Consider the following 72089-nt stretch of genomic DNA (forward strand, 5'->3'; position numbering starts at 1 on the left):
AAGAACTGAATCAGATTAATTTTGTAAATGGCATTGCATATCTTCTCAAACAGAGAAATGACCATACCCTTCTTGTTTGCTAGAAGAGAACCCATTCAGTGTGTTCGATCTAAGCCTAATGATGCAATTACAAAAAGAATGTCTACAAGGCAATACTTTTTATACTATTTTCCCTCAAGTTAGTGATATATTGTGTGTGAAGGAGCGATCGCTCCTGGACACGTCCCGTCACGATGATGGCTTCTACATCTTCAAACAAGGACTGCAAATGTGCCAGATGGTACATGCACAGTAATCAGTAACAGCGCTGCAGTGGTGCATGCCTGGGGCCAAGTATTAATTTAATGTCAGGGCTGGTTGTGAGAGGGATATGTTGTCTATTAAATGGTAGTTCAAACAATTTAATGTTGAGGCTGGTGAAATATTTCTAATTAGTAAATGTGAATAGTAATAATTTAATGTCAGGTTCGGGGAAATAGGACTGTTTATTAAATGTGAGTGCTATTGATTTAATTTAGGGGCTCAATTGGGAGGGAGTTCTAGAGAGTTCACCCATTGCTAGGCTTTATATAGTTTGTGTAACTACCCGTCATTAAGACACTGCCCCAACATTCCAGGATCAAGACAAGCAGCAGCTGAGCTTCAGAAACCGGAAGCAGCAGGAAGTGAAATCCACAAGAACTAGAAGGAGAGAGGTTGAGAATCTGCCAACTGTCCTGATTCTAGTGAGGGTGTCCCCATTTTGGGTAACTGCTCCCGTCAGTCAGGACTTTGTCCCCACTGCAAGGGCAGTTGGGAGGTGTGTCCCACTTCACAATATTTTGCTTGTTTAGGGGGCAATTTGCATGTGCCTAACAGTACTGCATTCAGCATTGCCTACCATGCCTACTCCATGCTACCATGACGTGGAAACACCCCACTAGAAATCCTGCATTTACCTCCACCATACCACCCATGTGTCCGATGCATTATGCTAAAAGAAAAGAAGAATCACTGCCCCTGTCACCTGACAGATTGTAGTTATCGTTTATTTAGTACATTCTACAAAATGTTAGCTAGAATCTGATTGGTTGCTATAGACAACATCTCCACTTTTTCAAACTTAGCATATGACTGAGAGTTTTCAGGAGTAGTGGCTCACTCATATTTTACAGGTCCCACCCCATAGAAGCTCCAGCCCTATGCTGATCAGGCTGTTTCTAATTCCCATTAAGACAGGGGAACTCCACACTGCTAGAATCACTTGCATGGTGTAACCTGCTGAACATATATATATATATATATATATATATATATATATATATATATATATATATATACATACATACATACATATACAGTCATCGTTAGTATCTTGTTCACCTGATCATTTATATAGCTTATCAACATCATTTGATATAAATGAATTTGTTCTGAATTCATTAATATGCTGTATTTCAAGGTAGATAAAACTTAAGTTGAATGAAACTCAAAATGCCAATGTATAAAATGCATGTGTAGAGACAAATTTTAGGTGTACATTCTTGATGTATCTATAGATACAACTCTAAATGAAAGCTATGGTTGGAATCCCCCGTCAAAGTCCATTGTATTGTATTATTGATGATTTAATGAATAATTAATGTACCTACCATTGGTGTTTATGAAATTAAATGATGTCATCTAAAATGTACATATTGTTTAATGTGTGCAATTAAATAAATATAAATCTATTTTTACCCAAAAAAATGAAGAACATAGAAAAGCAGATATCTGTTTGCCTGGTTTGCTTCAATCTGATTTAATTTCAGTGGCCAAGGTATATAACAGTAAAATTGTTCCCAGACAATGCTCTATAAAGTGATATACCCATCTTGCAATTCACAATGCAATGTTCATAATTGTCTAACCCACAGCTTCTTGGTCGCTTAAATTTTAAAAATTGCTGAAAATTTGGGAAAATCTCTATCCAGATCGTATATTGCAAACACCAAAACCACAAAAGTGTTCAACTGCACAGCTAAAGTGAGATATTAATTACATAAAAAGCAAATATATGGTATGTACACAAAAAGTTTGACTAGCACATTTTTTTTTTTAATATTAAATCTAAATGATATTTAATTTATGTTTATGCTCTATTAGGCTTATTAGAGTAATGTCAAATAATATTGTGCATGTGCAACTCTTATTCTGAAATGCAGTGACATGTGGTATTGAGCATACAGCAGGATTTGTGTGGAACACAATCATAGTTAATTTAACAGTAATACTAATTATCTTGAGTAGATTTCACAGCTGACAGTGACCTTTGTGAGAAAGATAGACTTGACAGAGGCAAGTGAAAGTTTGCTAATGAAGACTACTGCACCCACTTTCGTAGAATGCTTAATAGTGTCTTGTACATGACATGTTTTATTCTTGTAAAGTTACCAAGGAAATGTCAACATTCTGCATCTTCTTAACACACTACATTTCCCAGTATGGGAATAAAGGCAACTTTTAAATGAGGTGTTTAATTAGACTTTAATGTCAAGCTTGTTTAAATTGTTAAATACTCTAAATCCAGAGGTAAGGTCAACCTTTTCGTTGCCCAGTAGCTACAGTATATCTCACTAATACTTTGTAAAATATGTCAAAATATAAACATAGTGTTATTAAAATTGGATACTACAAACTATCTAAAAATGACTGTGAAAATAATAATTACTATAGCTATATATGTTATCATTCCCATTCACAAAAGTGATTTTCAGTTGTACAAGGTAAATACAGTGAATATATAGAATGAAAGCCTGCAAACAGTTCTGTTACATTGTGAAAACTATTGTATCCAGTTTATAATTCCTACTGAAATGACTGCACTATCTAATTTTTTTGTTTGCTCCATATGTATAAATAATGAAGATAAGGACATATACAATTATACTAAAGGTAGTTTCAGTTTATGGAGTCTAAGTATTAAGCTGCGATGAGCCAGAAATCTGGAGAATAGCCATCACAGCTCTTATTTCAAATTACCAAGGGGTTAAAGCAGGAGAAATCAGAGAAGACACCATATAGCCATTGCCAGGTCCCATCGCTATGCACTTGCATGACCTTAGCTGTACATGCGCAATAGTCACACAAGTCTCAGATCCAGCCTTAGGCTGCTGGTGAAAGAGTTTTCAATTTGTTTGGGAGGAGTTTTCACCAGGACTTGCTATGGAGCCTTGGCATGGCAAATACAAGAGGCAGTACATTTTGCATCGCTGTAGTATGTAGCAATAAAAAATGATACTTACTGCTGTCCACCAGCCACTAATGATATATAGACCCATATATCTAAAATGGTTCATTCTATTCCTAGGGCCCAAAAGTTGTAATGGTCCCACATTCTTTCCATTCATACTAGGCACTTTATTTTGAAAGCGCACCCAACATTTTATTTCAATACTATGGAGCATTGAAAAGCCAGCATCCCCAATATTTCAGAATATTGTAGCCATTGCTTTGCCTTAAACATTCCTTTCTCCTTGCTAACATGTCTTATCAGATGATAAGGACAATATGGTTAATTATCAACAAAATAAATACACATTTCTATGAAAACTGTAGTTTAATGTTGTATATCATATTTTACATTTTGCACTAGAAAATCTACTTATAAATAAATCTTCATAGTAATATTACATGTACTGAAATGAGAAACATTTTCTGACAATAGCTTTTAAGTTTCATACTAAACAACCCATCTGATTAAAAGAAGGGCAGAAAAACAGGACAAAATAATTAATACATCATAGTTAATTTTGCCTCAAGGGCGGAAAAATATTCTTCCCCGACTACTTATTTTCAAGAACAACTCTAATGAACACATCAACATTTCTATTATTAATGCCAGTAACCCTGTATTTTCTGTCTTGCTAGAAAGATGCCCCATCCTATATGGAACCTTTGTATAGTTTCTGCTTGTAGGACTATCTCCTATAGTTTATTTGTCCTCACAATAAAGTACTCAAGCAGCATATGTGACAGAAACTACTCATATGCCTGTTCATAAATATATGTATTACAGCCAGCCCATTTCCGTAAGATCCCAGATTGTCTAGGCAACTGTTAATGTTATGCCATTGTACAGGGAATTTTTCACTTCAACATTGCATGATAGGCTGCAGACATGAGAAAAAAGATATCCTGTGGCACGGGAACACTTCAGGTGATGCACACACGAACGCCTTCTTAATTTTATTTACCTTTTTTTTTTCATTTTCATGATGACAAAATAATTCATAACATAAAACACACACTTATTGCGACCCTAATGCTAAAGTAATAGAGACCAGCTCCCTAGACACCGGCTATGCCATTGTATGGCAGCGGTCCCACTGCATTATGAAAATAAGCATGTTTAAATACTTTACACTCCTCCCACAGCCCTAGCTTGATGGACATATGACACTTCCACCTTGCCTTTTAAAAAGGAGTTCAATGCAGCTGTTTTGATTTTATTAACCTTAGTGCAGACCTACCCTGTCAGCCTGCTTCTAGCTATGGAAAGAGCTACAAACCATTTCAAAGCATATAAGTTGTTTTACTATTGTTTTGTCACATATACAGTATGTCCTCCATCAGTATCTCTTTATCTTAGCTGCAAAACTGTACAAATGTATAACTCTGTTTGCAGACTTTCTCTGCAGACTGTCAGCGTAACTACCTTACTCTTCTTTTAGAAGCCTGTGGCAAAACACTACCTTTGTCACAATATATATTATAAGGGCACTGCCATGCCCTTATATTTAGATTGACTCTAATAAACCACATTCTTACATGTTATTTTGTGAGAGGGGATCCTGTTTTTTAAGAGCTACATCTTAAAGAGTATTAGACCTATTAATCTGAAGTTAGGCATGCAGCCATCTATTGGTGCCGTGTGTCAAATATGTGAAAAAAATAAAAAGTTGGATTAGTCTAAAGTTTGACGTTGAAGTTTTACAAAATGTCACAGTTTTTCAATTTTTGTTAGAAAGTGTAACTTAGTGTACAGGGAGTTTAAGGCTAGGGTCTTTTTGTTACAAAACTATTAGATCATTGGGGTGTCTTTAGGAGGTGAGATTTTTGAGAAAGTTATAGTTTTTTAACAATTTTGTCAAGTCTGCAACTTTTTAAAGATAGAGTACTTCATAGCTCTGCACATGTCAAATAGAAGGCCTTATTGCAAAGTTTAATCACTCCATGCGGTGCAGAGGTGACTGCTACAAATCCTTTTTAAATTTCCCAATCCCTTCATGATGTCACTTAATTTATTCACTGAACTGAGCTGGGGATGGGAAATTTACACAGTGGTTTGTATGTCATGTACTTGTAGCGCCCCCTGCGGGGAAACACGGACTGACGCAACACAAAAGATATTGAAAACGATGGTCACCTCCAGTCCGCTTCCGATATCCCAGCTACGATCCGATCCCAGCAGATCCGCAGCCAAAACCCTTGTCACCTCCAACCACGTCCCTCTAGGAAAGAGACAGAGATTACGGCCGTGCCTACCAGGTAAGGGCTGTCCGAGAATACCGCAAAGAACGAGGACACGGTCAGTCCAAGCTCACTTGCCGCCTCCTCACTTTGCTCTTGCCAAGACGCGGGGGACTACAGGTACTTAAGACCAAGACTAGTCCGAGGACTAATCCCGCCTCAAGTATCTCACACACCTGCCGGTGAGGGCCTAACCGAAAGGGGGAATCGAGCGTGATGCTCACCGGGACACTCCCACTTCCGATCCGGTTCTCCTGCACCTTCCCGACACCTGCGGATGACAAGAACACACAGCCTCCTCTACGCTCTCAGTGAGACTAAGATGGCACCCACAAACTTAAACTGACTACAACAGCGACCCGAGCCTAACAACACTCTAATGGTCGGCAACGCAACTACGTCAAACAACTATGTCTACCTAGGTGTGGTGCACTAACGGAACTGCTCACTTACCACTACGGGGAACACCAGCCGGTGTTCACGGACTAAACCAGAGGGCAGTACCTAACCCCCTCACCCAAGTCGTACCAAGAAGCTGCCTTCTTGCTATGGGGTCACCCACAGACCCTAAGGACCGGCTGCTTCAAGCCCGGCTGAGGCTCAGTGGAACAGCACACTGCCGCACGGAACAGCCAATCGTAACTGAACCGCCCGACTGCCTGTACTCGGGTATCTCACACGTGTCCTTACGTACGGAACCACAGGTCCACCTGCACGGAACCGGCCTTGGGGACCCTCAATCAGAACCACGAGCCGCCCCTGGAACTGCCTCAAGGTGTGCTGCACTGCCACCAACTCACTCAGCCACCCCCTCTGGGAACCAGTGTGACCCCGGGGACCTAAGGGACGGGAAAACTACGTGTGTTCTCCCCTGACTATGTGTACGCTGGTAACTACACTTGTCCCCCACAGCATGGGTTAACACAGGAAAACACAGGAACAAGAGCCTACCTTTAATGGGGGCCTGACGTCTTGCCCCTGGACACAGTTATGTTGCACACCCCAAAATACAGTAATACAAACACTACTCACCGCACAGACAAAATAAATGCAGTATACAGTACTTTGCACGCTACTCACCAGAGCACACCTCTGTTAGCCAACCAGCCGGTTGCTACAGCACCACAGGAGCCCTTCCGCTCTACTGTACCTCCTAACTCTGTGTGCTCACCTCACACAGGACCGCGCCTACACTCACGAGGCTCTCACGCCTCTATCACACCACCACACCAGGGGCCGTCTGCCCCTTCACACCATGGGCCTCTTGCCCAGTTGCACACAGAGCCTTGTGCTCTGATTAATGGGCCTCAGCCCCCCTCTCTAACTCAGGGCTCTGAGCCCACTAACTAGGGCCTTGTGCCCTGCTACCTAGGGACACTAGCCCCTGCCCTGCATAGGCCCTATGGCCTCCCTATCTGACTACTAGGGCCTTGTGCCCTTTGAAGACTATGGGCTATCAGCCCCCTACTAAGGGCCTTGTGGCCTTACTATGGCCTCTAGGCTGCTAACTACCTAAGGGCCTTCTGCCCTTTTATACCTGGGGGCTCTGAGCCTCCCCCTCTCTAACTACTAACAGGGGCTTGTCTCCTTTATCAACAATATGGCCTACTGGCCCTACTACTGCATAAGGGCCTAGTGCCCAGGTCCCCTGGGCCTTGTGCCCCTAATTTACTGTCCCCACGGGCCTTGTGCCCGACCGTGGCCACGGGCCTAGTGCCCCGAATTAACGCTGAGTCAACTTACCTGCTCTTGCGCAGGAAATCTCAGCTTGCCACGCCGTCTTCCTCTTCTTTCTCCGGGTCTTCCAAGACCCTCCCAGCCGGCGGCGCCTCTTCTCCTCTTCAGCGCGGGTCTTCTTCCTGGTCCGGTGGCAGGGGCGCTCTCAGCCCTTACAAGGGGCTCCCCGCCGGCGATCTCTTCTCCGGCGGCTTCTTTGCTTGACTCGCCGCTCCGGACGTCCCACGACGTCCTTCTCCCTCGGCCGCCGACTCTCTTCTGACAAAATGGCGCCACCCGGCGACTTATATAGTCGCCAGCGTGACGTCATTAACCGGCGCGAGCGCTGATTGGCTTGCGTCGGCGCCAATCTTTTGAATGGCTGGGCGCGAGCCGCGATTGGCTTGCGTATCCGGCCGCTGATTGGCCAGCGGGGAAAGATAAGCTCTGATTGGCTCATCCTTCCTCCGCGGACGGGACCTGCAAAGAAGAAGAATGTATACTCACCGCTGGATCGCCGGACCGGTAAGTAAAATTTCTCTTCTTTCTTCACCCTCTTGCTGGGCACCGGAGCTGGGGACCTCTTCTGTCCCTCCAGGGACGCAGCGATGGCGGGCATCTTCGCCCGCTTCTAAGGCACAGGAGCTGGAGGCATCTCGGCGGGCACCATCTCCACATACTGATCACACAGAACACTAATCAGTGCTTGAAATAGGAGTGAGCTCATGCATGAAAAAGAAAGTAGCAGCTTCATGTTATTAAAAGTGCACTGGAAATAGTAGGTATAAAAGAACTCGATACCACCATAACATATGAGAAGACTGTCAAATATCCCATTGCTCCAGGCTTTTCAATCAAAGTACAGGCTGCTACTAAACATGCATCCCTCTGTCCACAATCCCATGTATTTGAGAGTCACATTTCAGATTAACTATGAAGGAATTGATTTTATTACCTTATTAAGAACTGTGTCTTAGATATAGAAAAGTTGCCGTGCATAATGTCTTGGTATGATTACATAAAATGTGCCAAGCGTATAATAATATAATTCACGGATATTATAGAGCTGCAAGTGTTGGAACTGAAGTGTGCCATGAGCATTTACAGTGATTGGATTACAGTTACAAATATTTGAATAGCCCAGTCCATTCGGATTGCATATACATATATATATGTTGCTTTAAGTGTCCAAACTGCATAACATGTCGGTATATGGAGACAGGAAATACCTTTAAACATCCCCATTTAGGCAGGCAAAGAATACAAAATGTATTTTATGCTATCCTGCACCAGTACATCATCATCATCATCATCATCATTATTTATTTATATAGCTCCACTAATTTCGCAGCGCTGTACAGAGAACTCACTCACATCAGTCCCTGCCCCATTGGGGCTTACCGTCTAAATTCCCTTAAATACACACACACACACACACACACACACACACACACACACACACACACGTAGTGTATATCATCATGTGCCCATGTGGCCTTTACTACGTGGGTAAAACATCTTGGCAATTCAAGGAAAGGATGGCTCTTCACAGATCAGCTATAAGAATGGCCATAGAAAAACATAACAGTGAACAACCAGTTGCTAGACATTTTTTGAATGCTAGACACAATATGGCTATGCTTCGGTATAAAATTATTGACCATGTTCCACCATTGCTTATAGGTGGAGATAGAGATAATAAATTAATGCAATTGGAATCTACTTGGATAAATTGCATGAATACAGTGGCAACATATGGGCTTAAGGATAATTTCACTCTTAATTGTCTCTTGTAGATCTGGATGCATACTTCCTATGAGACTTCCCAGGCTCTTTTATTTCAGCCTCGGTGGTCTCCCATGGGCATGCATTCATCAGAATATATGATGTATGGTTAGTGGTTTATAGCTGCTTTATTTACATATGGTTATGCAAATAATAAATGATGTATTTATTAGGGATGTGCACCGGCGACTTTTGGTGTCTCGTGTTTTGTGTTTTGGATTCGGATTTTCGCGATGTTTTGGGTTCGGATTTGTTTTGCAAAACACCTGCCGAAAGGTTTTGGTTCGGATTCAAATTTTTTTTGAAAAAAGCATAAAAAGTTCAAAAATCAAGTTTTTGGGCTTATTTTCACTCCTACGCTATTATTAACCTCAATAACATTCAATAACAAGCATTTCCACTAATTTGCAGTGTATTCTGAACACCTCACAATATAGTTATTAGTCCAAAACGTTGCAGCGAGGTATCTTTCTGGACTGCGTAGTAGAGTGGTCCCCACAATATAATAAGAAAACCATCAACTGGTCTTAATCGCACCAAAAAATGTACCTGGACTGCGTAGAGGAGTGGGTCACCACAATATAATTTAAAAACCCTGAACTTGTATGATTCGCACCAATAAATGTATCTGGACTGCGTAGAGGAGTGGGTCACCACAATATAATTTAAAAACCCTGAACTTGTATGATTCGCACCAATAAATGTATCTGGACTGCGTAGAGGAGTGGTCACCACAATATATATAATAAGAAAACCATCAACTGGTCTGAATCGCACCAAAAAATGTACCTGGACTGCGTAGAGGAGTGGGTCACCACAATATAATTTAAAAACCCTGAACTTGTATGATTCACACCAATAAATGTATCTGGACTGCGTAGAGGAGTGGTCACCACAATATATATAATAAGAAAACCATCAACTGGTCTGAATCGCACCAAAAAATGTACCTGGACTGCGTAGAGGAGTGGTCACTCACCACAATATAAATTAAAAACAATGAACTTGTATGAATCGCACCAATAAATGTATCTGGACTGCGTAGAGGAGTGGTCACCACAATATAATTAATAAAAAACCCTCCACGGCTCTGAATTTCCAAAAAAAAAATTCTGGACTGTGTAGTGGGGTGGCCCCGGTACTAAATTTGATACCTGGGCCACAATACCTCCTCCAAGTTCCAAGTGTAGTGTTTATGACATATTAACACTACACTAATTCTAGCACATCAAACCCTCTTGTTTTAAATAATGACAGGGCATTTAACTTTTGATTAAATTTTTTGAATTTGTTGACAGTTTCTTTTACTTTTTGAACATGGCAAACGACTGTTGAATGGTCACATAATGCCAAAAAAATAGTTGCAAGATGGAATTGTCCTTGGGCCCTCCCACCCACCCTTATGTTGTTGAAATAGGACATGCACACTTTAACAAACCAATCATTTCAGCGACAGGGCCTACCAAAAAACTGTGGCTGAAATGATTGGTTTGTTTGGGCCCCCACACCAAAATAACAATTCATCTCTCCCTGTACAAACTAAACAGGCTCTACTGAGGAAAGATGTTGTCCTCATCCTCAACCTCTGATTCCTCTCCCCCTACAGTGTGTACTTCCTCCTCCTCACACATTATCAATTCCTCCCCGCTGGACTCCACAACCACAGGTCCCTCTGTACTATCTGGAGGGCAGTGCTGTACTTCATTGAGGAATTGATTATTCATTTTTATAAACATCATTTTTTCAACGTTGTGAGGAAGCAACCTCCTTCGCCACTCACTGACCATGTTCCCCGCTGCACTAAAAACTCTTTCCGAGTACACACTGGAGGGGGGACAACTCAGGTAAAATAGAGCCAGTTTGTACAGGGGCTTCCAAACTGCCTTTTTTTTCCTGCCAGTAACAATATGGACTGTCTGACATGTCTATTTGGATGGTGTCAGCAAAATAATCATCCACCATTTTTTCAATTGTGACAGCATCCAATGCAGCGACAGTAGACATGTCTACAATGGTTGGCAGGTCCTTCAGTCCGGACCAGATGTTATCAGCATCCCCGCCAGCGGCTCTTTTAGGAAAACTGAGCTTTTTCCTCGCAGCCATAGATGTGGAAGAAAATGAGGATGGAGCTGTTGGCATGTCTCGGTCCTCTTCAGAGGACAATCTCCGGACCAGAAGCTCTTTGCACCGCTGTAGACTTCTGTTCACCGGAAACAGAGACACAACATACGCTTTAAACCGAGGATCGAGCATGGTGGCCAGAATGTATTCCTCTGACTTTAAAAGAGTGACCACCCTCGGATCCTGGCAAAGCGTACGAAGGGCTTCATCCACAAGAGCTACATGCTTTGTTGGATCGCAATGCTTTACCAGCTCCTCCCTCACTTTCCCCCAGCTGCTTCTGCAACAGCCTGATCAGGGGAATGACCTGAATCAAGCTGGCAGTGTCGGAACTGACTTCTCGTGTGGCAAGTTCAAACGGCTGGAGAGCCTTGCACAACACGGAAATCAGTCTCCACTGCGCTTGACTCAGGCGCATCCCCACTCCTTTGCCTATGTCGTAGGTGGCTGTGTAGGCCTAAATGGCCTTTTGCTGCTCCACCATCCTCTGCAGCATATAGAGGGTGGAGTTCCAGCGCGTCATAACCTCTTGTTTGAGGTGATGGCAGGGCAGGTTCATGCTTTTTTGATGTGCCTCTAGTCTGCATTTGGCACTGGCTGAATGCAGAAAGTGTTCAGCAATTTTGCGCGCCACCGCAAGCATCTCCTGCACACCCCTGTCACTCTTGAGGTAATGCTGCACCACCAAATTTATGGTGTGGGCAAAACATGGGATGTGCTGGAAATTGCCCATATTTAATGCCCGCACAATGTTACTGGCATTGTCTGACACCACAAATCCCCATGAGAGTCTAAGTGGGGTAAGCCACTGGGAGATAATTTCCCTCAGTTTCTCTAATATGTTGTCAGCGTTGTGCCTCTTATTAAAGCCTGTAATACACAATGTTGCCTGCCTTTGCACGAGCAGCCATTTTGTAGATGCTGCTACTGATGCAGCTGTTGCTGTTGCTGCGGAAGGCGATGCATCTACCCAGTGGGCTGTCACAGTCATATAGTCCTTCGTTTGCCCAGAACCACTTGTCCACATGTCCGTGGTTAAGTGGACAGTGGGTACAACCGCATTTTTCAGAGCACTGAGGACACTTGATCGTACTTCTCTGTAAATTTTTGGTATCGCCTGCCTAGTGAAGTGGAATCTCGACGGGATTTGGTACCGGGGACACAATACCTCCATCAACCATCTAAATCCTACTCCACTGATGGCGGACACCGGGTGCACATCTAACACCAACATTGCAGTTACAGCCGCAGTTATACGCTTTGCAATAGGGTAACTACTATTGTATTTTGTGGTCATGGCAAACGACTGTTGGACGGTCAATTGTTTTGTGAAAGACTTAGCGGTCTTACGACTTCCCCTCTGGGAAGATGACCGACTAACAGCAGCAACAGCAGCAGTGGCAGTAGTAGGCGTACTGCTGCAGGATTCCTCGGATGAATCCCGTATTGGAGAGGACTCAGTCTGGCTGCTGACTTGGGCTGCAGGACTCAATCTGATGGAGATCGTGGAGGAAGTTGACGAGGAGGGTTTTGCTTGTGTGTATCCAACTGGACCACGGGATTTAGGTGTCCCTGTACCGATGACGGTCCTAGTCCCAGTTCCTGAGCTAACCACTGAACTATGAAGGTTATTCAGGTGACGTATAAGGGAGGATGTCCCTAGGTGGGCAAGATCCTTACCCTTGCTTATTTGAGCTTTACATAAGCTACATATGGCCATACATTGGTTGTCCGGATTTGGATAAAAATAACTCCAGACCGAAGAGGTGCATTTTTTGGTCTTCTGACCAGGCATGATGATGGGCTTTTTCATCCCATGGACATCAGCTGTTTCCCCCCCTGGTGCCTCATTTACAATAACCACATCACCATCCTCATCATCAATTTCCTCCACAGCGCCAGCTACATCATCAATAGCCTCCTCCCGAGCCACCTCTTCCCGTACAGTGATGGGAAGTTCAGGCTTGACAACCACCAACACCCTTGGACTCGCCTTGGGGATTTGTGATAATTTCTCTTTAGAAGGCAGAGTTGTTTGCTGTTTTGTTGCTGACAGCATAACTCTCTTCAATTTTTTGTAGGGGGGGAGGAGGAGGAGGGCTAAGATCCTTGGGTGAAGATGGACCACTAGTTATGAACACGGGCCAGGGCCAGGGCCTAAGCCGTTCCTTGCCACTACGTGTCGTAAATGGCATATTGCCAACTTTACGTTTCTCCTCAGATGATTTTAAGTTTCTCTTTTTGCTTTTTTTTGAGAACTTGGGCTTTTTGGATTTTACATGCCCTGTACTAGGAGATTGGGCATTGGGCTTGGAAGACAACGTTGATGACTTTTCATCGTCTATGTCATGACTAGTGGCAGCAGCTTCAGCATTAGGAGGAAGTGGGTCTTGATCTTTCCCTACTTTATCCTCCAAATTTTTGCTCTCCATTATATGTAGCACAAGATACTGCAGAATGTGTGAACTTGGTAATATTGCAGTACCAATGGGCTTATACTGCAGGATTGGTTTTGCAAACTTTGTTGTAATTTAATTTTTTTAAAAAAAAAAAATTGTATTTTTTTTATAATTTTTTTTTTATTTTTTAAACACTTGGGAATATTGGGGAAATAACTATGCCTTTAGAAGCACAGAGCACGGGACACAGGACCACTGGACTGAACAGGACACAGCATACAGGACCCAGCAGCACCACTGAACTCAAAATTGACAGAGCACAGCACACAGCACCACTGGACTGATACTGCAGAATGTGTGAACTTTGTAATATTGCAGCAGTACCACTGGACTTTTACTGCTGAATGTGTGAACTTGGTAATATTGCAGTACCAATGGGCTTATACTGCAGGATTGGTTTGGCAAATTTTGTTGTAATTAAAAAAAAAAATTAATTCGTTTTTTGTATTTTTTTTTTTATAAACTTTTTTTTAATTTTTTAAACACTTGGTAATATTGGGTAAATAACTATGCCCTTAGAAGCACAGAGCACAGCACACAGCACCACTGGACTGATACTGCAGAACAGAGCACAGCACAGCACAGAACTAAACAGCACAGCACGAGATCTACCAGAACAGAGGACCACCTAACACACCCTCCCTCTACCCTGATCAATGCCCGAGTGAAGATGGCGGCGACTAGCGGGGAATTTATAGGTTCCGAGTATCGCGAGATCCGACAGCGGGATTATGACTCAGAGCCTCGGTTTCAAGTTTTCATTTGGCGCCAATACCCGAATCTGTCTCGGATCCGACTCGGATCGTAAAGGTTCGGGTGGGCTCGGATTCACAAAATCCGAGTGCGCTCATCTCTAGTATTTATACAGTATTATTATATATAGAAATCCAGCTTGCAACTGTTTTTGGTAGCATTAATGGTTAATACATGTATTAAAAACTGTTCTCTTCACTAAATATAGCTTATAAATACATGCAGTTATTGGTAAGTCACACTGATACATTGTATAATGTGTGACTTTGCCATTTCTATATCAACATATATGCATTTTCCTTTTCTTTTTAAATGTTTTCATTTAGTGCAGTTTTAAATGGTTATGGGACTTTAGATGGTTTTCCAGCGATCAGCGGGTAAATAGATGCTGGCTAAATACTTTTGCATTAGAATATTTGTGTTTTTTTTAATGTTTTTTTGCATGTTTACAAATCGGGTTGCCATGGTGACACTTGTTAGCCACGCCCTTTATGATGATGTTGCTCTGCATTGTTTATTCAATGGCAGTTTTGATCTAGTGGGAGTTTTATTCCCATGTAATGCATGCTGGGATGACAGAGCAAACAGTCAGCTCATTTCACATTGCAGCAGGTGTAAGGTATGTTAATTATGCTGTGCAATATATGTATTGCGTATGTTTGTCAGACTCAGAGCCGGATTTAGACCTCATGGGGACCTAGGCAAGATATTGGTTTGGAGGCCCACCCGAAACAATCCATAGCACTATATTTTAGCGTGGCATATACTCCTATAGTTAAGTAGAAGGGTAAGCTATGTGCCGTCGCACATCACACTACTCCTCCTGCATTACCATGCGGTCCCTCATTATTGTCCCTCTCATCACACTGTGCCCTCTCTACTCAGAACCTTCACACATGCTCTTTCTGTGCCCAGAACCTTCACACATGCCCCTACTCTGCCCAGCACCTTCACACATGCCCTTTCTGTGCCCAGCACCTTCACACCACATGCCCGTACTCTGCCCAGCACCTTCACACATGCCCTTTCTGTGCCCAGCAGTTTCGTCCCCTCTCTGCTCAGCACCTTCACACATGCCCTTTCTGTGCCCAGCACCTTCACACATGCCCACTCTCTGGCCAGCACCTTCACACATGCCCCCTCTCTGTGCCCAGCACCTTCACACATGCCCCCTCTCTGTGCCCAGCACCTTCACACATGCCCCCTCTCTGCCCAGCACCTTCGCACACTCTCTGCTCAGCACCTTCACACATGCCCTTTCTGTGCCCAGCACCTTCACACATGCCTCTTCTCTGTGCCCAGCACCTTCACACATGCCCCCTCTCTGTGCCCAGCACCTTCACACATGCCACCTCTCTGTGCCCAGCACCTTCACACATGCCCACTCTTTGTGCCCAGCACCTTCACACATGCCCCCTCTCTGTGCCCAGCACCTTCACACATGCCCCCTCTCTGGCCAGCACCTTCACACCCTCTCTGCTCAGCACCTTCACACATGCCCTTTCTGTGCCCAGCACCTTCACACATGCCTCTTCTCTGTGCCCAGCACTTTCATACTTGGCCCCTCTCTGTGCCCAGCACCTTCACACATGCCCGCTCTCTGTGCCCAGCACTTTCACACATGCCCCCTCTCTGTGCCCAGCACTTTCACACATGCCCCCTCTCTGTGCCCAGCACTTTCACACATGCCCCCTCTCTGTGCCCAGCACTTTCACACATGCCCCCTCTCTGTGGCCAGCACTTTCAAACATGCCCCCCTCCTACACTGCAGCTTCAATCTCACACACATTAGCTCTCCATCACAGTGGCCCTTCTTCTTTCCTTTATCTGTGACTCCAGGGACAGCTGCAACTCCTGCACACTTGACTACCATAGAGATCCAGCGCAGCTCGCCTAGCATTGACACTGTGTACCATGTGACCGCTGCCACATGACCCTGTGATGTCAGAGGGACCTGGGAAGGTAGCTAAGCTGAAGCAGCCCCTCCTTTGACTCGTGGGCGGGGGGGGTCGGGTGCCGCGAGCCGGGGGAGGGGCCGTAATTTTTTTTCCTTCTTCTTGTCCCCCCATCTGGGCCCCCCGAGAGCCGCTAGGCCCTAGGCAGGTGCCTAAATTGCTCAGCAGTAAATCCGGCCCTGGTCAGATTAAACACACCCTTTTGAGTGCCGCCTCACCTAGAATATATATATATATATATATATATATATATATATATCTAGAACAAAGCACAGGCGGGGCGCCTCATAGTGTTATACCAGGACAACAAAAAACAAAATGTGTATATATATCCGTACCGTCAGGTAAAGATGTATAATCTAGACTTGAGTGGATCCTCTTAGCGAGTTGTAACACTGGATCTCAACTCAGGAACAATCCAAGGGCGTGGAGAAAGGCAGACATAGTATAATATTGTAATGCAAAGGATAATGCACCACGTGAAACACCACAGAATATTCAAATGGGTGTAATGTTCAAAAATGCACCAGGATATATATATAAAACAACGTAGCCCAGAAAAACACACACCACTTTATGTGTAGGTAATAATTCATATGCGTACCAGAAATATGAGCATAATAGCCAGAAGATATTTTCTTTAAAAGCAGCTGTATCTCATACAAGGGACACCCAGGAATATGGGCATGATAGCCAGAAGATGTTTCCTTTATAAGCAGCCTTTCTCCACGCCCTTGGATTGTTCCTGAGTTGAGATCCAGTGTTACAACTCCCTAAGAGGATCCACTCAAGTCTAGATTATACATCTTTACCTGACGGTACGCATATATATACATATTTTGTTTTTTGTTGTCCTGGTATAACACTATGAGGCGCCCCGCCTGTGGTTTCTTCTAGTGACTATTTTCTTCTGGATTGACCATCTGGATACAGGCTTATACGTGGCTGCCACTCACACATGAGTGAAGTGATTGTGGACTATTAATTATTATATCTGATACTATATAGTATTGTGAACCTCTATATATAATATTAACTGATGTGGTAGATAGCGCCAGTGTATATCTATTGTTGTGGTTATATATGTATATCTATATAAATATAGATATATATATATATATATATCTTGTAACAAAGCGCCCCTTTCTCATGGCACTTTTGTCACCTTCTGTTGCAAGAATACCCAGTAGACATCAACACAAAACTTCTTGTTTCAAATCAAACATATTTATTGTTGGCATCACAATAAATAACACTTCTGTCAGGATGACACCAGCAAGCAATACCTTTACTTGCACCTCCTGGTGACCCTAAACACAGTACAGCTCCCTACTGACTGGCCAACTAGTTCAGCGTCAGTCACCTCTAACAATAGCACAACTCAGGATTAAATACAGATGTCTCCTCCCACAGGCTTGGATGACTGACAGGCGACACTCCCACCTTGTCTTTAAAGGATGGCTCCTCAGGTGTTCTGTAACGCCTAATCAGCACAGCCACCCCTATCAGCTCTGTGGATACAGACACGTTAAAGCATGCAAGTAAATTACTTTTTACATTTACTTTACAACATGTCTCTGACCTGTACATTACTGAACTTAAGCCCAGTGCTACACCTGTATATAACTTGATCTGCAGCCTTTTACCTGCAGACAGTTAGCACCATAGCTAATTCCTCTATTAGAGGCCTGTGGCAAACCACTCCCATTGCCACAATATGTATATATATATATATATATATATATATATACAGTCAAGTCCATATATATATATATATATATATATATATATATATATATATATATATAATGTGCTTTCTGACACCTATGCACCACTTTGGATGAAATCAGAGCAACGTGATCCAGTTGGATCCTGGCCGGGTTTTTAGGGGGTTAGTGTCCCAATCGGGCCTGCCGTTGGTGTACTCTGGGCAGAACTTTTGACTGGGGATCCTGTTTTGAACCTGCATTCAGACACCCCTGCACCGATTGTGATGATAACAATGTTAGGTAGTCCAGAAGGATCCTGGTCAGCTTTAGAGGGGATTAGGGTCCTATTTGGACCTTCCATTGGTGTATCCTGGGTAGAACTTTGACCCTGAAAGCCTGTTGCGGGCTTTCCACTGGATGGATTTGGATAACATCTTAGCTGCTAATTATTTTTAAAATGTTGACAGTTACATCCAACTCATTGATAGCTTAATAACTTGAAGATTTAAATCCGGGCAATGCTGGTACTTCAGTGAGTATAACAGAACAGTAAATCAGCAAAACATGGTAAAGTGAGTAAAGGACAACAACATAAACAGCGAAGTGAAACATCACAAACATTGATTCTCAATATCACCCAAGAAATTAAAATTGACCAAGACCTTCCTTCAGGCGCCTAGAAACCTCGCCAATCATCTATGTCGACATAGCTGTCATGACGCAAGGGTTAGACAATCCTGAGCACCGGGAGGGATTCGGGAAATTGTCTTTACGTGAACATAGAACTGACTGGACAGACAATTGTATATCTCAAATGTTCTCTCTGGAAAATTAGGGCTGGCAAAAAAATTACCAATATGAAAAGTCAGGGGTTCATGAGAAGCAACGATCAATTAAAGGGGGACTAATATGGGCTGTCTTCAACTGGGACAAGAATAGTCATACAAAGCCATGAAACAAGACCCTGCTGGCATCAGGATCTTTGTCTGTATCAGGAGGGATTACATTATCCATAAGCGGCTAAGATGGAGAGAGTTAAAGTCAGGTCCTAGCATTGGTAGGTCTGTTCTTGTACTGTATGGCCCATATTGAATATGCAGAGCAAGTCTCTTACTGCATTGGTGTTTTGAACAGTGAAAAAGAAAGCGCTATATATATCTGTAGCCATGCTCTCTCAGTGTATGCGTCACCTCCCTGATTTCCTGCTGCTTGATAATTGTAGAAGGCTCTGAATATCTGGATCTTGGATTCTTCAAAGAATATGTGGGGGGAGTTTCTACATGCAGTAACTATGCTTTCCTTGAGCTTAAAAAAAAGAAATTTGAGGACAACATCCCTACATGGTTCAGTGTCTTTTGGTCTAGGGCGCAAGGCCCTATGTGCACACTCAATTTGGATCTCATGATCGTATAAGGCCGTAGCAAGGGATTGAAATAGATGGATCAAGTACAGCTCCAGATCTTGGTGGTCCATCAGCTCCAGTAACAGAGTCCACTTTGTGTTCTATAGATGTGGTTCTTTTAGTCAGCATGGCCATTTTAACTCTTAAATTTTCCAAAAATTTCTGAATTTCAACTATGAATGAGTTTTGAAGAGCCACCAACATTGTTTGGATAGTAGCAAGGGCATTCGCAGTATCTGTTGGCAAAGAGGGAGGCGAAGCGGGGAGAGCAGGAGAATCCTGTTGCATAAGGTGGAGTGTTCCTGATTGCATTCCCTTTTTAGTTTGGGCACTTTTTTCTGCATGATGAGCGGTAAATGACCAATTGATGATTGGTGGCATAAATGTTTCTGGGTGGACTGAGCCAGGTAGAGTTCTCTGTTAGGCATGTAGGAGGTATAACATATGGTTATAGTGCAGGAGCAGATGTAGAAGCCACCAACAAATGGAATGGTGCCGAAAAATTTCCTGAACAACCACATAAAGGTCCCCAATGGCAACACTTAAGGGTACTGGTACATCCAGGAGCGTAGAAATTATACCTACTTTACACTGCTTATAGATAAGTCCCAGTCTCCAAGCACCTCCAGTGGGTACGACGTAGCTCTCTGGTGCAGTACTTTGTGTGGTGCAGTACCTTAGTACAGTGAGGGTATCAGACTGTCCCTTTCGTAGTGCAGAGACAAATATCCTGGACAGTATACTAGCCAATAACTTATCAATTAATAGGGTAGGACTGGGTGCTGTGGTCCCACATCTAAGACAGTGCAAATCAAGCTCACCATAGGGGAGCAGCAGAGTCCAAGTCCAGAATGACCAGCACACCACTAGCCATAAAGTAATTCCCTTGCAGATATTGCTACAGCAAAGTGTGGACAATGAGAAAGCAGTCAATAACCTATTAAGGTAATAATGGCCAATCCTTGAATGGGGCACAGTACAGCAATTTGTGGAGGTAGCTTAATGTTGTGAGTTTAAGCAATGTATCGTCAGTATGCTGGAGCAACAGTTAAAGTAGCGGTGACAGCTGCGTAAATTTTCTGTACAGCATGTAACAGTGTGGTATCAAGACGTAGGGCTACAGTGTAGATGTCCAGCCTACCTCAGCCATGGGACCCTTGGTGGGAATGCAGACCTTGTGAATGATAAGAGCCAGACCAGACAGGCAGACTGGAGGCAATGCTGCAAAACAGGAAGTTCTAGATGATTGCAAGGACCGCCAGAGTAGCTGCAAGATGGTTCCGGGAACCAGACACCTAAAATGGAGTGCTTCAATCTTGTTGATCCAGAACAGGGCACTGTTGATCCGGAACTACTTCCACAGGGCTTTGGTGGGCCCTGTGAAAGTAGCGTCCAAGAGGGACCATGACACAGTCCTTATCTTGTGCAGTGCAGGAGCAGGCACCCCAGTAGTGCCTGTTGGAGGGTCTGCAGTTGCCATAGCCAGAGCTCCTCAAAGCCAAGTCCTCATGGCTTGGATGCCAAGCCATGTGCCCCACATTCATTGATTTTTGAAACAGTTGTCTTGATAAAGTGTGGGGGGAATTCAATTGGCCATATTACTCTTGAAAGTAACGCGAGCTGTGCACTATTACCATTACTATGTTAATAGTGCGCATTCTTACCGTTAGCATGGTCATTTTGAACCCAGATTTATGAATGGTAATAGTGCGCAGGTCACGTTACTTTTGAGAGTAACGTAGCCAATTTCATTCCCGCCATAGTGTCATATCTTATGACATATGTCTTGTATTGTACTATATAATAAGTCTGATTTATGTTTCACAGTGTATTGTGTTTTCAGCTATGCTGCAGCACTGTGCACTTGAATGTAACGTCTTATGTCTGTTTCTTTTGTATCTTTATGCAAAATAACTATACATTTTTTAATAAAAATGGTCACAATTTTACTAATTTTTGTCTATAGATTTTATAGCTTTTAATAAAATTAAAATATTTATGCTTTCAAATTTAGAAATGTAGAGTTTTGACTATCACTCTGCTGCCAATAAATTTTCTAACACTGCTTCCACTTCACACCAGCTTCTCTCACATGTCTCCTGCCTATCAGCTCTTCTATCACATGCCCCCTACCCACAAGTTTTTCTAGCACATGCCAAATTCCTATCTACCAGCTTTTCCATCACATGTCACATCCTGTACCAACAATTTTTTCTATCATATGCTATCAGCCTTTACATCAAATGCTATTTTGCCCATAAGCTAAATACACACCCGCTATGACCATGAGTTTTTTTCTCACATACCACCCCTCACCTATAAACATTTCTCACACATGCATCCATGCCCATTAACTTTTCTCTCATATTTCCCCTACCCATCATCTTTTCTCTACCATGCCAACCAGGGGAGGACTGGCAATTTATATCCCGGGGGTCAAGACTCGACTCAGCAGCCAATAAGGAATATTTTAGAAAAAAATTGTAGGTGGTCCAGTGACCCAGTCCTAGTTAGCTCACTATGGGCCTGTCCTGCCTCTGATGCCAACTCATGCCAACCAACTATTTGGCAGCAGATAGGAGCATCTCTTCTCAAAGTATACTAAAGCTAACTGAAACCAAAACAGCCGTTCATAGCATTTTTCTGAACATTTATTAAAACTAATCACACATATACTAGCAATAATGCTTGAACTGTGTATTAGTACAAGCATGGGAAAAGAAAGAGAATGTAAATGGCATGAGATAAACCTCTGTACTGGTAACATAATGCAATGTGAAGTTGAGATACTTTTTTTGTGAGTGAATCAAATGTATAATTGTCATAAATTATTGCAGGGGCAAATGACACCAATGAAAAGATGGTTGTGGGGTCTGAGTAGGATTCATGCAAGGTGGGATGGGTGTGGGGACTATCTTTTGTACTACATAGCTGCTCAGACCTTTAGTTGTATATAGTGTATGTATATATCTCGGTGGTAATCAGTATCCTGATGCTTGGGATATCGACACCAAGTATGCCTACAAAAAAATCATGAACACTTCAATAACAACATAAATAAAATGTACACTTACCTTTACAGCGACGGCGGAGATTACCGAAAGTACTGGTATGCAACCACTGCTAAATCCGAAGATGCTGGAAGCCGGCGCTTGATTTTGAGGTCGCCGAAGATGGCAACATCTATTTAAAGAGGTAGGTTAAGGTTAGGGCTAGGGTGCGCCAAACGTCGGGAACTTACGTCACGCCAAAATCAAATGCCGGCGTACAGCATATTCTGAATTACCTGCAGTCGAATACCAGTACTTTCTGTAATCTCCGCCGTCGATGTAAAGGTAAGTGTACATTTTAATTATACCATTATTGAAGTGTTTGTGGTTTTTTTGTAGGTATACTGGGTGTCGGTATCCCAAGCATCGGTATACCGTACCCAACCCATATATTCTAATAAATACATAAATCTGTGAATTAGCTGTTCCATCATTTTGGTAGTGACAGCAATCTCACTCCATGATAGTGCTGAGTCAACAGCTAACCATAGGATGTGTTGGAAACCATATCTGCATTATGCAAGAATTAAGGCTTCTGTCATAATGGTCATATTTTCATTGTTTGCTAGAATTAGAGTAGAAGAGTTTCAATAGTTTAAATTTCAGATTGTGTGTAAGTGTAAGTAGCCTTAATTGGATGTTGCAAACCATACAGTAATATATATATATATACATTGTGTGTATGTGTGTATGTTTGTGTGATATAGCTGGTGGTTTAGCGCTTACTTTAGTGACCAATAGCTTGCGAATAGATAGTCCACTCAAGCTAAATGTAAAAAAATAAATGTGCTCCCTCTTTCTGATTTACTAGGAACCTGTTTTTTCCAGATGTAGTAAATCTATGGAAAAAGAAAAATGGATGACAACCATATAGTGAGGTAATGCAGAATGAATTAGTGCATAACCCATGTAAACCCCATGGTGGGGATGCCGACCTTGTGAATGATAAGAGCCAGACCAGAAAGGCAGACTGGAGGCAATGCTGCAAAACAGGAAGTTCTAGATGATCGCAAGGACCGCCAGAGTAGCTGCAAGTTGGTTCCGGGCACCAGACACCCAAAATAGAGTGCTTCAATCTTGTTGGTCAAGAACAGGGCCCTGTGGAAGTAGCGTCCAAGAGGGACCATGACACAGTCCTTATCCTGTGCAGTGTAGGAGCCTACTGTTTTTCCAGATGTAGTAAATCTATGGAAAAAGAAAAATGGATGACAAAAAATAGTGAGGTAATGCAGAATGAATTAGTGCATGACCCATGTAAAAATATGCCAGATAAATCAAAAGCAAAAGCTTACCTGAGAGTCATAGTAAACCTCCTCTTTCAAGGATCACAGGGAGAAATCTTCGAAAATCACCACACATTGCCAGCAGGTTTCATCCCTAAATGACAGGATTTACTATACTGCAGTTTAGAGGGGGAAAATTCAAACTGCTGGTGATAACCCATAATTTGCATGCAGTGCAGGCCGTTGTGCCTTGTAAAACTGCATGTAAAACATCTGGTTTTACCCTACATTAGTTATGGAAAACAACTAAAGACAGAAAGAAAAGAAAAAAAAATCCTTCCTATTCTGTAACAACCCATGATAATCAGCATCAGGCCTAGTCTAGAGCGGCCAAACAAATGGTCAGACCCTTCATCTACAGATGCCCAGCCCAATGTGAAGTAGCACATGTATATGTTAGATTTGTGTCCCCTTATACCTGCTAATTTCCAAGAGATGCTTTTTGTACTTTATCTATGAGAAGGCACTTATATATGTCTAAACACCAATGTAATGGAAAAATTAAAATATATAACTGAGACATTTCAAATACAAATAGCTCAAATATCCTAATCTCTCATGCTTTATTTAAGACATACATGAGGATTGAAAAAGCAGTATTCTAGGAGAAAAATGTCACATTTGTCAATAATAATAATTAAGGGGGTGTTCAAACATTATAGCATGCAGATATTGAAGTAAAGTTTGTATTTTGGCTCGCATAAGCTGTTCTAGGATGTAATAGTTGTTGAAAGTTTCCGCATAGAGGCACTTCTAAAAAGCATGTGTGCACAGCCTGTTATGTGTTGAGTGTCCACATTTATCATTGCTTCATAATGCCCTTATTGATTATACTGAATGTTAAACTGGGCATTTAATTAAAATTGCAATGAACAATATCACAGCACTTTATTCAAAGGTGTACTTTGCATCCTTTGCCAAGATTTAAAGATTTAAGTTTGCAGTCTATTATATTTTAGAAGATATATTAGGGCTTTTATATATATATATATATATATATATATATATATATATATATATATATATATATAATAAGTTGTGTCTGTAGAAGAATGTTAGTGCAATGGTAAAGATGAAGAGCTCAGGGGGAAGTAATGCAAAAGATTAATGTGTACTTTGTTCTGTGCATGCAACAAAATACCTTGAGTGTTAATAAAGGCTGCTTCATCTGTGCTTTAGCCAACTGTTATATCCAAATAACTAGTTTTAAAACAGTGCTGCTTAGTGCTACTGAGGACTAATGGAATTGAAATAGCTTAATCTTTGAGACACTTTAACTACACTATAATATAAAATAGGCTAGCTGTGGACACATTTGTAATTATAAACAGGTGTGATTTATAACATATGTTCTTTTACAAACAGAATATTGAATTCATTATTTTTTTTTTAATAGAGAGCTTCTTACTTAACTACAATGTTAAGCACCATATAAACATTTCCATCACCCTGTCCTACTTCTGTTGTAGCTAAAACTGTAATTGCATGACCTTCATAGGACATGCTAATATATGAAACTTGTAAGTCTGTGTATTGATCTATGACTTCACTATCTGAATTTGAAATAATGTAATCACTTTTTTCAAGAAACTCACTAGCACTCAGTATTATTTAACCTTTGGCTGACAATGTAAAGGAACTTGTGGGCAAAACGGCAAAAACAACCCAATTTAGTAAAGTGCTAATATAGAAAAACCTTCTTTTTAAAATGTACACATTTATATGAAATAAAAGTTTAAATTGAATTTTTCAGTGTGTGTTGTTATAATGCTGTGGGTAGGGAGATGCTTTTCTTTTCTCATTTACTTGGAATATGACGGATCAAGAAAAGAAGATAAACAGTTATTTTTTAACTCATTGGATTACATTCAATGAATAGAGAATAAAGCAATTTAATGGAGCTATACTGTGAATTGCTTGTGATGAAAAGTCAGGACAAAGGCACTCGTAATTGAATGATTTGATGATATATGGTTTAACTACTCGGCAACTGTTTTGGACAATGTCCACCTCTCTAGGACATGTGTTTTATTTTAGCCTGAAGCACTATAATTAACCCATCCCAATACCACTCTATGTGGGATGAGAAGATTTCTTCCTAAAGCAAGACATGCAATTTACTATTTTCTCAGCCCTACACCACTTTAGATGGGATCAGGATAAAAATACAGCACTAAACTCAAAGCTATTCCATTGCACCCAGGGCTGCCATCAGAAATTGTAGGGCCCAGTACTAATGAAAAAGGCAGAGTCCCCCTTCCCCACCATGACACCTCCCCCCCACCCCCACTGCGTGCCCCACCACCCCTGGATAGCTTATGTTTTTGGGGCAAATGTAAAAATGCCCAACCTCCTGTCAACTCATACTATAGCACCCCCTCACCTTCCACTACAGGGTAAAAAGTGGTAGGTAAAATCTCGCCCTTAATTTAAAATTCAACCTCCTTTACCTGCCCCCCAACACACACCAATGTTTATTTTCCAGAGCTGTACCATGGGAATATATCAAAGTTAAAACCGTACTACATTTTTCTTTCTTTTCACTTTGGAGAACAACAATTCTCTTATATTTTAAAATTATTTTCAGTTTATACCTCTCCCTGTCACTATTTATATCCCAAAAATGTCATCCTATAAATTCACTTTAGAAACCGAATATAGAAAATAAATAAATGGTGATGATAATGAGGAAGATTCATGTCAATAATTGGCTTTACCTGCTCTTTGATCAGTGTGATGTAAATTGGTTGATTACATACTTAAAGTGGTTTCCGACCTAGATTAAACTTTAATGCATAGGTTTGTACATGACCCCCTGTAACATTTACTCAATATGTGGCATTATCTTTGTAGCTTCCTCTGCCCTTTATTGTGTTTTGTATATAGTAGTATCCACAGGGCAGTTCTGTGTCATATCCAAGGGCAAGAAAAACAAAGGGCTTGAAGTAAAAAAACACAGATGGAAGATAGAAAAGTAGGAAGCAAAAAAAATAAAATAACGTATTTAGTGGAACATGCAGCAGAATGTGTACAATTCAAGTTGCCAGAAAGTGAAATGAAAACAATAATTATATATAAAATGTTTGGTGAGGTACACGTAATTGAAAATGTACATTTGAGGCATCAATAAATAGAACAAAGCATACTGCTTACTCTCCCAGAATGTCCTGGATACTCATGGATTTTAAAGAGTTCTCCCGGAAGCCAGGCTGATTAGGCCACCTCCTTTTCTGAAGTGGGCAGGGCCTAGATGATGCAACTTGATGCGAGTTGCATCATGATTGCACCCATCACCCACTGCGGGTTTCCAAGTTACCTGAACGCCCAGAGGTTCAAACAGTGGGCAAGTATGGAAGAAAGTCTGTTGTTTATTTATAAGCCCCCACTAAGCACACCCTTATCTCAAGTTTCTAAAATTGTTCCACATATATTAAATGTTGCCAGTATCTCTTTTATCTGATGAATAAAGCTGATTTAGTAATTTTCCAGTAGTAGAAGAAAACTTTTCATTTCTAAAATCTGATAAAGCCCATTAAGGACAGTTACTGCTTTTACTGTATAATGATTGTAGGTATGCTACAAATAATAACTTACAGAAATTGTCATAAATGGTGTACATAATAACAGCTAAATGTTACCTTCAACATAACCTGCAAATTGCCTAATAATCACATTTACAATTACAGCACTCATTCATTAGCAAAAAGAATCCAAAATTTCAAAACAAAAGTACAAGTTGACGCAAGGAGTTGACTGTGTTTATGTCACCACAAAGATTAGTGGCATAGTTAAAGAGTGATATAGAACATTTATAAAAAATAAAATAAAATTAATTACTCAGTACAGAATGAACAAGATGTTGATTGCAGCAAACCCTCTGTGTGACCTCACACTGACAGGGAGAGGGGGCAGATCACTTGATCAAATGGGCGGGTCTTTCCCCTGCAGTTCATCTTCGATGCTACTGGGTCCTCCCCCATGGCCCTGCTGGTGCTGTGAGCCTAGCAGTGACAGCCAGCTGTCAAACCTCAATCGGAGATGGAAGATCGCGTTTGACAGCTGCCTGTCACTGCCAGGCTCACAGCGCCAGCAGGGATGTCAGGGAGGACACAGCAGCAGTGGACTGCACATCGGTGGTCAGCGGGCCCCTTAGATAGCCCGAGCCCCATACAAGAGCAGCCCCCCATACCCACCCTGATGGTAGCCCTGATTGCACCCAAACCCAACTCAAAGAGAGGGTGGTTAGACTCATGAGCACTTGTCTCACTGAACCAAGAGAATCTGAGATTGTAGCTGTAACAGCATTTCCATAGAAAATATAAAAAAGATATTTTTCTCTTGGTACTATATTGGCAATATACACAAACCACTAATTGCAGGAGGTCTGCAGTCCTCCAATAAACAATAAGTGAAAAGAAAAAAGAAAATGTATCTGATGAAATCGCATGCTCGCGATGAAACGCATCAGACAAGTTTATGTGACACATGTGTGGCTACCTTTTATCTTTTTTATTCTTCTGGAGAAGGATCAGCACTTTTGAATTACTAACAGAAATTTGGTGAATATCTGGCAGCTTGTCATGATCACAGGGCCAGTAAGCATACTGGTTAAGACACCTGATCGCAACGCCACTGCTATTTTATTTCCCCAGAGCTCTACTCCCAACAGGAGGCAGGAACCTTTTTTAGTTTGAATTGTTGCTGGAGGAGGCCTTTTTGGATTACTTCCCTATGGACGCGGAGTTGGTATATGGGATATTATTGTTTCATCTGCATTGCTTCACCTGCATGTCACTTTTCCTCCATGATTACATCAAGGATTTATTCTCCGGTTATCCGATAAGGAGCCAAGTGACTGTGTATGCTTTATTACCACTACCACATCATATTTATACTTGTTGGTCTTTGCCTTACATTTGTTGTCATTATCATTAACATCGCATCAATTTGCTTCTAGCATTTGTCATTGGGCTAGTGGCAGATTTGGTTTATATAACTTTTACCATCCTCCATCTGGAATGCTGGGATGTTTACAGCTCTGTGTTCATACATATATATTACCATCATATGAATAGATTTGGAACATTCACACATGTGATCAATACTTGATACGATACATTTTTTATGTCAACATTTTATGGTTATTTATTCCCTTTCTATTTGATTCTTTGCCACTCATCATTGTGGTATTCTTGTTAGGCTGACGGTCTGATCACCAACCCACAGAACTAGATGGCGGAGGTCTTCAACTATGGCAGCCGCCTTTCCTTTAGAGCTTGATGTGCTCACCAGTATTCAGATGCCCCCAGGACTTAACTCCAGATGTAGTGTGGGTTGGTAATGCAGGCCTATAGCGGCAGGCCAGGAGGCTGAATAGAAGGCAGCGGATAGTCAGAAAGTAGCCGAGGTCAAGGGTCACAAGTAAGCAGAGTAGTCAGAAAACACGCCAGGGGTCAGGGTCACAGGCAAAGTAGCAGAGTCCAAAGTCCAAGCAAAAGGACACAACAGAAAATCCAACAGGCAGAGTATCCACAGGACAGGGTCCAACACACAACAGAAGCAGGTCAGCAATACTGGGTCAGAAGCTATAACCGGCAAGGAGACTAAGCCCTCCCTGCCTTAAATACTAATGCTGTCCAATCAGGGCCTTGCCCTGTAATAACCCTCAGTGCCAGACTAATGGGCTCAACATTAATTAATCAGCCTGCAGGCTGTAGAGTGTGCTCCCGGCTGTACTGAATGGCTGGGGCGCTGTAGTACAAACCTCGGCATCCGGCCTGGCAACAGTTGGGGCCGAGAGACAGTATGTGGCATACCGGTCATCATGGAGACGGCCGGGACGCCAGCGCTAGAAGGGAGTCGCGGCGGTGCCCACGGCTGCTGCGACTCCTGACAATTCTCATGTATTTGGAATAAGCATTGTTATTTATCCATGATTCATAGTTGATTTTTGGATACTTATTCACTATTGCATACTTTTTCTTTTTCCCATAGAAAATAACTACTCCTTTTCTGTCATTTTGCTGATCACTGCTTAGTAAAAGAAGGGAGTGATGATCTACTGTGTCACAGCTTAGTAAGATGACAACTAGATCTTTAATAGAATAAGCCATGCAAGATTTATGGTGACACTGATAAATATAGAACATATAAACAGGAATCTCCTGCACTCAGGTGCTATCCAGGAAAAAGACACAATATTAAACTTGCCAATAAAACAACAGAAGCAGAAGTCTTAGTCACATACATTTGCAAATACAAGTGTAAGCGATTAAGTACTTTCAAGGTGATTATGCCCAAAAATTATACTAACATTCGTACAGAGAGTTAGATGTACATCTTTTTTTGCGTAAAATTTACATTTATATACGCTGCATGCACATGTATATGAATACGTCTGTATATAGTATTTTGTGTATCATTGATTTGCATCTCATTATGTATTGGGAGGTAGAAATGGAGGGAGGGAAAGCATGGGCAAGTGTAGATCAAGTACATTCATATAAATGTAACTTTATTATGCATACGAAGATATACCTGTCAGGAGGTGTATCTCTTGCTAGTGCTGGAGGGCTGGTGCAAATATAGTCAATGATGATGATGACTATCAGCAGCATTAACTAGCTGCTTTTTATTTTCTGTTTGTATATTGACCCCTCCAGACAATATTTCCTAATTCATTAGCATTGCAGCCATCTATTCGCATAAGGCAGACATCTATTCACATTAATTAATTGACATTTCTAGTTAGTCTACTGCAATAGTCAAAGTGCAGTATGAAAAATGTAAAGGGAATGTAAATGAAGGGAATTTAATCGTTTTACGGTGAAGGCGATTTTTTATTGATGAAAAACAACTGAATACAATGGAACAACCATAATCAACTCGTATTACAGCAAATGTCCACTTATTTACTAATTGGATACCTTCTTGAAAATATCAAAAACAAAAAAACAAAAAAAACAAACAAAAACAAAAAACATAACAAAATAAACACACACACACACACAAACACAACAAAAAAAACTGTAACTTAAGAGTCCATAGCTGTTGGGGGAACCAGTGACCAGAAATATGGTCCTATTTGCCAGTCTCTCTGAGCTTCCCTTAACTGCCCTATGTCTCCTGTGAAAAGAACACATCTGCATCCAAATATTCTGCCATTATAGCAAGTGACAAAAAGAGCAGCAAAAAAGTAAGTCTCAGTAAGAGCCACCTTTCCGTCTTCCCATTTCCATATCGGACTCTACTTTCCCCTTCTCAGGAACAGACCTTCTTTTAGTTGGTGGGTCATCTTCTTACTCTACATCACATTCCCGTGCCACTCTTTTTAACTCCTGCTCCAATTCTAATGCATCCAACCAACACACATCAGTATTGGACTCAGATAACAGCTCATATCTATTGGAAGTAACTGTTACTTCTCCACCTACTCTTCCCTGAACTTTTTCTTTTACCCTGTTTTTTGAACAAGCTTCCATTCACCTTCAGGCTTACAAGAGGATTTATCTTTTTTTCTCCTCCTATTCCCTATACCCTTACTCTCTTCACAAACAGACACTTTTGTAGAAGAAGATGGTTCAACTGGCTGTTGCTCAACCTGAAGAACCATTTCTGTTGGCTATTGGCCACTTTCTGGCTGGTGACGCTCTTGCCCTGTATCAGCCATCTCCCGCTGAACTCCTGCTGTGTTAGTATTGACCCTGACATTAATGCCTCCTATTCCAAAGTCTCTTCTTCAACCACCAAATCCTCATCTGGATAATCCTTACAAATATTATGCCAGGCATCTGGACAATCCTTATGGGGGTGGCCAATTCTTCCACATAAATGCATCTAACATTCACACAGGTAGCATTTACATGGCCAACCTCACCGCACAGGTTACACTTAAGGATTGTGCAAACATTGGCCACATGACCAGACTTCCCACATTTAAAACATGTCCTGTGCTGATCCGCATAAAAACATACCCCTCTCTCACATCCAATAAAGAAAGAATTTGGCAGATGGTGGGTTACATGTAGAGATGCTCACTGACCCCCGTGTTTTGGTTTTGAATCTGGATCAGCTTCAGGTTTTGGTTTTGGTTTTGCCAAAACCGCCCTTGCGTGTTTTGGTTTTGGTTTTGTTTAGCTATTTTTTATAAAATTTCATTTTTTGGGGTAAAATCACATAATTTCGTTATTATTTGATACCTACATTATTATTAACCTCACTAACACTAATTTCCATTGATTTCCATTCAATTTTAGAAGAGGTAGCATGTACAATTGATCAAGCCAAGCAGTTCATCCACAAGGAGTGCAACTTTTGTGGCTGAAGTGCAAGTCCAACATGGCCCACCCTAAACAAGCTAGCAATGGACTTGTTACAGTAATGGCAAAAAACACACATCAATGCCAGGAAAGATTAATGGTGCAAGATGAAATTGTCCTTGGGCCCTCTCACCCACCCATATATTGGATCTTACAAAGGACATGCACACTTTAACAAACCAAGCACTTAAGCAACAAGGGTTGCCACTTTTGTGGCTGAAGTGCTTGGTTTGTTGTGGCCCCCACTAGAACAGCTATCAATGGCCTAAAGGCATGTTAGAGCAACAGTGCTGTGAAGTGAATTCTACACTGTCAAGATGATGTCGTCATCATCTTCAGCATCATCCCCACCCTCATCAGTGTGTGCATAATCATCACAGAGAATTAATTAATCTCTGCTGGAATCCACCATTAGAGAAGGGTCAGTACTTGGATGTATTTGCCGGTAAAGGCCTTCCTTGTGGAAGATGTATTTCATTTTGACGAACATCATCTTTTCCACATTTTTAGGAAGTAACCTCTTACGTCGATCGCTGACAAGGTTCACGAATGTGCTGAATACTCTTTCTGAGTACACACTGGAGGCTGGGCAGCTTAGGTATTGCAAAGCACGTTTGTAAATGGGTTTCCAAATGGCTTGTTTTTCCTCCCAGTATGGAAAGGGACTGTTTGACATTTCCATATCCACTAACTCTTCAAAATAATCCTCCACTATCCCTTGCCTGTTATTAGTAGGATTGAATGGTCACACTTTTTTTGGTAAAATCTTTCAAACCAGCCCAGGGGGTAAATGTATGAATCTCCGGGTTCTTCAACACCCGCGAGTTCGGCGTCTTCAGCGCTTAAATTTAAAGCGACGCTGCCTTGTAAAGGGAAACTTCCCTTTACAAGACAGCGCCGCTTTAAATTTAAGCGCTGAAGACGCCGAACTCGCGGGTGTTGAAGAACCCGGAGCTTCATACATTTACCCCCAGATGTCAAACTGAAGTAGAGACGTCATCAAGCCAAGGCCAAGTTCAGCGGTCAACTTGTTGACCAAGAGCTCCTTTCAACTGTTCAGATCTTGGTCATTTTAAAGCATAGAATCAATGTAGGTCTTAAACCTCGAATCAAGCATAGTCGCCAAAACATAGTGATCTGACTTCAAGATTTTAATAACTCTTGGATCATTGCGAAGTGAATTAAGTACTTGATCTACAAGGCCAACATACTTTGCGGAATTGCTTTCTTTCATCTCCTCCTTCAGTTTGTCAAGCTGCTTTTCCAAAAGTCGAATTAAGAGAATGACTTGGCTCAAGCTAGCAGAGTCTGAACTCATTTCACATGTCACAACTTCAAATGGTTTCAGCACCTTGCACAGCACAGAAAGGATTCTCCACTGTGCAAGACTGAAATACATTCCCTGTCACTCACCAGACTGTGAGTGCTTCTTCCCGTGTGTTTAGGAACCGTGGCCGTCCACCATCCTGAGGGTCTGCGCATGCGCAGCCCTTTCAAAACCTTCAGTACCTGTTCCTTTAACTTAATTGGCTGATCAGGCAACACTCCCTATTTAAAGCACTTGCTGTCCTCTCCTCGTTGCCTGATCTTGGAGTCTCATTCCCCATGAGCCTCTGAAGGTGTTCCTGTGTTTCCTCGTGTATTCAGCGCTGCTGATTCCTGTGGTTTCCAGACCACTTCTACTCCTGTGGTTTCCAGACCACTTCAACTCTCCTGTGTTTCATCGTGACTGTTAGCTGATTCCTATCCGCTGCCTCCGTGCACTACAGTCTTCAGACCACTTCAACTGTGCTGTGTTTCATCGTGACTGTTAGCTGATTCCTATCCGCTGCCTCCGTGCACTACAGTCTTCAAACCACTTCAACCCTGCTGTGTTTCATCGTGACTGTTTGGCTGATTCCTATCTGCTGCCTCCGTGCGCTACAGTCTTCAGCTCATCACAACTTGCTAACGCAGACCACTGACTTCCCGGATACCTTCACCTGGATCCCATTCCTTCACCCAGACAGCGGTACAACTTGCTAAACGCAGACTGCTGACTCTCATCACCTCCTCGTTTCTGTTGGACATTCCTCCTCACTATAGCAGTGGTACAACTTGCTACCGCAGACCACTGACTACCCTCACGTGTCCTTTGTCCATTCAGTTCCTCGTGTATTACTACATATATATTACCAGTGCTGCTAGTCATAGACTTTCCCGAGCATCTCTATCATCAGCTGTCTCCTGTTCCGTGATCACCCCGCTACCAGAGTACCATATTGCCACCTATACTGCTCTGGTAAGCTTATCACCTGGTGATCCCTGGGTAAAGACTCCTAGTGCCCGTGACATTCCCCCTCCTTTCCCAATGTCATGGCTTGTGCAATACACTTGTATGGCTTTGCGCTGTTCTTCCACCCTCTGAAGCTTGTACAGGGTGGAACTCCACCTTGCTAACACTTCTTGCTTAAGTTGGTGGCGGGGCAAATTAAATTGTTCTTGGAGCTGCTGCAATCTCCTACATGCTGTGGCAGAATTGCGGAAATGTTCCGAAATTTCACGGGCCACCGAAAGCATCTCCTGCACCTCACTGTTATTTTTCAAGAAACTCTGCACCACCAAGTTTATTGTGTGAGCAAAACAGGGAATGTGATGGAATTCACCCAGCTGTAATTCTCGCACAATATTGTTGGCGTTATCAGAAATAACATATCCTGAGGAGAGTCCAAGTGGCATAAGCCATGTATCAAGGACATCCCTCAGTTTTCATAACAAATTATCATCTGTATGCCTGTAAGTGAAGCCGGTGATGCAAAGAGTAGCCTGCCTGTGAGAAATGTTGCGTAGTGGTGTACATGCTGCTGCTATTCCTGCTTGTGAAGGCGAATGACCAACCCAATGGGCTGTCACAGTCATATAATCTTTGATGTGACCAATGTCACTTGTCCACATATCTGTGGTTAAGTGTACAGTGGGTAGAATGGCATTTTTGAGCCCAATTAGTACATTTTTACGAACGCTTTGGTACAGTTGAGGAATAGCTTTTCTTGAAAAATGGTCTCGCGATGGAATTTTGAAACGGGGACACAAAACATCAATTAACTGTGAAAAATCAGCTGCCTTTATAGTGGATATTGGACGCAGATCTAACACTAGCATAGTCAGCATGGTGTCTGTGATCCGCTTTGACTGCCGTCATAATAGCTTCCTCTAGCAAAAGATTGTTTCACAGTTAATTGTTGTAAAGTACTAGTGCTCTTCTTCTTGGGCTGCTTATGGGAGGAAGATTCACCCCCAACAGCAGCAGCAGCAGTGGGGCAAGAATTCTTCAGAGGAATCAATTACAGTGCAGGAGTCATCTAGCCTTACCAAGCTGGTTGCAGAGATAGCTCCGATCGCTACTGAGGATATTGACAAGGACGGTGTTGTGGGTGTATATTGCAGGCGTCAGGATGTAGGTGAGAGAAGGGTCCTAGCTGATGATGGATTGCTTGTTGTTATTTTTTTACCTTAACTTTCAGCTTTTCCCAACACCTTGCCATAAACTTGCGTCAAATGGCGTAACATGGATGAGGTTCCAAGATGGTTAAGGTCCCTCCCTCGACTGACTGTGGCTTGACATGCACTACAAATGGCTAGACAACTGTTGTCAGGATTTGGGTAAAAATAATTCCACACATAAGAAATGGCTTTTTGGTCTTATGTCCATGCATGACAATGACCTTCTTCTTGTCACGTGCCAGAACTGCTTCCACTGGTGCAGGACTTACAGAAACAACATCATCCTCATCAACATCCTCATTAGCGCCCTTGTCGGCTACACAAATATCCCCCTCATCCTATTCCAATTCCAAAGTGGCATCCTCAATTGGTCTATCACCGGCTACACTCGGGCTGTTCAGGCCCACAAAGGGCCCTTCTTTATGGGTACACTATCAGAATGGTCACAATTACACATACCACTCGTGAATGGACTCTCCTCAGGGATTGGTGTCATTTCTGATTCTGAGCATACATTTTCCTCTAATGTCTTATTGTTTTCTTTCAGCTCAGGATTCACACGTAACAGTAGTTGTGCACCACTTTTGGACTCCAAATTACTTGGTCACGAGTGACTTTACAAGAAGATGCCTCAGTAACAATTTCCGATCTTGCACTTTTAGGGAAAAGCGATGGCCTCATTCTTTCTTTGCCACTGCGTGTGTAGAAGGGTATGTTGGCAATTTTTTTTATCAACAGTTATCTTTTCCTGGATTACAGCTCTTTTTCTCTTCAACACGGTAAAAGGTGTTTTTTTGTGTGATTTTTCCCTTGACTTCAAAAGACTATGTACTTTTACATAGGCTTTACCAGATAACGTACAGGGAAGACTACCATCAGGACTGATGGCAGCAGCTTCTTGCTGCTCCTGCTCATCTGTGTACTGCTGTGATTCCATTTTATTAAGACCCCAAACAGTTTGTAGTGCAAATTCAGAAAAATACTGTGCTAATAGGATTTTTTTAGTACTCAGAAAATACAGCTTTTTTTTTTATAAGGGAGTATATGACACCCCAAACACTTTGTAGTGCAAATTCAGAAAATCATACACCCTCCTATTTCTGCTCTATCACTTTGGCTGCTCTACTGTGACCTAACCCTTCTCAGTCCCTCTCTCAAATGGTGCTAGATCGCCGTGGAAGCGGGAATTTATTGATTTCAAATCTTGCGAGATCTGAGATCCGACAACGTCACAATGACGTTTTGCCTCGTTTTGGAATCTGAATAGGCGTGAGTGTACCGAGCCGACTAGGCTCGGTACTCGGATCCCCGAAGTTCGGGTGGGTTCGGTTTCAATGAAACCGAGCCCGTCCATCTCTAGTTACATGGTTATACTGCTGCAGTTTTACCAAAATCCTCCAACCACCAGTCCAGACACCATCAGTATCTTTATTCTTTGTCAGGTCTGACACTAGATCACAATGCCTCCTCAGCCAGATCACAATGTCCTGGGGAGCACTACTTCATTCAAAAAAAAATATTGTTACATTGACTGTGTCTGGCTTGGAGATTGGAATAAAACTAAACTTATTCCAACCTTCTGCATTTGTAAACCAGCTGAATTTTGCCCAGAATCTATCCAGATCAGACATAAGTTTAAAACTCACATCATACCCCTGTCTATCTGGTAGATTTATTACTGCCAATATGTTTGTGTTACGATCTTGATGCCTTAGTCAGTATTAGCACAGGCTTACCTAGGGCGCGGAGTCTAACGGCCTTCCGGTCTTCACCAAGAACCACCGCAAGGTAGTGTGGGCTTAGCTGCCGAAGAACCGCAGGTCGCGGCCCCCAGATTAGCCTACTGACGTAAGGGAGAAAGTTCTAAGTGATGGCAGGCAGACAAGAAAATAGACAATGCGGTGCAAGTACAGGCACTAACCGTGAATTCCAGGCGTAGTAGGTCTGGAACAGTAACCGGTAGATCCACGGAGGCAATGGGTGCGTGGCAGGATCCAGAGAATAGTCGGTAACACAGCCGGGTCGGTACACAGAAGGTATCAGGTATACGGTGCCAGAGGGAGATCCAGAGAATAGTCGGTCACACAGCCGGGTCGGTACACAGGAGGTATCAGGTATACGGTGCCAGAGGGGGATCCAGAGAATAGTCGGTCACACAGCCAGGTCGGTACACAGGAGGTATCAGGTATACGGTGCCAGAGGGATATCCAGAGAATAGTCGGTCACACAGCCAGGTAGGTACACAGGAGTAGGAGGAATAGAGGGGTTAACAGGGAGCAGGATCACAGGAGTCAGGACACAGGAACTGTAGCCAGGAACAGGAAACACATTGCTCTGACACAGGCAGCGTGTCAGAGCAAAGAAGATATAGGAGTTTGAATTCCCCGCCCAGGAGTCACATGATCAGCAGCAGAGAGAAGCAGGAAGTGCGGCAGCGCTAACGGAAGCAGCGCTGAAGACATGGACACCGCTGTCAGCTCCCGCTGACAGCGCAGCGGAACGGGGACAAGGTAAGTTCCTAACAGTTTGCTGGTACAAACCCCATCTGGTGACACAAATAACTCTCATATGACATATCATCTGTCTGGCAACTCCTCTCTGGTACCTTTGTTCCTGTATCTGACCACATTCTTCCACCTAAAAGCCTGACCTGTATAGTTTGTATTAGAACTAAATGATGGTGCCCTGTGGCTCCATGCATTCCTAGGAGGAACCCGGCCAGATCCATTATTTGTATTATTTCCTTGTATACTATACTGTGTATGATCCAGTGCAGATTGACTACTCACTGTTGTGGGTATATCTGCGGATACCTGAGGCTGTCCCACTGCAGATAAAGGGGGGAAATCTAGTGTAGTATTCTCTACTGAGACTTTCATCTCATCTATCTCAGTATTCTGATCCCCTGATTGCTCCACTGATTGTTTTATTTTTGTGGAGGGATCAACATCCCATATTGATTGTATACCTTCGTCACCCTCATTTACTACCGCCACTTGTAAATTACCATCTGTATATTCTATCTCATTGGTAGCAACACAATTATTGTCCACAATATTTTCATCACTATCAATATGTATGCTAGCAGTCTCTTGTATACAATGCTGAGGTATTTCTACTATTTCCTGTGTCCCACTGTTTGCATCTTTCTGCTGGGATCCACTTTCCTGAAGTGTGCTGATATATTCACTCAATTGTTGTTTAGCAATGTCCCTCAGGACCGGAGGTGTTTGTACTGGACGTGCACTTTCTATCTGCTGCTTTACCACTGCTGTCTGTCCCTTCTTGTACAAGTCTCCTTGCTTAAAGGAAAAACTGGCCTCCTGCAACACTGGTCTTTTCTGTAGCAGCTGCGCATCATCTGGGAGGTCTTCACATGAAGATCTGGACTCTGGCTCCATTTTGTTTCTGTAATTTGGCACCTCTTTATATGCATCAAAACGCTCAGGATTTTTATATACTTCTCCAACAGGTCCCAGCTGCTCTAAGACAGAATCATTGTGTCTTACAACAATTGCAAGGTCTTTACTTAATGGATTGAGTATACCATCATATAAAGCTTCTTTGCTTGGATTTGCAGCTTTTAGTTTATAAACACATTCAATCTGCTTTTGTATTGTCAACTTTGTTTTCTTTAAAGCCTCCATTCTTATTACAAGTGCAGGGATTTTATCTGCTGGGTGCAGCTCAGGTGCACGCTCTGCCCCTTTAAGACTCTGAGTCTGCCTTGAGATTTCTCCTGACTGTTTAAAACCACTCAGCACCTTTGATGTTTCTTCCCTTAGTAATGTCCATTTTTCTTATATCACTGCTCTTCCCTGCCACATGTCTCTCAGTGACAGGTATACAAGTCTGCTGAGTTTTGCAAGTTGTAATTGGTATCACTGCTGCTCCTGTATGATTAGAATCTCCAGATTGCAACCTGGATCCTGGGTGTGTTGTAGCTGCAGCTTTACCAGCACTTTGCTTTACTGGCACCAAGGGCTTCTCTGCTCATTGCAGCTTAGGGGGGTCCACTGACACAAGCTTTGTCACATTATTAGTGTTCCCAAGATCACCTCCACCTAACTGGGATCTAGTGCGACCTGGGCTCACCAAGCTGGTTACAAGTACCTGCTGTTGCTGGTTTTCTTGCATAGTCTGTCTTTCCAGAGATGTTCTCCTCTGTCTCTGGGGGGAGGGGCCGTTTGCACACCAGTTTGCTGTAGTTTGTTTACCCTCCTGTGCTTTTTGCAGTTTTTGTTGTGTACTTATCTTTGATTTATCCTGTATTTGTTGTATTTCTTCTTGAGGCTGCTTCATTCCCTTTGTTTGAGGCAGTTGCATTTGTTTGCTGCTAGTTTGACATTCCAATCCTTTGTCTTGTTTAGTAATTACACTTACTTTCTGTGTCACATTCTCTTTCTTTCCTTCATCTTTTCCTTTTTACACAACCACTGCACTTGTACTAGTAACATTCACCACATTATCTGGCTGAGAAATAACTTGAGATTTTGAAAGTACAGCTGTTTGGGTCTGGGAGTTTTCTCCCAGAACAGGCCCAGAGGCCTGGGGCTTGCCTGGGGAGTTGCACCAGACATCAGACAAGCACTAACCACACTTCCTACCAGGAACTAGAGGGAGGAGCTATAATAAAGGCAGTAAGAGATGGCATACTACTGTTCACACCCCCAATTCGACCACTGGTCTACTGCTCAAAAGAGAAGATTGTCAATGGATTATAAAGGGAAAAACAACAGATGTTTGTTTTTAATTTCATTTGAATTTGTATTTTTTTTTATTACGTTTTATTAAATGAGCATTTATTAATACCTGTCAAGACACCTCTGTACAAATAGGGTTCTGTACAAATAGGGTTATGTTACTTTAGCAAGTCACATCTTTATGTTGGTTCTACACTTTCTCTATGCTATTCCTAACCCATCATCGGGTTTAAGTATGTACACTTTCTATGACTGATATAAGCCTTCTGCAAATACTATTAGTTTTGAGCTGACTGAAACTTGAGATGAGAACCAACTGAACCCATGCATGCACAAATATGCTTTTTATGTACATTTTTTCCAATATGCACTCAAAGCAGAAATGCGTCCGACTCTAATTGAGGCCCTATATTTTTAGAAACTGAGAGTGAAACTTATTCTTTGCACCTTTATCCATTTTTAAATTAAGGGCCTGATTCATTAAAGATTGTAAATGCTGATATGTGCCGTATTTAGCATAAAATTGCTCTGTGCACAACAGATTATACACTATACTTGCCAACTCTCCCGGAATGTCCGAGAGACTCCCGCATTTTGGTAGAGTCTCACGGGCTCCCGGGAGAGTGTGGCCATCTCCCGAATTAGAATTTGGTCCAAAATGCCATGATTCTCTGTGAATTGCTGCATTTGGCCCCACACCCGGTGTAAAATGAGGCGTTTGCATCATGATGTCACAGTGGGTGGGTCCAAAATGATGCGATTTTTGGCTCTCCGCCCCCCTCACACCCACCTCCCCTGGCAGGCTCCCTGAAGACAACTTAATAAAGTTGGTAAGTATGCTATACGCCAATGAATGCAGCAACATCCAATTCATCTTCGAGCGCAGAACTGAGAGGGGAATGGGCATATGCACGTAGTCAATCTACAGAAAGAGCGCAATAAGGTGAAGTGCACACAGCAATGTTTGATTCATGCTTTGGGCTTCTCTTATGTATGTGTTTTTCTGTTATATGAATTGCACCAGCTACTGGTCAGGTGTAAGTGTGATAGTGATGAAGGTCGCATGAACATCTGTAATCAAGAGCAACTGTAAAAAAAATATTTTTATATACAGTAGACATTAATAACATCACAATATATGTATTGGAATGAAAAACATGAAAAAACAATATTTTTTGAACATTTTGGTCATTAATGACTATGCTATTAATAGAGATGCTCAGGCTCGGTTCCTCGGGAACTGAACACACCGAACTTAGTTGATCCGAGTACCGAGTCGAGTCGGCTCGGTACTTTTGCGCTTTTTCGGAATCAAAAACGAAGCAAAACTTCATCGTTACGTCGTTGCAATCTATAACTACCGCCCTCCACAGCAATCAAGCACCATTTGAAAGAAAGACACAGAAGGGGTAGCACACTGTGCAGTTGGTCAGCCAAGTAGATAGAATTGAAAGAGGAGGGGGTAGCAGTGTTCAAGAAAGTCTACAATCATCATCATCATTTATTTATATAGCGCTACTGATTCCGCACCACTGTACAGAGTACTCATTATCATCAGTCCCTGCCCCATTGTAGCTTACAGTCTAAATTCCCTAAAACACACACAAGCAGACAGAGAGAGACTAGGGTCCATTTTGATAGAAGCCAATTAACCTACCATTATGTTTTTGGAGTGTGGGAGGAAACTAGAGCACCCAGAGGAAACCCACGCAAACATGGGGAGAACATAAAACTCCACACAGATAAGGCCATGGTCGGGAATTGAATTCATGACCCCAGTGCTGTGAGACAGAGTGCTAGCCACTAAGCCACCGTGCTGCATTTCTAATTCTCATTGCAGAAAAACAAAAATATTAGTGCTGTCAGGGTTGGTGGAATTCTGCAGTCAAATTCTACTGTGTTATATAGGTAGCACACAAAAAGGAGAGCTGCGTTGCTCTATTGCTAATTGTCATTGCTGAAATACAAATACTAGGTCATGAAGGATTTTCTTCTGAATTTGCAGTCAAAGTGTAGAGTGTTATCAAAATAGATTCACAGCAGTACACAGATGAGCAGGAGCACCAAGCAGCTGCTGCCACCAGTCATGATGATAGTAATCCCTCTACGTCATCTGGTAAAGCCTATGTAAAAGTACATAGTGCATTTAAGTCAGGCAAACAAAAATGTAAAAAACACATTTTACCTTGGTCAACAAAAATAGAACTGTAATAGTGGAAGGGCGCAATGAAATATAACAAATAGACAGACAATATAAATGTTTATAGCTCTTTTGGGTAAAAAGTAGAAGGAGAATAAAATCGGAACTCCGTGAGGAAAGAAGAAATATAAAATGAATCTTACCCTAGAAATCCCTACAAGTTGTACAGATCCTCAGGATGTAACGATAATGCAATCCGGTTATAGAAATGAGTGCAGCATGAGTCCGTTAAAAGAAATTCTCCCTGCTGCCTGTTTCTTCGTGTAACCGCATGTAATATGCTGAAGTAGTGGTCTGGCTCGCAAAAGGTGATTGCAGAGTTGAATGCAGCATAAAAAGGATAATCCGTGCTGCCAAATCTCTCGTGTAGCCCCGTATGAAACGCGGAAGTGATGGTCTGACCCACAAGGTACGGTGGCTGGTAAAGTGCAAAAATAGGACCAACGCGTTTCATCCACAATTAGGACTTTCTCAAGGATGGAACTGTAATCCAGGCAAAGTTATCTACAAAACTAAAATTGCCATCGTGCCATTTTACACACGCAGTGGCAAAGAAAGAATGAGGCCTTTGCCTTTCTCTATGAGTGCGAGATCTGTAACTGTTACTGAGGCATCTTCTTGTAAGGTAAGTTGTAACCAGGCAAGACTTTGTCTTTCAGACTCCAAAAGTGGTGCCCAAATACTTTTACGTGTAAAAGCCGAGCTGGAACAAAACAGTAAAGCATTAGAGGAAAATGTATGTTCAGATACAAAAATGACACCAATACCTGAGGAGAGTCCATCCATGAGTGCTATGTGTAATCGTGGCCATTCTGATAGAGTACCCATAAAGAAGGCCCCTTTCAGCATTTCTGCAGATGTGTGCCTGAACAGCCCGAGTGTAGTCGGTGATACATCAATTGAGGATGCCACTTTGGAATTGCAAAAGGATAAGGGAGATATTTGTGTAGCCGACGAGGGCGCTAATGAGGATGTTGATGAGGATGATGTTGTTTGTGTAAGTCCTGCACTGGTGGAAGCAGTTCTGGCACGTGATAAGAAGAAAGCCATTGTCATGCCTGGACATAAGACCAAAAAATCCACTTTTTATGTGTGGAATTATTTTTACCCAAATCCTCACAACAGTTGTCTAGCCATTTGTAGTGTATGTAAAGCCGCAGTCAGTCAAGGGAGGGACCTTAACCATCTAGGAACCTCATCCATGTTACGCCATTTGACGCGAGTTCATAGCAAGGTTTTGGGAATATCAGAAAGTTATGCTAAAAAAATAACAAGCTTTCCATCATCAGCTACAGAAGGACCCTTCTCTCACCTACATCCCGACGCCTGCAATCTACACCCACAACACCGTCCTTGTCAATATCCTCAGTAGCGATCGGAGTTAGTCCTGTATCCAAGTTGCTAAGGCTAGATGACTCCGCCACTATCCTGGATTCCTCAGAAGAATTCTTGAGTGTTAGTCCCACTGCTGCTGCTACTGGTGGTGAATCTTCATCCCAGAAGCAGATCATGATGAAGACTACTTGTAGTTAAAACAATTGACTGTTAAACAATTGTTTGCAAGAGGAAGCAAGTACGAAAGCTGTCACCCAGTTGCAAAGCGAATCACAGACGCCATTGCAACTTTGCTAGTATTAGATCTGCGTCCAATATCCACTATTAATGCAGCTGGTTTTAGAAATCTACTTGAGGTCTGGTGTCCCCGTTACCAAATTCCATCACACCATTTCAGTAGAAAAGCTATTCCTCACCTCTATCAGAAGGTTCGTAAAAATGTTATTATTGGGCTGCAAAATGCCTTTCTACCCACTGAACACTTAACCACAGATATGTGGACAAGCGGAACTGGACAAACTAAAGATATCATGACTTTGAAAGCCCACTGGGTTGGTGATTCGCCTTCACCAGCAGGAAAAGCAGCAGCATGTACCCAAGTACATCACATTTGTCAGAGGCAGGCTACTCTGTGTATCACCTGCTTCACTAAGAGGCATACAGCTGACAATCTCTTAAAAAAACTAAGGGATGTCATTGCAACATGGCTTATCCCGCTTGGACTCTCCTTAGTATATGTAATTTCTGATAACGCCACCAATATTGTGAGAGAATTACAGCTGGGTGAATTCCAGCTTTTTAAAAAATGACAGGGACGTGCAGGAGATGCTGTCTGTAGCCCATAAAATATCTGGACATTTCCAGCATTCGGCAACAGCATGTAGGAGATTGCAGCAGCTGCAAGAGCAATTTAATTTGCCCTGCCACCAACTGAAGCAAGAGGTGGTAACAAGGTGGAATTCCACCCTGTATATGCTTCTGTGGATGGAACAGCGAAAAGCCATCCACGCTTACTCCACAAGCCATGACATTGGGAATGGAGGGGGAATGTATTTTAGTCAAGCGCAGTGGATCATACTTTCTGTGTTGTGCAAGGAGCTGAAACCATTCAATGTAGTCACCTGTGAAGTGAGTTCAGACACTGCTAACTTAAGTCAAATGATCCCCTTAATTAGACTTTTGGAAAAGCAGCTTCAGAAACTGAAGGAGGAGATTAAACAAAGCAATTACGCAGCGCATGTCGGACTTGTAGATCAAGTACTTTATTCGCTTCACCAGGATCCAAGAGTTATCAAAATTTTGAAATCGGATCACTACATTTTGGCGACTGTGCTTGATCCTTGGTTTAAGAGTTATGTCTTCTCTTTGGTTCCAACTGACCCAGATCTGAAGAGATGCAAGGAACTCCTGGTGAGCAAGATGACAGCTCAAATGTTACATTACATGACGGCGTCTGCTCCTTCAGTTTCTCACTCAACTGCTGCTAGGAAAAATCTTAGCTTTCCCAAGACACACAGGGATGATGCAGATGACACCAAATTTTGATATCTGGTCTAAAAGAATTCACCAAAAAACATGACACCTCTGCCGTAACTCCACCTGATCCTACTACAGGCATCCATAGGATGGTGGAGAATTATTTTCACGACAGCATAGAAATAGACACATCAGACAGTCCCTTTACATACTGGGAGGAAAAAAAGGGAATTTGGAGACCCATGTACCAACTCGCTTTGCAATGCCTAAGCTGCCCACTCTCCAGGGTGTACTCGCGAACATTTTTTAGCACAGCCGGGAACCTTGTCAGCGATCGGCGTGGGAGGCTACTTCCTCAAAATATAGAAAAGATGATGAACATAAAAATAAACTTCAAGTTCCACGAGGAAGGCCTTTCCCACCAATTACCTCAAAATACTGAGACTTCTGTAACTGTGGATTCCAGCGGTGATTAATTAATTATGTGTGTGGATGATGTACACACTGTTGAGGGTGAGGATGAGGCTGAGGATGATGACAACAACATCTTGCCACCATAGTAGAGTTAATTAACTGCACTGTTACCTTATGTGGCTTAAGGCCATTGTTACCTTGTTTTGTGGGGGCTCAAACAAACCAAGCACTTCAGCCACAAGGAGTGGCACTTTTGTGCCTAAAGTGCTTGGTTTGTTAAAGTGTGCATGTCCTTTTTAAGATGCAACATAAGGGTGAGTGCAAGGGCCCAAGGACAATTCCATCTTGCACCACTTTTCTTTTTGTGCCACTGCTGTGTGACAACGTGTCCTAGATGTGTTAGGAACTGTCGTGTGTTTGAGTCATTGCTCTGTCACTTAGCAGCCAGCCAGGTCGCTGCAGTATTTGTCTGAAAGTGTATGAAAATAATAATGTGACCTGTGAGGTGGTAAAAATTGACTGCAAATTACTTGAAATTAGTTTTAGTGTGGTTAATAATAATGTAGGATCAAAAAAAGAGCAAAATTATGTGATTTTAGCATATTTTAGCAAACAAATAGAGATCCAAAACCAAAACACACGAGGGTGGTTTTGCCAAAACCAAAATGCAAAGCTAATCCAGATCGAAAACCAAAACCACTTCATGAGGGTCAGTGAGCATCTCTAGTTATTAACAGGTGACAATCATTTATCATCATAATTTTATTTTTTTTCTGTACGTTCCTTTGTGACTTGATATTCATATGTATTGGATGTATCCTGCAGTGTATTGTCTGTTAGAGCAGAGCGTACCTAGACCCATATTCAAGAAGAGGCATATCTTCAGATCCACTCTTAACAGCGGCGCACGGAGGATTGTCGGGGTGGGGAGGGTTTCCCCCCACCGACCCAAAAAAAAAAAAAACAGAGAGAGAGCTGCTGCGCATGCGCAGCAGCTCCGTTTCGCCAGCGTTGTCCTATACAGCAGCCGCGGCGCTGTCTAAGAAGCGTCTGCGGCGGTGCTGTATACAATACAGCACCGCCGCGGACGCTTCTTTGACAGCGCCGCGGCTGCTGTATAGAACAGTGGCCACTTAGTTAGCGCAGAAGGGGGGTTTCTAGAGACTCAGAAACCCCCCCTGCGTGCGCCACTGCTTAATTGAATACGCGTCTATGTCCCATTTAAATTTGTTTTAAAGAAAAATGCAAATTACGTTTGTTTGGCATGTCCTAATGAATTGGTGAGCAACTATTTTCTCTTCTGTATTATTGGTAAGTGATGTATATGTTTAAAAAATGAGCCAATTCTTTCATCACTGGTCAGAAGGTACCATATTTAAGTGTTTATTTCTCCCTAAACCATGGGTTACACTGTTATTAATAACTTATATGTAAGACGCTGAGACCAGTTCTAAGTAATTATTTGTAATATTGGCTTCAGTAAACACGTAGCCGGAGTTACTTTTGCAAGGCATATGCTGTCATTTGTGGCATGGAACTGTGAAACTGACTTTGACTTTTAATACATTTTCTGAGATATTTGCATTTGCTTTTATAGTAAAGAAAAATTGCTTGTTCTCCTGCTTATTATACCAGAACGTTTGAAGCTAAGCATCACACACAAAATAACAAGGCTCAGAAAAGATGCTAATAAATAAGACAGAAATCTAAGTGGGGATTAACAGCAAATATCTTACATATATTCTGTTAATAAAGAGCTTTCCATTTAAGATTACTTTTATATGCCTACACAGTGTATGCCTTGTTAGGTAATTGCTTATTTTTCTATCGAAATGGTGACAATAGTGTATCAAATACTTATTAGAATGTCAAACATTATAAAATTATATATAAAACAAATAGTCATTTTAGTCATGTCTTATCTAGTTACTGCTTTAAATATGTAAATATAGAATGACCAGAACCTCAGGTCAGGAAAAGGACTAGAGTACACAAACCAATGACAACATAATTCCTTATTAATAGAACAAAATATCAGTGTATTTGCAACAGGGTGGGCTTACGTTGCCGCCCTTCTTTGCTGTTTACAAATTATTTTGGTGCTTTTTCTTATTGTCAGCAATTTGCCCTTACTGACCGCTCTAACCCTTAATATTCTGCTTGGCCAAACCAACCTCTCACTGACTGTAAGGGGTATATTTACTAAATTGAGGTTTTGAAAATGTGGAGATGTTGCCTATAGCAACCATTTAGATTATAGATTTCATTTATTTAGTGCATTCTGCAAAATGACAGCTAGAATATGATTGGTTGCTATAGCAACATCTCCACTTTTTCCACACCCGCAGTTTAGTAAATGTACCCCTAAGTGTCAGCAGCACAGCAATGTAGTAGCCCCAGGCATCAGGAACGGCTTGTTTCTGGGAGGTGTGTGTAATTGCTACAGGGACCACTTTTCTGGTACTCTGACTGGAACTTTCTGCCAAATTACTTGGACTAGGACTGCTGGTTAACAGGCAGATGATTGATGCTGGGTTCTACACAGGACAGCCAGGGGATGGATTAGAGGGTTAGCATTTTTCTGAAGGGCACAGCAATACAGCAGGTATAGTCATATCAAAGAAACAGGACAGGATCTTAAGTAGTAATGATGCTTATTTATTTGCCCAAAATAGAGTTTAAAAGAACTGTTACATACACCAGGAGGTATATTTACTAAACCACAGGTTTGAAAAAGTGGAGATGTTGCCTGTAGCAACCAAATAATCAGATTTTTGCTGTCACCTTATAGAATGCACTAAATAAATGATAACTAGAATTTGATTGGTTGCTAGAGGCAACATCTCAACCTTTTCAAACCCCCAGTTTAGTAAATATACCCCTAAGACTTTAATGTAGAGCCGATTATGTACACACTTTAAGCTGTAAGCCCTTCTTATATAGCCAAAAGCCTTTTAATCTTTACCCTAAATTTAAATAGACAATAGCTCGACTAATCCAATGATTTTGTGCTTATATTAAATTAATTGATCCTTTTACCAGGCATGAAGACAGAGTCCTCCTTTTGAAATCTTTCCTGTTTGCAATACAGCAACACAACATACAATTGGCTGGCATCAGGGTGTAGTTTTGAGTCTAAGCAAACAAGTGGGTGTCTAAAATAGGATTTAAAAACATTTTACAGTATTTTGTGAATCCTCAATAACTGTAAATGTCTATGGTTCATAATTGGGAGAATTTCCCCTTACATAGGAAGATATCCTGTATTTTGTTTGGCCAGTAAATTAACAGGACCATGTGGTTTTCCGTATTACACCCTTCTGCACTCCTTGTATGAAGAGTAAACACTTGGGGCCTGATTCATTAAGGATCTTAACTTTAGAAACTTCTTATTTCAGTCTCCTGGACAAAACCATGTTACAATGCAAGGGGTGCAAATTAGTATTCTGTTTTGCACATAAGTTAAATACTGTCTGTTTTTCATGTAGCACACAGATATCAACTTTAAATTTCAGTGTACAAATAAGCTATCAAGTATTTGTGTGCTACATGAAAAAGCAGTCAGTATTTAACTTATGTGCAAAACAGAATACTAATTTGCACCCCTTGTATTGTAACATGTTTTTGTCCAGGAGACTGAAATAAGAAGTTTCTCAAGTTAAGATCCTTAATAAATCAGGTCCTTAATTATCATGTCACATCCTGTGAACCTAAATACAACAAAAACCTTGTTAAAACACAGTTCCACTCACTAGACCTAGTAACATTTATTACCAACAGAAGCAGACATATCTATACCTGTGAACATACATAATACATCAATACTCTGCCAATATAAATGAATGTATGCAATAATTTATTTCTTCCCTTTTTTGTGTAGAAGAATTGTGTATATGGAAAATAAAAAAATAAGCATAATTGTGTTACAGTAAATTGTAATAAGACATTATTGAAATTCTCATCAACCACACGTTTTGTATAATAGACATTATTCTCTCTACTATATGGATGAAACAAAGGCAATGCAATGCTTCTGTATTTTTTGCCACATTTCATTACAATTATCTTTGTATTATAAAAGCATATGAGAAAGTTCCTTCAAATGTTTATTGTTTAACCAACAAAGAAACTGCAACATTGAAGAAAGATTATTGGGGTGACCTGTTATACCTGCTCCATTCCAAGTTTTAGGCTTATTCCGAATGATTACAGTTGTATTTTCATGACTTGTTATTGTCTTATGCAAGGGCATTCAGCACAGAGCCAGAGGTAATGAGATCAGCTTCATGTGAATGTCGAGGTGCTTTTGAATTTGCTCTTTTAATTTGCTTTTTAGCAAAGGTCTCAGGGATCAATAAGCATATAGGAGAGATATCATAAAAGGTGTCAAATTGACTGCTATAAATTTGTACTGCAAACTCCTAGCAACATACCTCATTGCTGAATATCACATACTAATAAAGATGGTATATTTAAAAATAATTGGTGAATTATTTCCACAAATACATGAATGTTTATCTCTATCTTTGTATATCTATTAAAGTGGTGCTTTATAAATTAAGCAAATTAATCAATAATCAATTAATCAATGATGAATTCCTTATCTATTGTATCTGTTAAAACTAGCCCCAGTAGTTCAGGGGTTGCAGGATATACTAAACTGGAAGTAGCAATTACATAATAATATGATCAAAATAATTTCATTAAACTCATTAAATAATGTTGTTATTTATTTATATATTTATTTATTTATTCATTTCTAGATTATTAAAATGTTTAAGTGCATTTGGAAACATTTTAATTGTCCTTAGATCTGTCCTTTCACATATTATTTGATTGGCCAATTAGGCTGTTTTAAACCCAACTGATCATCAGAACTGGTGAACATGTAGGGATCTCAACACTTATACAAAAAAAAAAAAAGAATGCTGTGGCGCCAATCGTTGTTCAAGGTAAAAGTAGCTTAGACTATATACCACAAACTATATGTAAATAAGGGGAATATAGCAATGAGATGACACTTAGGAAGAGGTTGGACACATTTTAAATACAGGTACATTATATAGAGAAAAGTATTTGGCCACACCTGTTAATTATTGAATTGAGGTGTTTCAATCAAACCTGTTGCCAGAGGTGTATAAAATCAAGCACCTAGCCAAGAAGTCTCCATTTGCAAACATTTCTATACAAAATGGGTCGTTCTGAAGAGCTCATTGATTTCAAGGATGTTACTGTGATAGGATGCCACCTTTGCAATAAGCCGGTTTGTGAAATTTTATCCCTGCTGGATATTCCACAGTCAACTGTAAGGGATATTATTAGAAAGTGGAAGCATTTAGGAACAACAACAACTTTGCCACGAAGCGGAAGACCATGTAAAATCACAGAGCAGGTTCAACAACTGCTGTGGTGCATGTTGCATAAATGTCGCCAATGCTCTGCTGATTCCATAGCTGGAAAGTTCCAAACTTCCACTGGCTTTAATGCAAGCACAACAACTGTGGTGAGAGCTTACGGGAATGAGTCTCCAAGGCCGAGCAGCTGAATGCAAGCCTCACATCACAAAGACCAATGCCAAACGCCAGATGGAGTGGTGTAAAGCACATCCACACTGAACTGTGGAGCAGTGGAAACGTGTTCTGTGGTGTGACAAATCATGCTTCTCTGTTTGGCAGTCAGATGGGCTAGTCTGGTTTTGGCAGATGCCGGGAGAACATTACCTGCCTGACTGCATTATGCCAACTGTGAAATTTGGTTGAGGAGGGATAATGGTATGGAGCTGCTTTTCAGGGTTTAGACTAAGCCCCTTATCTCCAATGATGGGAAATCTTAATGCTTTAGCATACCAAATTATTTTGGACAATACTGTGCTTCCAACTTTGTGGTAGCAGTTTTCTATTCCAGTGCAATAAGTAAGGATAACAAAGACATAGTTTGATGAGTTTGGTCCGAAAGAACGTGACTGGTCCGCACAGAGCCTGGACCTCAACCCTATCTAAAATCTTTGGGATGAACTGGAACGGAGATTGTGAGCCAGGCCTTCTTGTCCAACATCAGTGCCTGACCTCATAAATGCTCTACAGAATGAATGGGCACAAATTTTCACAGAAACACTCCAAATCTTGTGGAAAGCCTTCCAAGCTGTTATCACTGCAAAAGGGGGACCAAATCCATATTAAAGTACATGTATTTGAATACAATGTCATTACAGTCCCTTTGGTGTAGTAGTCAAGTGTCCAAATACTTTTTATCTATATAGTGTACCTTTATGAAACAATAGTTAATTAAATATACTTCTGACAAGAATGTACATAGTTTATTTCACGGCATATCAAAATACTTGTACAGTAACCAACTGAAGAAAGTATTAGAGAACCATTTATAGTCTAAAATGGCTGACAACAAAAACAAACACTATGGGTTTGATTCATTAGTGCATGCATTCTGAGCTAACCGTCGTAATGTAATCTCCGAACGTATATGCAACTTATAAATACCCAAATTCATGAAGCATCTGATCTTGAAATACGCAGCTAGATCAATTTCGTTGCAAGCCATTATGTCATATAAAATTGGCGCTGTATATTACTGCATCAGACCTCGGAAATATGCCTTTTCCAGCCATGCGGCTCACATGGGTAATGTTATAACTATGGATGATGAGTTTATTTTTGCAGGAGACTTCTTAGAAGCGGATTTTAATTTTCTTTTTTTTTTAAACCACACAATACAGATGATAGATAAATTATGTCGGTGACCAATAATGTTGGTGTAATTCATAATTTATTACATTAAAAATCATGTTTACACTTGTGACCGTGTTGTATTGACATATTTTTTCAGGGCACTATGGGTCCCAGCATGGCCTTGCAGCCATGGAGTATGCTTGTGCTTTTAGCACTAGTGCTACTTAATGGCGGCCTGGTCATCCTGGGACCTGTAGCGCACCAGAGACAAATTGCTTTATTGTAGTATTATTATAATTATTACCCTACACACACTACTCGACGATAAAGGATTTGCTATAGTGCTTTCATCACAGGGGTAGGCATTCCTAGGGAGGGGGGGTGGAGGGCCACATCACCCTAGAGAATGTGGCCTACCCCTGTCTACTCTGGGGTTGGTTGCCATTATGTCAGGGGGTCCCTATGCTGCGGGACGCAAAGCCTTGTGCTGGTAATAGTGAAATCGGGTTCAACCCATCCTGTTTGGCCAACCATTTTTTGATATATCATGTCTAGGTTTCCAGCACTGCAGTTTTTTAAGCTGTCTAGGTTTGTTTTTGACTTTGTTTGTAAAAATGTAATGATTTATGCCAATATTGTAACTGGATCACATATGATGAAAATGGCATAAATGGTTTGGAACCATAGGACCTGAATCATTAAGGAAAGTAATGCAAAAAAAGGAGTAAATGTTCTCTAGGACAAACTGTGTTACAATGCAAGGGGTGCAAATTACTTTATTATTTTGAACATAAGTTAAATACTGGCTGTTTTTCATCTAGCACACAAATACTGGAAATCTTTATTTTTACACTTAAAATGTAAAGTTGATCTAGACCATTCCCTATCCCAACTATAAATCTGTCCCCACATTTTAAATTTACCTCCCCCTCCAATGCAACATGGTTTTGCCCAGGTGCAAAGTTACTCCTTTTTTAAGCTTTGCTCACCTTAATGACTCAGGCATATAATGTGTGTGGAAAGGGATGATGTTAACATTTTTGGAACCCTGCTACCTTCATCACAAACTTCCTTAGGACTAAAAATGTTCCAGAGTTAATATTTACTAGGAAGGCACCAATGCAAATTAAATATTAGTTTATATTCAAAATGTCCCTTCAATATGGTACATATTTACTATTTTTTAAATAAAAAAAACACTTATAAACAACCAAACAAACAAACCAACAAACAGGACAATAAAACAATTAACTACTATAACATATTTTAATAATTTTAGCTTTTTAAAAAATTACTTTTTAATATTTTGTAATTTTTTGGTTGGTATTTTTTAATTTTTGAAACTAGAAAAAGCAGGGGTGGGCGATTTTCAACTGAGGGAGAGGTGTGGAAATCCAGTTCAAGCTGGAGCCCAATATGGCTGTCTTCTTGAGCTGTTTAAGAAAAAATTAGATTAGATCTCTGGATGTACTTCGTATACCCATTTGCGGGATCAGCAGAGGCATGAAGTGTTACATAAGTTGCAACTATAAGTTGCACAGGTTCATGCTAAACACAGTAGTAACCAGAGGACTAATATTTTTGATAATAATAATTTAGATATCAGCTCAATTTAAAAGTTGTGATTAGTAAAGAACTCACTTTTTGAATCTCAGCCCTTAGATCCTCTACAGACATGGCTGCCGACTCGGCAGATCGCTTCAGTGAGGCTGGAGCTGCACAACAGAGCACCTACGGTTCACTTGGAGCCTTATTGGTCTTGTAACAGAATAATAAGCACAAAGCTTATCTTTTTTTGTGATGTACTGCCCCATAGGACGATAAAAATCATCCATGATGGATGTTGCGGATCTCTGTTCTGGCCAACGTCGTAGCCCTCATGTTTGCAAGTTAATGACTCTCCAACATTCTGCACTGTGATTGGTTCTCAGTGCACATATGGTCATACTCACATCACTCACGGATCACTTCAATACTGTCTGTAAGTGGTCTGCGTCATCTGTCAATTATGGTCGGTGTCCAAGTATTTAGGGGTGTGCGCGCCCTCTTGCTAATCATACACTGGCTTTCGCAAGTGAATGCACCTGCATTATATCACATTAAAACCTACCTGTATGGCCTATGTAAGGACAGGTGAGGTACTCATTCAGCCAAGCCATTTTGTGACTTCAGGAGCTCAGATATTTGTGAGATTTCAGATATTTGTAAGATTGCTTTCCTCTTCAATATTATTGATGAGTACAATGGTTTATGACACACCACAAGTTGGACACTAACCTCACAAATATTAATATCACGCTGACAGACATCCATAACATCTTTTTCTGCTTATTTTCCTTCCCCATTATCTCAATAATTATCCTAGCTATCGCACCGATTTACCCACACCAGACCCTCTGGCCCATCATGTACCATTTTCCTCTATTTTTAGTCCCCACTTTTCACATGCTGCCCCACTACCCTCTCCAAACCTAATACATCTTTCTGTCCTCAAACCTTCACACGCCCCAGCTACCTATGCACAGCCAGTCTCTGCTGACCCAATGACCACTGTTCTTCAACACAGTCTTCCACATCATGGGTAACAAGAAGCCAGGTGCAAAAGCAAACCACACAGTCATGGGGCAAGTGGAAAATATATATATATTTTTTTAATTATTATTATGTATGATGTGTGGTTTGTTTTTTGTTTGTTATTAATTCTAATACACTTATTTGATTATCTACCAAACTAAGGGGGGTATTAAATTGTCCGCGGGTTCGAGCGCGGAAAAACTATTATCGTTAATACGGTAATCTCTCGCTGGATTTCAGCTTGCAGCTCAGGGAAATCCAGCGAGTAACTTACCGTATTAATTTTTTTTCCGCGCAGGATTACCATAATAACGGTAATCCTGCACGGACCGCGGGATTCTTGGCAATCCCGCGGAAAATTCAATATGCCCCTAAGTCTCAGATTTTTATCTAATAGACCTTAAAAGTGACATTTAGAACAGATTACAACCATTACTTACATTAAAAGTAGATGGATATCACATATTGCCTGAAGCAGGTTTTAATCTTTGTATTTTGTGTGTACACAAATTACATATACAAAGGTACAAGTGACCTCATCAGTCTCAATATAGATCAATTGAGGAAGACAAAAAAAATCTATGTTTCAAGCCTTGGATAAATATACACCAAACAAAAAAACAGAATGTACTGAAGCACGTGGATTGTAAATTCTAAAAAGAGCACACAGGGGAAAAAATGTGTTAATGTCACATGGTATAATAATTAAGGCATTAATGATAAAAAGGCTCACATTTTTTATTTTTTTTTACATGAAATACATTTATTAGAATTCTGTTAATCTCTACTGAACATATAAATAAATGTTACAGTTGCTCATGATTGCAAACTCAGCTACAGCATGCATACAAGACTGTTATCATTACACTAGCCCCATAGCTGGTGTAAGAGATAAGGCAGAAAAATTAGTTAGTCGTGGGTTGCGTGCGCTCAAATTTAGCACATCCCTTTTTGTCAGGGATATGGCAACATGCCCCTTCCCTGCCCAGTTCACTCTCCAAAGTCGTAGGGTGTCGTAAGTGCCCCTTGCTCTCGCATTCACACAGACATTGTGCATGCACCGCCGTGTCTCTCTGTTTAACGGCTGTATCTCCTTTTTATGGACATGCGCAGACTGAACTTGCATACGATAAGCTCAAAATCAGCACATACATGCACTACTGAATCAGGTCCAATGAGGTAAAAGTAACCAGTTATATAGAGCCCCAAGCAGCACAAAAATACGCTAACAAGAACAAAGCTGTTATGATACATTTTGATAGAGGACTTTAAGCTTAACTAACTATTACATTTAAAAATACTGAACTCCAGAGATTGATAAGAAAAAGACATTCATTATCGTAGTGACAATAATCAATTTGTCTACATGTTGTGATTCTTAGGCCTCTATACCTGATGGAATTTATAAATGGTGCCTCGGCTGAGAGAGACCATATGCTCCATCTAGTTATTGATACATTTTAATGACATAGACAATATGAGATCTGGGCATATGTGGTCTAACTGCTGTAATAATACATTGGGAAAACTTGTCAGCTGTTTTGCCATATTGTGAAAATAATCAAAAAATTCTAGCTGTGGTAAGGCAGAATCACCAAATGACCAAGTATGTAAGTGCAATGAAGAGTCACAGCAGTCAGCCTTGAAAAAAGCAATGGAATTACATATATATATATATATATATATATATATATATATATATATATATATAAAACCATTCTATAATAGTGGGTTTTTGACTAAGATATCTCCTGCATTATCTATGCATTAGCTATTCAACCTACTAAATGTTCTTTGCTAAGTGCTAGAAGAAATAACCTTTTAATAATTATTGAGAAATGAGAGCTACAGAAAACACTTGTCATGTCTAAAATAATGTGGGTTTTTTTTATATGTAATGTCCCTATGTGCTCTGCATACATTTGGTAACTTGTACTTATTCTTTTGTTAGCATTATCAATCATATTACACCTACAATAAAATTAGATGTATTACACATGTTAATTAACTTGTACTTTATGTTTTATTACCATTTACATTTAATTTTATGCATGTTTTCTCTGACTGTTCTTTTTTTATTTTATATTTCTTTCTTCTTTTGATTGATACACACTATAATACATACATTGACTGTACAATAATTTAATATGTTATATCTATACATCAGAAGATAGAAATTCTAACAATTTTCTTAGCAAATAATAAACCAACCACAGCACAAAAAAAGATGAATTAAAAAATGGCAAATGAGCAACATTGTGTTATTTCAAGCAATTAATGTTAGGAATATGAAGGATATTATTTTGGAGAATCTAAAAAAGATCTATTTAGAAAATGATGAATAGCCACAGATACAGCATATTTGACCTTGAGGTCACAACCTCTAGTTATTGTATTGAAAACCTGTCACTATTTGTTTTAGTAGTACTGTAATAATAAGTAAAAGGCATGGGGTAAACAGAGAATACTGGATCTAATATAAAGACTGAAAAAAGTATCTTGATATGTAAATCACACAAAAACATTTAACCACCTAACATAGTAGTGTAGTATAGGCTAACCAAAAAATATATTTGAGTATATTATTTAAAAATAATTTATAGGGGAATTATATAATATACAAATAAATATTTTTGGATATAAAAATGTGTAATTATTCACCTTAACAGCTGTGTAATAAATACACATTTAAAAAATTCTCTGCTCTGGAGAATATATTTTCAGATTATTATAACAGTTTTAGATGTAACAGCTTTCTACAAGCATAGTGTATTATTATTATTATTGTTGTTATTATTATTATTATGTAGGATTTGTAGGCTTTTATGAACAGGTGGGTTTCCAGTGACCGTTTGCAGCTCTACAGGCTAGGAGATAATCTGATAGAATGAGGGAGATTGTTCCAATGGTGGGGGGCTGCATCGGAAAAAAATCTTGGATAAGGGAGCGAGATGTGGTTACCAGATGGGAGGAAAGACAAAGGTCATGGGCAGACTGGATAGGATGAGAGGGAGTATGTATGGAGATGAGGTTAAAGACGTGAGGAGCAGTGGTGTTGGAGATGGCCTTGTGTGTGAGGATGAGGAGTTTGCAGAGGTTTCTGCAGGGGAAGGGGAACTAGTGTAAGTTTTGTCAGAGATGTGGAGCAGCGGGAGAGGAAGACCTAGTTGCAACATTAAGTATAGATTAAAGAGGAGTGAGATGGGAGTTGGGGAGACCAGTAAAGAGAAGGTTGCAGTAGTCCCGACGAGAAATAATCAGTCACTGGATAAGAGTTTTGGTGGCATCCTGAGAGAAAAGGTCTGATACGGGCAATGTTGCAGAGCTGAAAGCAACAGGATTGGGCAAAAGATTGAATGTGAGGGGTGAAGGAGAAAAAGACACCCAGGCAGCAGAGTGGAGAAACAGAGTAGAGAGCGGAGTTGTGAACAGTGATAGAGAGTTCAGGAGGGAAGTAAACTCTTAATGGAGGGAATACAATGAGATCAGTTTTGGCTATGTTTAAGTTTGAGAAAGTGTAAAGACATCCAGGAGGAGATGTCTGAGAGGCAACTGGATACCCGAGAGTGGAGGGAAGGAGAGAGATCAGGTAGAATGGAGAGTCATCTGCATAGAGGTGGTACAGGTGGCCGAAGGAACTGATGTATTCACCCAGGGTGGAGGTGTAAAGAGAAAAAACCGGAGGGCCAAGGACAGAAAACTGTGGAAGGATGGATGAGGGGGTCAATTAAAAACAACAAAAGAGCAGTTGGTGAGGTAGGAGGTGAACCACAAACGGAAGTTTTCAGAAAGGTCAATAGTGAGAAGGGTGTGGAGTAGGAGATGGTGATACATGGTGTTAAAGGCCACAGAGTTCCATGTGGATAAGCAGGGAGAAATGTCCCTGGATTTGGCTGAGAGAAAATCATTGGTGACTTTAGTCAAGGCAGTTTCTGTGGAGTGGAGGGAGTGGAAGCCAGATTGGAGATTATCAAAGATGGATTCAAGGATGGATTTGTCAGAGAGGTAGCTGCTGAGATGGTTGTAGACAAGCTGCTCAAGTATTTTGGAGTAAAAAGAGAGAAGAGAAATGGGGCAGTAGTTAGAGAGTGAGGTGGGGTCAAGATTGTGTTTTATATGAATGGTTGTAACAAGAGCATGTGTAAAGAAGGAAGGGAAGATTCCAGTGGATAGGAACAGTGGGAGCAGGCAAAGGACGTGAGAGGGGTTGGGATCCAGGGGGCAGGTTAAGGGTCGATGTTATAAGACAATGGACTTCATAACCTGTATTGCGGCAGAATGAGCACAAGAGGTGGTTGCTGGAGGGAAAGAACGGTAGAGTGGAAGAGGTGGCAGAAGTTTGAATTGATGAGGAGATCTTCTGTCTGATAGCCTCAATTTTGGAAGTGAAAAAGAAGGCATTGTCATTTGCAGTAAAGGAGGATGGGAGGGAAGCAGGGGGGCAAAAAAAAGGTGTTGAAAGTGGCAACAAGGCGGCGGGGATTGGAGGACTGTAAAGAGATGAGAGACTTGAAGAATAATTGCATAGCGAGAGAGTGGGCTGAACTGTAGAGTGAGAGGATTCATTTGAAATGAAGGAGGTCTGCCAAAGAATGAGATTTTATCTAGTGGCTATCAATGGTACATGTACTTTTTTTGAAGAAAACAGGTAAATTTTGGGTGCCAAGGTTGAGGTTTAGAGTGGCGAAGGTAGACATAAGAGGTGGGGGGAAGCAAAATGAAGAGTGGTGGTGAGGGTGTTGTTGCAGAGGGAGGCCGTTTGGTTGAGGATCAAGAGCATCAAGATAGCATCTAGAAAGGGTAGATTTGGGGTGTGGATGAGTGTATAAGATGAGGAAAGAGTGAAGGAGAGGAGATGGTCAGATAGTGGGAAGGGAGAGATGCAGAAGTCAACTCAATTTATACTCTACCCTCTTTACTATCACCACAGTTCTCTTCAAGCTCCTGTCCTTTTTCCATCATCCTAGTTCTCCCTCCCCTATAATGATCTCCTCTTCACTACTTCCCTCCTCACTAGTCTGCACACATGAACTGTTTTGTCTCCTGCACCTACCACAGTCACCAGCCTACATAAACAAAAATAAACCTCACACTCACAAGTCCTGCTTGCATGTCTTCTTCCTCACCCTGCTTCTTATCATGGCTGTTGGTAATATCTCCTCTAACCCTAGACCCCATACAATCACCTTTCTCTGCTCACATGCCTCGCTCCATCCCAAAACTTTTCGTCCAACCTGTACTTTCAATCCCACCAACCTTATCCACATATTTCCACTACCCTCTCTTCCCTTCTCCTGTGTACTATGGAATGCCAGATCTGTTTGTAACAAATTTGCATTAATTCATGATCTATTTATTTCTAATCCCTCAATCTCCTTGCCATTACAGAAACTTGGCTCACCTCCACTGATACTTTATCCACTGTAGCTCTCTCATATGGGGGACTCTCCCTCAGCCATACCCTCAGACTGGGAAACAGACAAGGTGGTGGGGTAGGCATTCTACTTTCTACAAGTTTCACTTTCCAAGTCATACCCTCTGAATTCTCACTCTCATTCTCTTTCTTTGAAGTCTACACTATCCATATATTGCATTCTCTCCAGCTTCATGTTGCTGTCATTTATCACCCCTAGGACCAGTTTCCCAATCTGTTGACAACTTTGCAGCCTGGATCACTTATTATTATTATCATTTATTTGTTAGGCACCACAAGGTATCCGCAGCGCCGCACACAGTACTAACAGTAGACTATACAGGGTGAAACCATACAGAACAATGAACAAAAAGTACCAATACTTCAGAAACTCCGGCCAGTCATATGCAATAAAGACGGAGTGGAAGAACAGGTATAGAAACAGGAGGGGAGGGGGCCCTGCTCATATGAGCTTACATCCTAAGGGAGGGTAAACAGACTAGGCGAGGAGAGGAGAGAAGGGAGGACGAGCAAAAGGGTGGAGATGGGGGTTAAGTAGATGGTTGGTAGGCTTTGAGGAAGAGGTGAGTTTTGAGTGCACGTTTGAAGGAGCACAGAGTACGAGAGAGACGTATGGAACGAGGGAGGTCGTTCCAGAGAAGGGGGGCTGCACAGGAAAAGTCTTGGATTCTGGAGTGGGTAGAGGTAATAAGAGTGGAGGAGAGGTGGCGGTCATTGGCCGAGCGCAGGGAGCGGGCAGGAGTGTGAATGGAGAGTAGGTTAGAGATATAAGGGGCAGTAGAGTTGGAGAGAGCCTTGTAAGTGGTGGTGAGAAGTTTGAAAAGGATTCTGTAGGGGAAGGGGAGCCAGTGTAAGGCAAGGCAGAGAGGGGAGGCAGAGGAGGAGAGGCGCATTGAGTATAGAGCGGAGGGGGGAGAGACGGGAGTGGGGGAGACCAGTGAGGAGGAGGTTACAATAATCGAGGCGGGAGATGATGCGTGCGTAGATGATAGTTTTGGTGGCATCCTGAGAGAGAAAAGGACGGATGAGGGCGATGTTGCGTAGTTGGAAGCGACAGGCTTGGTCAAGGGAGTGAATGTGGGGGGCAAAAGGAGTCGAGGGTGACACCCAGGCAGCGAAGTTGGGTGACAGATGAGATGGTGGTGTTATTGACGACAATAGAGAGGTCATCGTGGGATGGGAGTCTGGGCTGAGGAAAGACAATAAGTTCAGTTTTAGAGATATTGATTTTGAGAAAGCGCTCGGACATCCAGGAGGAGATGGCGGAGAGGCAGTCTGATACCCGAGCGAGGAGGGTGGAGGAAAGATCATGAGTGGAGATATAAAGTTGAATGTCGTCAGCATAAAGGTGATACTGAAGACCGAAGGAGGAGATGAGAGCACCAAGGGAGGAAGTGTTGAGGGAAAAGAGTAGAGGGCCAAGAACAGAGCCCTACGGGACTCCTACGGGGAGAGGGTAGGGGGAGGAGGAAGAACCAGACGTGGATACAGAAAAGGAGCGATTAGCGAGGTATGAGGTGAACCAGGCATGGACAGAACCAGAGAGGCCGAGAAAGAGAAGAGTTTGCAACAGGAGGGGGTGGTCAAAGGCTGACCACCTGTGGTCAGATGCACGGTGTCAAAGGCTGCAGGGGGTGGTCAGAGGCACGGTGTCAAAGGCTGCAGAGAGGTTAAGGAGAATGAGTACGGAGAAGTGACCCTTGGATTTGGCTGATAGGAGATCATTAGTAACCTAGGCCAGGGCAGTTTCGGTAGAATGGAGGGGGCGGTAGCCAGATTGGAGAGGGTCGAGGAGGGAATTGTCTGTGAGGTGACTGGTTAGGCGGCTGCAGACAATCCGCTTAAGTAATTTGGAGGCATAGGGGAGAAGAGAGATAGGGCGATAATTAGCAAGAGAGTTGGGGTCAAGATTGGGTTTTTTGAGGATAGGAGAGATAAGAGAATGTTTAAAAGAGGAGGGTACTACACCAGAGGAGAGTGATAGGTTGAAAAGGTGTGCTAGGTAAGAGCAGGCCATTGGAAAGAGAGAGAGCGAAGGAGGTGGGAGGGGATGGGATCGAGAGGGCAGGTAGAGGGTGGAGAGGAAAGAATAAGGGAGCGAACTTCTTCACTGGTTGTAGGGCTGAAGGAACACCAGAGTTGGTTGATGGGGGGAGGTGAAGCGATGAGGGTGGCGGGAGAAGAGGAGGAGATGTTCAGTCTGATGGCCTCAATCTTGGAAGAGAAGAAAGTGGCGAAGTCAGAAGCGGAGAGGCAAGGCGGGACAGAGGAGGGGGGGCGGGGGAGAGGAGGGAGCTGAAGGTGGCAAAGAGGCGGCGGGGATTGGAGGACTGAGAAGAAATGAGGGACTTAAAGAAGGATTTTTTTAGCAAGGGAGAGGGCAGAAGAGAAAGAAGAGAGTATGAATTTAAAGTGGAGGAAGTCAGCCAGGGAGCGAGATTCCCTCCAGAGGCGTTCAGCAGTGCGAGAGCATCTTTGGAGGAAGCGGGTTAGTTTTGAGTGCCAGGGTTGGGGAATAATGCGCCGTCGGCGGATAGAAGAGGCCGGGGCAACAGCGTCCAGGGCAGTGGTGAGGGAGTGATTGTAGAGAGACGAGGCCTGGTCGGGACAGGCTAGGGAGGGAAGGGGTGAAAGGAGAGTTTCAAGAGAGGAGGAGAAGGAGGTGGGGTCAATAGCATCCAGGTTACGTCTAGTGAGGGTGGCTTTGGGCGAGGCAGGAGCAGGGGAGGAGGACAGAGTGAAGGAGAGGAGGTGGTGGTCAGATAGTGGGAAGGGAAAGATGGAGAAGTCAGAGAGATCACAGAGATGAGAGAAGACAAGGTCAAGGGAGTGACCAAGACAGTGGGTGGGGGAAGAGGTCCACTTAGTAAGGCCTAGGGAGGAGGAAAGGGCGAGAAGTTTAATGGTGGCGGGGTCAGAACAGTTGTCAATAGGGATATTAAAGTCACCAAGTATGATGGAGGGAAGGTCAGAGGAAAGGTAGTGGGGCAGCCAGGCAGCGAAGTTGTCAAGGAAAAGGGAGGAGGGGCCTGGGGGACGGTAGATGACGGAGACACGGAGGTGGATGGGGGAGAAGAGACGGATGGAGGGTACTTCAAAGGAGGAGAAGGAGAGGGAAGGTACAGTAGAAATGACACGAAAAGTGCAGTTAGGGGATAGGAGGAGGCCCACTCTGCCTCCTGGATGCTCATCTGGTCTGGTGGAGTGGCTGAAGGAGAGGCCCCCGTAGGAGAGAGCTGCAGGTAAAACGGTGTCAGAAGAAGTAAGCCAGGTTTCAGTGATGGCAAGAAGATTAAGAGAGTTGGAGATGAAGAGGTCATGGATAGAGGAAAGTTTTTTGCAGATGGACCTGGAGTTCCAGAGGACACAAGAGAAAGGGAGGGAAGAGGGGAGATGCGGATGAGATTATCAGGGTTGATGGAGCGAGGGGGGAGGGTGAGGGGTGGGGCAGTGAGAGTTGGGCGAGAGAAAGGGGCTAGGGGAGAGGATGGGTATAGAAAAGCAGCGGGGTGACATGGTGGGAGACATGGGGGGACTGGGAATGAGAGAAGGGGCAAGAAGAGGGTAAGGGCAATTAGCGCCGAGGTGAGGGCAGCAACGGGGGCCAGAAGTGGGCCAGAGTGTTCGAGTTAGATATGGGCTGACAAAGCAGAGTAAGACACTTATTTCCTATCCTTTGACCTGCCTGCTCTCATACTAGGCAATTTCAACATTGCCATTGATAATCCCACTCTCTCTTCTAAACTTCTTTCACTTACTTCCTCCTTTGGTCTTTCCCAGTGGGCCTCATCTCCTTCCCACTGTGACGGACACTGCAGAGTGCCATTTGAGGAACTATAATTAATATCTTGATTTCCTCCACTAAAAGTGCATTCTTTCATCTTACAGCAATTGCCAAACAAATATCCTTCAAATCTCTAATATCCACCCAGTTCTCAAACCCATGTCATCTCTTGGCCACCGTCAACTCACTTATCTGCCCACCTGTACCTCCTCCCGCTATATTGGGGAATATATCAAAGGAGTTTTTTTTTTTAACCACCCAAGACTTTCTTGAAATACTGTAAGACTTTTATAAGACTGTTGTCGTGTTTAACAGGTAGCGCCAATAGTTGTATGTATATATATTTTCAACTGTGCAATAATTGTAGGAGAATTCGGCTGCCTCCACTGGGCTCTTTTGTGGTAGCCCACAACCGATTGCTTCTGGGGTAGCTGGTATAGCTACTGCAATGTTTCTTTGCAGTGGGCTGGCTGGTACCTTCTTACTGGTTATTATGGATCAGAACTGCTGGGTAGTGGGCAGAGCGGTGACACAGAGATGATGGGTTCAACAAAGGACAGCCAGGGAAATGAATTAGAGTATAAGCGCTTATCTGTTCACAGGATACAGCAGGTAATAGTCATAGACAGAATATTCAAGCAGTGATGTTTTATTGTTCAAGAGCCCTGATAAGGACTTTTACACACCAGTTTAAGGTACTGATGATCATTCAGAAGTTACAACTTGAATGATCATTACATGGAAAAATAGTGCTCTTTTGATACAGATTTTAACACATGTTGGCAGTTAGTATCCCAGCCCCTGATCATCACTGGCACCAAAACATCTGAGGTTTTACATTAAACATTTCCCATCAGAATGTGATATTTTCTCTAGACTTGGAATTAACGCAATTTTAAGCTTTAACAAAATGTACATAAATGTTACTAAATGGCTGCATTATTTATGTAGTTTGTCTATCTTTTAACAAGACAGGATGATAGGTAACGACCTCCTGCTGGGCATTCAAGCATAAACATGTGTTTGTCACTTCTGGTATGAAAAGACTTTCTCAGCATTTCCTGCCTTCAGCAAAACAGATTTCCTCTAATCTGGCATAACACATTAGAAATCAATGCATGTCCTATACAGAAATACAATACAATATTAAAAAAGAAAAATCAGTACATTTGCAATGATATACAGGGGTGCACTGCACCCCTATTTAAAATAAATATATACAATAATTTATTTCTACTTGATCCAGCCACACTGCAGTCTAACACTATTATTTGTGGGAAAATTACATATGTTTTAATGAGTGTTGACTTTAACAAAATGGTCGCTTTTATTGTTCTTTTTATTTTTTGACTCTACTGTGTTGTTTTTATGTTTTGACTGTTGTGTTTTTCTGTGATGTTATGTATAAAGAAAATGCAGATAGTGCATTACTTGTGCTCACTCAGCAGCCACTTTCCTGGCTGCTGAGTGATGTGAAGCACTATATGACTAACTGTATCACTAATCCTTTTTATTTTAATTGGTAGTGAGGGGAGATTAGTATTAATTCTGTAGAGTTGTATTCATTTACAAAATATTATATTAATTTGGAAAGATGTTTAAAAAAAATTTGTGTAAAGAAGCTTACTATTAATGTGTTTTTTTTTTAAAAAAAAAAAATGAACAGATTACTCTATGACTCTTATTTCTTTAACATCAGTTATTATATATGTATACATTGTACTTTTCTAATTATTATTATTGCTCCAAGTATTTGCTTTTTGCTTTGATCCTAAATCAAGAATTTGGAACCACCCCCAGCCGAATATGTCAAAATTAGGTACATCTGTAAGGGACGTGGTTGACTTGCGTCTCCACTCAACTTTTATGTGAACACCCCAGATCAACTTCTTCATCTTCAGGTTATAACATGTGCTTAACTCAATTTTATGTGGCACAAATAGAATTACGTCCAACTCTAAAACAGGCCCAGTATGCCTTCATTTTGCTTTTTATTGAAGCAATAAAGTTTACATTAATTGCTCATAATAAAATAATTACGATGGGGATCTATATTCAAATCTTTTGGCATTACAATGCACGTTATAGAAAGCCACCTAGTTTATTGTAACAGGTATTAAAACACTGGTTATTGCATTAATATAAGAGAGGACATGTATAAAATAAATCTTGGTTATCTACCCATAATGTGGCCTATAATTTTAATACCTTTCACACTATGGGAATTTAAATGTTGGGGGCTTGAGATCTATACATTTTTCTGAAAAAAAATCAACCATTTTTCCTAACCTGTTTGTATAAAGAGATAATCTACAATTGCATAAAGGTTTTGCTAATTTATGTGTACAAAAGGTGTACATACCCACTTCATGATTTTTGGAAACAACCCCAAAAATATTGTTGTATCTAGATTTGTGGGATAGTACATGCTCCAGAAAACAGTATTGTGGAAACCTAAAAATCCAATCATGTCAAACCTCCTTCCACTATAGAACCAACCCCTTCATTGATTTAAAAGATTTTTTTTCCAAAAATGCTGCTTGGTTTAATCTCAGTTATGACTTAATTTAGTCTTAAGATGGAGGGAACATCTGAATTAGCTATATTATGTGTCTTTATGTCACGCACTGATACTAGCTGGTATTTGCGCAGCCGTGCGAGAAGGCGCATGGTCTAACGCACCCCCGATATTCACCAGGGACCCCCGCAAGGGAGTTTGGGCTTCGCTGCAAGGGGTTCGCAGGTTGCAGTTCTCCAAGACGGCCAACAGCATAGGAACAGAGAGTAACATAGTCGATTAAACTGAATCAGAACCAACGGGCTGCAAGGTACAGAGGGAGAATCCAAAAGAATCGCCAGGAACAGGCCAAAATCAGGAAACCAGGACAGACAGCAAGGTACCAGGGAGAATCCAAAGGGAAGGTCAGAGGAAGCCATGTCAATAGTAGGAACAGGAGCCACAAACTGATCAGAAGCTGGAGCAGGGTAAAATCATTAGGGTGCCAGAGTCTCCCTTATATTCCCCCTGGTAAGTACTCATTAATTGGTGTGTGGAACTATGGACGTCCCGTTGCCTAGCAAGGGTACGCAGCCGGGACCGTGCATGCCCGCACGGTGGGCCGGAAGTGGAGGGTAATGTCCCATTGCTAGGCAACGGGACGCAAGGACCGGCACAAACAGGCGGCCGCCTCTCGCACATAGGGACAGTGCGGAGGCGGCGTCTGACACTTTATTATATCTTTATCTTTTCTGTGTCTGAAGGATTGTATTCAAGGGATGAATGAATATGGCTTCACCAGGCCGGTGGTAATTATCATTTTACGATGACCACCATTCCGACAGGAGTAATATCAACACTAATATGCCGATTGCTATAACTCCGATTTGTAAGAATAGCAGACTTACTTAAAAAGCGATACTGAATATTAACGACAAAGAGAAATAACTATAAATGCATTGTGAATGTTTTTGAATGTTTTATTGTGATAATCAAACAAAACAACCAGAGGACCAGAGCAAGTCAAATGACCAGACACTGTAATAAAGACTTCATCAGGGGTGGGCTGGGCTGGGGAACAGGGGGGCATGTGTCCCTCGGGTCGGTCAGCAAAAGTTTATTTTGGATCGGCCCCCCTCCGGCTCAGTGATAGGCCAAGCATTCTGCCTATCACTGAGAATTCTTCTGTCACATGGGACACGCACCATGTGATTGGTGTCGTCCCATGTAGGAAGAATGAAAAGTGCAGAGCGTGCGGCACGGATGGAGAAAGGTAAGTGCGTGGGGGGGTATAATAATAGTGTGTGTGTGGGGCAATATACTGTGTTTGTGTGTGTGAGAAGGGCATATATACTGTGTGTATGTGTGTGAGAGGGGAATATATACTGTGTGTGTATGTGTGTGTGAGGGTCATATATACTGTGTGTGTGAGAGAGGAGCATATATACTGTGTGTGTGAGAGAGGGGAATATATACTGTGTGTGAGAGAGGGGCATATATACTGTGTATGTGTGAGGGGCATATATACTGTGTGTGTGAGGGGCATGTATACTGTGTGTGTGAGAGAGGGGCATATATACTGTGTGTGTGAGGGGCATATATACTGTGTGTGTGAGAGAGGGGCATATATACTGTGTGTGTGTGTGTGTGTGTGTGTGAGGGGCACATATACTGTGTGTGTGTGTGTGAGGGGCATATATACTGTGTGTGTGTAAGGGGTATATATACTGTGTGTGTGTGAGGGGCATATATACGGTGTGTGTGTGTGTGTGAGGGGCATATATACTGTGTGTGTGTGTGTGTGTGTGTGTGTGTGAGGGGCATATATACCGTGTGTGTGTGTATTGCTATTTTATTTGTGTTGATGGTGGGGCAATTTAATTTAATAGTGGGGCCTATGAAGTTAAGATGGTGTGATTGGACCTTTAATTTATTGCTGGGGTGGTTTGTGATATATTAATTGAATGTAGCGCTGATTGGGGAAAATGAGGTCTATTTATTTAAAGTGATTATGAATTATTTAATGCCTGGGATGGTTGTGGGAAATGGTTATATTTATTAAACGTAAATGCTATTTAATTTATTGCTGGGGCTGTTTGGAGGGAGGGAAATAGGTTTATTTATTAAATGGGGATACTATTAAATTTAATGTCAGGGTTAGTTGAAGGGAAATAGGTCTATTTATCAAATGTAAATACTATTATTGGTTGGAGTTTTCTAAATTTGATGTACCCATTTTTTTTCTCCAAATAAGGCCTCCAATATTCCAGGATTCAGACAAGCAGCAATGAGCTAAAGAAAATTGCAGCCACAATTGGAGACAGTGACAAAAACAGGTAGGAGAGAGCAGGACAGTCTGCCAACTATCCTGAATCTAGTGGGGCAGTCCTAAATTTGGGTGACTGTTTCACATAGGACAGTTGGGAGGTATGTCCCGCTTAACCGTGTACTGCTCGTGAAGGCAGAACTGTGTACACCTGACAGTAGTGCACACAGTATTGCCTGTGTATTTGTCTAAAATGATAACCAAGTTACGCCATAGGGCGTTACCCTGTCTAAAGTGCCCAGGTCCCCGAGAGCCCTAATCCAGCTCTGGGCCTGGGCATAAATATATATATATATATATATATATATATACACAAGTTAACCCGTGCATGATACTCATGCATTCTAGTCAAATCAAGCTACTTAAGGTGTTAAAAAGGTTCTTGTCATGCATTTGGGCCTAGCCCAGGCCTCAACCACCAACCAATCCCCACTGTCACCCCCGGCAACCACCAACCACTCCCAACTGTCACTTCTCCTTCAAGAAATATATATATATATTTTTTAAATCTCTATAAACACTTTTAACAATTAACAAATTAAATTAACAAATTAAAAACATCTTAGTATACCAAATTTCAGCCCTTTCTGAATTTTTTTTTCCACACACACTAAGAATTTAGTAGGTCAGTGTAAAACTCCGCCCAGCAGGTGGCGCTGCAGCTTGGTTTTATTTTTTCCACACACACACACAGACAGACTAACACACGCCACTAGACATTTATATTATAGATATATATATATATATATATATATATATATATATATATATATGGATTAAGCAACACTAAAATAGCCTCTTTTTATATAGATAAATATATATTGTACCAAAAACCACCCTTTAAGTATGGGCTGCTAATTACGGGCCAGTGCTGTGTGCTTGCCCCCTGGGCTAAAGTCTGCCAGCCCTCCCCTGGACTTCATAGACCTGTGAAAGCATGCACAAATCTGTCCACCTGAAAATTAAGTGTACAAGTTTTTATTTCCTACTCTCTCAAACTAAATATGCAACAACACATTATTTAAAGGAATATATTTCAGAAATGGTCATGGACTGTATGTTTTTCAACAATTGGCTGATTGTATTTTATTCACCTCATTGTGCTGCTGTAGTTATTTGCAATCCAGCACATTATGTGAAGTGGACAGAGAAATGAAGATATATTTCTGGAATAATAAATCAGAAGTGATGTGTATAACAACAGTCATTGAATTATGTATCGTAATAAATTCTGATTTGTATTTCCTAATACTACTCTATCTAGTGTATTAAGCTCAGTCATTGGTGAACTGTGGTATTTTTATTGCCTGAAAACTGTTTTTGTTTTGTTTTTTTACTAAATGGAGTTTTGTGACAAGTGCTGACACTGCAACAGTACAGAATCTGCTCACAGAAATACAGCCAGAAATGCAATTCAGCAATGATTATGATGAAACGTGGTATTCATAGGTACAGAGATGAAGCAATATAATCAATTGAGCGTATGGGTCATATATTATTAATGCCCCAGTCTACTGGGGCAATCAGATGTTAACTTTTATTTTCTAAACTATAATAGAAAACATTGTCATAATCTGACTGAAAGCTTTGGGTTACGGCACTTTTGTACATGGATGTGTATGAAGCCTGATGTGCATGGGAATTGTGAGTCAAGAATATAAAATGTGTTTGAATCCTGCGAGAGGTAGAGATCAAAACAGAGATCCCAAAAGAGTGTGAAGGCAAGTATGTCAATTGAGAAACAGGTTAGTGCAGAATACTGCTAACTGATCTGTCTGTAAATTGGATGTTAGAGTGTGGGTGTCCACCCACAGAGGTACTTAAGAAACTTCAAGACTGCAAATATTTGTACCCTAATAGTAGTTAAGAATGAGTAAGTTATAGTCATGATCCAAGGACATGGTAGTGCAACTGTGTGAAGGTTGTGTGTCAGGAAGAAAGGAGATATTCATCCAACAAACAATTCCAAGCAGAGACAAAGGGAACTCTGCTCAGTGACTATGGCTGCAGTGCAGAAGAAGAGAAGGATAGAAGAAGGGAGAGTGAGCAATCGTCCCACCAAGAATGATGTCAACATTTGAGCCCACTGATATGCTACATGGTAATTGTGCTGTTATCTGTTCCTAAAGTCTAAAGCAATAGACTTTAAATATGAAATTCTTTAGAATTTATCAACCCAATATGACCTGGCACCCACTCTTTTTCCTCAATGGTAATTTGCGTTATTTCACCTTCTGCATCTGCATGATATCAGTTCTACTGTAATCAAATCTGCATCTGGGAACCTGTTTGCTAATTATGACCCACAAGTCAAATCCTAAGGTGGAAAAAATGAAGCCACAGCAGTGTGTTGGACCAAAAAGTACTGCGAGGCAGAAGTTAAACTTATCACACTATCACCACGCACCCATGCAAACAGGGGATACGTGTTATTTTTTACATTGCTTTATATAAAAAAGAAAAACAACACAATTAAAGATGTACGTTGTAAACAACTTTGTATACCCTTAAAATTCTTGTTTGTATAACATAGTAAAAACTTTGTGAATGAATTCACTAGGATTATAAATATTAATCCAGTATTGTAAATGGTTCCATGATCTGAACCATGAAAAAAAATATTGTAAGGGATTTAAGCATGGTAATATGGCCTTTATCTTTTGTAATTATGTTTTTTTTATAATTTACCACAATAACAATCTGTAATTACAATTTTTTACTAGGAACATTTAATTTTGCAATAGTATTGTAAATACACTCAGCCCATCCCCCCTTTCCTTCTCAACAGTTTCCTGCAATAAAAAGATAAAGATAAATATAAAGGATTTATATGATAAAGATTGTTATTAATATTTTCCCTATCTTTAACACAATCTTCCCCTCTTAAAAGAGCAAGGGGTTGTCTTAGAGTATTTAAAATTGCTCTATGATTTCCATTGTAACTTGCTGAACTCCTATCTAGCTCTGACCCCTGAAATGTTCTTTATGCTGATACTCTCAGAACTGCTCTTCTGACTACTACATCCAAATCATTTCATTGTTTCTTTTTTACCCTTTCCGGCTCAATATCGTCCATTTTCGTCTTTATAATTAAAGTCTAATCTCTTATATATTTAAATTTAAAAAGAAATAACGA

Source organism: Mixophyes fleayi, chromosome 1, assembly GCF_038048845.1.
Source record: "Mixophyes fleayi isolate aMixFle1 chromosome 1, aMixFle1.hap1, whole genome shotgun sequence".
Lineage (NCBI taxonomy): Eukaryota > Metazoa > Chordata > Amphibia > Anura > Limnodynastidae > Mixophyes > Mixophyes fleayi.